The sequence below is a fragment of the Ranitomeya imitator genome, chromosome 3, assembly GCF_032444005.1.
Source record: "Ranitomeya imitator isolate aRanImi1 chromosome 3, aRanImi1.pri, whole genome shotgun sequence".
In the NCBI taxonomy this organism is placed as follows: domain Eukaryota; kingdom Metazoa; phylum Chordata; class Amphibia; order Anura; family Dendrobatidae; genus Ranitomeya; species Ranitomeya imitator.
The window spans coordinates 744,364,350-744,436,438 of NC_091284.1; positions in this window are offsets into that span (position 1 = coordinate 744,364,350).

Genomic DNA, 72,089 nt, shown 5'->3' on the forward strand with positions numbered 1-72,089 from the left:
CGCCATTTGGAATGCAGACTTAGATGGAATGGTCTGCAGACGTCACATTGCGTTTGCAGAACCCCTAATGTACCTAAACAGTAGAAACCCCCCACAAGTGACCCCATATTGGAAACTAGACCCCCCAGGGAACTAATCTAGATGTGTTGTGAGAACTTTGAACCCCCAAGTGTTTCACTACAGTTTATAACGCAGAGCCGTGAAAATAAAAAATCTTTTTTTTCCCCACAAAAAATATGTTTTAGCCCCGAGTTTTGTATTTTCCCAAGGGTAGCAGGAGAAATTGGACCCCAAAAGTTGTTGTCCTATTTGTCCTGAGTACGCTGATACCCCATATGTTGGGGTAAACCCCTGTTTGGGCACACGGGAGAGCTCGGAAGGGAAGAAGCACTGTTTTACTTTTTCAATGCAGAATTGGCTGGAATTGAGATCGGACGCCATGTCGCGTTTGGAGAGCGCCTGATGTGCCTAAACAGTGGAAACCCCCCCAATTATAACTGAAACCCTAATCCAAACACATCCCTAACCCTAATCCCAACAGTAACCCTAACCACACCTCTAACCCTGACACACGCCTAACCCTAATCCCAACCCTATTCCCAACCGTAAATGTAATCTAAACCCTAACTGTAACTTTAGCCCCAACCCAAACTGTAGCCCTAGCCCTAACCCTAGCCCTAACCCTAATCCTAACCCTAGCCATAACCCTAGCCCTAACCCTAACCCTAGCCCTAGCCCTAACCCTAGCCCTAACCCTAGCCCTAACCCTAACCCTAGCCCTAACCCTAACCCTAACCCTAGCCCTAGCCCTAACCCTAGCCCTAACCCTAGCCCTAACCCTAACCCTAGCCCTAACCCTAGCCCTAACCCTAGCCCTAACCCTAGCCCTAACTCTAACCCTAGCCCTAATGGGAAAATGGAAATAAACACATTTTTTTAATTTTTCCCTAACTAAGGGGGTGATGAAGGGGGGTTTGATTTACTTTTATAGCGGGTTTTTTAGCGGATTTTTATGATTGGCAGCCGTCACACACTGAAAGACGCTTTTTATTGCAAAAAATATTTTTTGCGTTACCACATTTTGAGAGCTATAATTTTTCTATATTTTGGTCCACAGAGTCATGTGAGGTCTTGTTTTTTGCGGGACGAGTTGATGTTTTTATTGGTAACATTTTTGGGCACGTGACATTTTTTGATCGCTTTTTATTCTGATTTTTGTGAGGCAGAATGACCAAAAACCAGCTATTCATGAATTTCTTTTGGGGGAGGCGTTTATACCGTTCCGCGTTTGGTAAAATTGATGAAGCAGTTTTATTCTTCGGGTCAGTACGATTACAGCGACACCTCATTTATATCATTTTTTTATGTTTTGGCGCTTTTATACGATAAAAACTATTTTATAGAAAAAATAATTATTTTTGCATCGCTTTATTCTCAGGACTATAACTTTTTTATTTTTTTGCTGATGATGCTGTATGGCGGCTCGTTTTTTGCGGGACAAGATGACGTTTTCAGTGGTACCATGGTTAGTTATATCTGTCTTTTTGATCGCGTGTTATTCCACTTTTTGTTCGGCGGTATGATAATAAAGCGTTGTTTTTTGCCTCGTTTTTTTTTTCTTACGGTGTTTACTGAAGGGGTTAACTAGTGGGCTAGTTTTATAGGTCGGGCCGTTACGGACGCGGCGATACTAAATATGTGTACTTTTATTGTTTTTTTTTTTATTATTTAGATAAAGAAATGTATTTATGGGAATAATATTTTTATTTTTTTTTTCATTATTTTGGAATATTTTTTTTTATTTTTTTTACACATTTGAATTTTTTTTTTTTTACTTTGTCCCAGGGGGGGACATCACAGATCAGTGATCTGACAGTTTGCACAGCACTCTGTCAGATCACTGATCTGACATGCAGCGCTGCAGCCTTCACAGTGCCTGCTCTGAGCAGGCTCTGTGAAGCCACCTCCCTCCCTGCAGGACCCGGATCCGCGGCCATCTTGGATCCGGGGCTGGAGGGAGCAGGGAGGGAGGTGAGACCCTCGCAGCAACGCGATCACATCGCGTTGCTGCGGGGGGCTCAGGGAAGCCCGCAGGGAGCCCCCTCCCTGCGCGGTGCTTCCCTGTACCGCCGGCACATCGCGATCATCTTTGATCGCGGTGTGCCGGGGGTTAATGTGCCGGGGGCGGTCCGTGACCGCTCCTGGCACATAGTGCCGGATGTCAGCTGCGATAAACAGCTGACACCCGGCCGCGATCGGCGGCGCTCCCCCCGTGAGCGCTGCCGATCGCATATGACGTACTATTGCGTCCTTGGGAAGTAAAGCCCACCCCACATGGACGCAATAGTACGTCTAATGGCAGAAAGGGGTTAAGGATGTCATGGTGGGATTTCCCATGCCTGCTGGTCTGAATGAGTCTATGTCTTTGGCCATTCAGATCGATCGACGCTTGCGTGAGCGTAAAGCTGTGCACCATTTGGCGGTACTATCTGAGCATGGGCCTGAGCCTATGCAATGTGATAGAACTTTGACCAGAGCTGAACGGCAAGAACACAGACGTCGGAATGGGCTGTGTTTTTACTGTGGTAATTCCACTCATGCTATCTCCGATTGTCATAAGCGCAATAAGCGGTTCCCTAGGTCTGCCACCATTGGTATGGTACAGTCTAAATTTCTATTGTCCGTTACTCTGATTTGCTCTTTGTCATCCTATTCTGTTATGGCATTTGTGGATTCTAGCGCTGCCCTGAATTTGATGGACTTGGAGTATGCTAGGCGCTGGGGTTTTTTCTTGGAGCCCTTGCAGTATACTATTCCATTGAGAGGAATTGATGCTACGCCTTTGGCCAAGAATAAGCCTCAGTACTGGACCCAATTGACCATGTGCATGGCTCCTGCACATCAGGAGGATATCCGCTTTTTGGTGTTGCATAATCTGCATGATGTGGTCGTTTTGGGGTTGCCATGGCTACAGGTTCATAATCCAGTATTGGACTGGAAATCTATGTCTGTGTCCAGCTGGGGTTGCCAGGGGGTACATGGTGATGTTCCATTTTTGTCAATTTCGTCTTCCACTCATTCTGAAGTTCCAGAGTTTTTGTCGGATTATCGGGATGTATTTGATGAGCCCAAAGCCAGTGCCCTACCTCCTCATAGGGATTGCGATTGTGCAATTAATTTGATTCCTGGTAGTAAGTTTCCTAAGGGCCGATTGTTCAATTTATCTGTTCCAGAACACGCCGCTATGCGGAGTTATATAAAGGAATCCTTGGAGAAAGGCCATATTCGCCCGTCGTCATCACAGTTAGGAGCAGGTTTCTTTTTTGTGGCCAAGAAGGATGGTTCTTTGAGACCTTGTATTGATTACCGCCTTCTTAATAAAATTACAGTCAAATTTCAGTATCCTTTGCCGTTGCTGTCTGATTTGTTTGCTCGTATTAAAGGGGCTAGTTGGTTCACCAAGATAGATCTTCGAGGGGCGTATAATCTTGTGCGTATTAAACAAGGCGATGAATGGAAAACAGCATTTAATACGCCCGAGGGCCATTTTGAGTACCTGGTGATGCCATTCGGGCTTTCCAATGCTCCATCAGTATTTCAGTCCTTTATGCATGACATCTTCCGAGAGTACCTGGATAAATTCCTGATTGTGTATTTGGATGATATTTTGGTCTTTTCGGATGATTGGGAGTCTCATGTGAAGCAGGTCAGAATGGTGTTCCAGGTCCTTCGTGCGAATTCCTTGTTTGTGAAGGGGTCAAAATGTCTCTTTGGAGTTCAGAAGGTTTCATTTTTGGGGTTCATTTTTTCCCCTTCTACTATCGAGATGGACCCTGTTAAAGTCCAGGCCATTTACGATTGGACTCAGCCGACATCTGTTAAGAGCCTGCAAAAGTTCCTGGGCTTTGCTAATTTTTATCGGCGCTTCATCGCTAATTTTTCTAGTGTTGCTAAACCGTTGACTGATTTGACCAAGAAGGGTGCTGATGTGGTCAATTGGTCTTCTGCAGCTGTAGAGGCTTTTCAGGAGTTGAAGTGTCATTTTTCTTCTGCCCCTTTGTTGTGCCAGCCAGATGTTTCGCTCCCGTTTCAGGTTGAGGTTGATGCTTCTGAGATTGGAGCAGGGGCTGTTTTGTCGCAAAGAAGTTCTGATGGCTCGGTGATGAAGCCATGTGATTTCTTTTCTAGAAAGTTTTCGCCTGCTGAGCGCAATTATGATGTTGGTAATCGAGAGTTGTTGGCCATGAAGTGGGCATTCGAGGAGTGGCGTCATTGGCTTGAAGGAGCCAAGCATCGCGTGGTGGTCTTGACAGATCACAAGAATTTGACTTATCTTGAGTCTGCCAAACGGTTGAATCCGAGACAGGCTCGATGGTCGTTATTTTTCTCCCGTTTTGATTTTGTGGTTTCGTACCTTCCGGGCTCTAAGAATGTGAAGGCTGATGCCCTCTCAAGGAGTTTTGTGCCTGACTCTCCGGGTTTTCCTGAGCCGGCGGGTATTCTCAAAGAGGGGGTAATTTTGTCTGCCATCTCCCCTGATTTGCGGCGGGTGCTGCAAAAATTTCAGGCTGATAGACCTGACCGTTGCTCAGCGGAGAGACTGTTTGTCCCTGATAGATGGACTAGTAGAGTTATCTCTGAGATTCATTGTTCAGTGTTGGCTGGGCATCCTGGAATCTTTGGTACCAGAGATTTGGTGGCTAGATCCTTTTGGTGGCCGTCTTTGTCATGGGATGTGCGTTCTTTTGTGCAGTCCTGTGGGACTTGTGCTCGGGCTAAGCCCTGCTGTTCTCGTGCCAGTGGGTTGCTTTTGCCCTTGCCGGTCCCTAAGAGGCCCTGGACGCATATTTCTATGGATTTTATTTCGGATCTCCCCTTCTCTCAAAAGATGTCGGTCATTTGGGTGGTTTGTGATCGCTTTTCTAAGATGGTCCATTTGATACCCTTGTCTAAATTGCCTTCCTCCTCTGATTTGGTGCCATTGTTTTTCCAGCATGTGGTTCGTTTACATGGTATCCCGGAGAACATCGTTTCGGACAGAGGTTCCCAGTTTGTTTCGAGGTTTTGGTGATCCTTTTGTGCTAGGATGGGCATTGATTTGTCTTTTTCCTCGGCTTTCCATCCTCAGACAAATGGCCAAACCGAACGAACTAATTAGACTTTGGAAACATATCTGAGATGCTTTGTTTCTGCTGATCAGGATGATTGGGTGTCCTTCTTGCCGTTGGCTGAGTTCGCCCTTAATAATCGGGCCAGCTCGGCTACTTTGGTTTCGCCGTTTTTCTGCAATTCTGGTTTCCATCCTCGTTTCTCTTCAAGGCAGGTTGAGTCTTCAGACTGTCCTGGTGTAGATACTGTGGTGGATAGGTTGCAGCAGATTTGGACTCATGTGGTGGACAATTTGACATTGTCCCAGGAGAAGGCTCAACGTTTCGCTAACCGCCGGCGCTGTGTGGGTCCCCGACTTCGTGTTGGGGATTTGGTTTCGTTGTCGTCTCGTTATGTTCCTATGAAGGTTTCCTCTCCTAAGTTTAAGCCTTGTTTCATTGGTCCGTATAAGATTTCTAGGGTTATCAACCCTGTCTCATTTCGTTTGGCCCTTCCAGCTTCTTTTGCCATCCATAATGTGCTCCATAGGTCGTTATTGCGGAGATACGTGGCGCCTGTGGTTCCATCCGTTGATCCTCCTGCCCCGGTGTTGGTTGAGGGGGAGTTGGAGTATGTGGTGGAGAAGATTTTGGATTCTCGTATTTCAAGACGGAAACTCCAGTACCTGGTCAAGTGGAAGGGTTATGGTCAGGAAGATAATTCCTGGGTTTTTGCCTCTGATGTTCATGCTGCCGATCTGGTTCGTGCCTTTCATTTGGCTCATCCTGGTCGGCCTGGGGGCTCTGGTGAGGGTTCGGTGACCCCTCCTCAAGGGGGGGGTACTGTTGTGAATTCTGTTGTCGGGCTCCCTCCTGTGGTCGTGAATGGTACTTCGGCTGGTTCTGTCCATGGACTTCCTCTGGTGGCTGTGGGTGTTTCTGAGTTTCCTTCCACAGGTGACGAGGCTAAGTCGTTAGTGGGCTGCTCTATTTAACTCCACTTGATCTTTGCCCCATGCCAGCTGTCAATGTTGTACTATTGGTCTAGTTCGCTCCTGGATCGTTCTGTTACCTGTTTACTCCAGCAGAAGCTAAGTTCCTCTTTGCTATTTTCCTGTTTGCTATTTTTTCTGTCCAGCTTGCTATTGTGAATATTGCCTTGCTTGCTGGAAGCTCTGGGACGCAGAGGGGTGCCTCCGCACCGTGAGTCGGTGCGGAAGGTTTTTTTCCCTGCACTCTCTGCGTGGCTTTTTGTAGGTTTTTGTGCTGACCGCAAAGTGACCTTTTCTATCCTCTGTCTGTCCAGTAAGTCGGGCCTCTCTTTGCTAAATCTATTTCATCTCTATGTTTGTGATTTCATCTTAACTCACAGTCATTATATGTGAGGGGCTGCCTTTTCCTTTGGGGAATTTCTCTGAGGCAAGGTAGGCTTTATTTTCCTTTCTTAGGGCTAGCTAGTTCTGAGGCTGTGACGAGTTGCATAGGGAGCGTTAGGAGCAATCCACGGCTATTTCTAGTGTGTGTGATAGGATTAGGGATTGCGGTCAGCAGAGTTTCCACTTCCCAGAGCTTGTCCCGTGTTTTTGTAGCTATCAGATCTTTCCGGGTGCTCTTGATCATCAGGTCTATTATTGTCCTAACCACCAGGTCATAACAGGCTGCTATATGCTACGTGGGCTGCTATATGCTACGTGGGCTGCTATATACTACGTGGGCAGTGTTATATACTACATGGCTGTGATAATATGCGATCATGAATCGGGGTATGTGTTAAAGGGGGGGCCCACTGAGACTCTTTCGCCCGGGGCCCTCAAAAACCTGGAGCCGGCCCTGCTGCCCCCTGTGTTGATTCCATTCCTGCCCCGTGCCTCACATTCTGCCACCTGTGTTGTTTCCATTCCTGCCCCTTGTGGTGTTTCCATTCCTGCCCCCTGTGCCTCACATTCTGCCCCGTGTTGTTTTCATTCCTGCCCCCATGTCTCCATCAAGCCCCTGTGTCTCCCATCCTGCCCTCTTGTCATTATCATGCCCCAGGCTTGCCACATTCAGTAAAAATAAAAAAACACCTTTCTTCTTACCTGGCCACTGTCCAGCGCCGATGTCCATCCCAGGCATTTCAGCGCAGACTTGCCGGTGAATGACAATGTTGTCATACACCGGCGACGTGCGCACTGACGTCAGCTGCCAGCCTCCATCCGGGCCCGCGAGTCAAAAGAGGACACTGAACCTGCGTCTCAGACACAGATTCAGTGTACTGTCAAAAGCCTGCCGCTGGGGCCCGGGCTCGATGGGCAGATGAGACGGGGCCCGATGCGGGCCCCCTCTGCCCACCGGGCCCCATACAGCAGTCAGGGCAGTAATGCCCTGATGGCAGCCCTGTATATAACACTCAGGTTGGGCAGGGTGTGTGACTTCGTCCAATGGGTACTCAGGTGTTTGATATATGATTAATTGACATGTATTGTGATTGGTAGGCTTGAGCGAAACGGATCGGACAAATTCAAAAGTCGCCGACTTTTGGCAAAGTCGGGTTTCATGAAACCCGACCCGATCCTAGTGTGGGATCGGCCATGCGGTCAGCGATCTTTGCGCCAAAGTCCCGTTTCGTATGACGCGTTTGGTGCCATTTTTTCAGCCAATGAAGGAGCATGGGCAGAGTGATGACATAGGTCTTAGGGGCGTGGACGCCTATCGCCATCTTGTCGCTTGTGCGCTGTAGCGATTTGCAATGTGTAACACCAGCTTTTCCGTTCAGGGACGGAGGAGAGAGAGAGAGAAAAAAAAAAAAAGATAGATTTCCCAGACTTTGCATTAGGTTTCGTGTTTCGGTCGATCCCCGACTTTTCGCCATAATCGGCCGACTTCACTCGACTCGACTTTTGAGATAGTCGGGTTTCGCGAAACCCGACTCGACCCTTAAAAAGTAAAAGTCACTCAACCTTAGTGATTGGTTGTAGCCTTTTGTTATGTGCCTTTATATATTGTGTTGTTATATGTTTTTACCATGCTATGATTAAGGGCAGTATGGCCTCAAACGTGCTAGCTTGTTTTATGATGCACTAATAAAGGACAAGATTTTTATTCTATTTTCTTCTCCTCCATTCAATATTTGCATGAGATGGACAAGAGAGTGATTATTCACAATATAACTATAGAATTACTAATGGATAGGCATCTTGTAGATGCCTCTCCATTACTTAGCTGTGGGCTTGATGTCGCCTGACAATACAAAGGAGACATCATCCTCACAAATACGAACCCCACTTGACACTGCCACAAGGCAAGTGGGAAGAGCGAGCAAAGTGCCAGATTTGGCGCATCTAATAGATTTGCCTTTTATGGGGTAGCTGCAAGCTGCTATTTTTAGGCTGGGGGGCCAACATCCATGGCCCCTTACCAGCCTGAGAATTCCATCCCACGGCTGTCCTATTTAGCTTGGCTGGTTGTCAAAAATTGGGGCGACTCCATGCGTTTTTTTCTAATTATTTATTTAACTAATTTAAATGGAGGCGATCAGCCTGCAGCACTGGTGAGGTGTTATGGAAGCTCAGGTTGCACTGATAGCAGCCATCAGCTCATCTGCACTGTTGGATCTTGTGTCTCTCATCTTCCTCTTGACAAGGTCAGGTGAGTTTGTTCACCAATCAAGCACAGTGATACTGTTGTTTTTAAACCTTTATTGGTACTTTTGGCAGTGTGAACAGGTGTCAAGTCCTGCTGGAGAATGAAACTTCTATCTCCAAAAAGCTTTTCGGCAGAGGGAAGCATGAAGTGCTCTAAAATAGTGGACCTAGACCAGCAGATGACATGGCTCCCTATACAATCACTGATCGTGGAAACTTCACACTAGACCTCAAGCAGTTTGGATTGTATGCCTCTCCACTCTTCCTCCAGACTCTAGGATGTTGATTTCCAAATGAAATGCAAAATTTAATTTAATCTGAAAACAACATCTTGGACCACCGAGCAACAGTAAAGTTTTGTTGTCCTTGGCCCAGGTAAGACGCTTCTGTTGTCTATTGGTCATGAGTGGCTTGACGCAAGGAATGCGACACTTGTAGCCCATGTCCTGGATATTTCTGTGTGTGGTGGCTCTTGCAGTGCTTGTGCACCTTTTTCTACCACACTTTTCCCTCCCACTCAACTTTCCATTAATATGCTTGGATACAACACTGTGTGAACAGCCAGCTTCTTTAGCAATGGTTTACCCTCCTTGTTGATTGTGTCAATGACTGCCTTCTGGACATCTGTCAAGTCAACAGTCTTTCCCATGATTGTGAAGCCTACTGAAACAGACTAATGAACCTTTTTAAAGGTTTAGGAAGCCAATGCAGGTGTTCTTTGATTTTAATTCTAATTTACTGAGATAATGAGATTTGGATTTTCATTGGCTGTAATCATCAACATTAACAGAAATAAACTCTTGAAATAGATCACTCTGTTTGTAATGACTCTATGTAATGTATGAGTTTCACTTTTTGTATTGAAGAACTGAAATAAATTAACTTTTTGATGATATTCACATTTTGTGAGTTGCACCTTCTAGTGTTTTCACACGTTATCCAAGGCATTAAAGCAGATAGATTGTTTTTATTTTCCATATTGCTTGAAACATGTGGCTGCTTACTAATTTGTAATGTCCTTCTTAATTAGTTTTCAGTTAATTAGGCTCACCTGCAAACTAATTATCACAGGGGTTTGAGTGATTTCAGTGATCCAAAGAGCCCTGAGACACAATACCATTCATCAGTTTATTTGAAAACCCCAAAATTATATCTTCATACTTAAATCTAATTTTCACAATAATTTGAAACATGGTGCAGTTTTGCAATGGCAGGCCAACTTCATGCTATCGTCTTTGGATTTAGAATAGGCTGTTATAAATGCTTCTGTAGGTGTAATGTATAGGTGTCCCAATATTTTGATGAAGTATTTCTCCCAGAAAATTATTGCAATTGCCCATGTTTTTTTATACACGTTTAGTTCTTTTTTGTGTATTGGAACAGCACATAAAACAGAGAGAGAAAGGCAAATTTGACATAATTTCACAAAAAAATCCAAAAATGGGCAGGACAAAATTGTTGTTACCTTTCCAAAATTGTGGGTAAATAACTTTGTTTCAAGCATGTGATGCTCTTTCAAACTCACTTGTGGCAAGTAAAAGGTGTGGGAAATATGAAAATCACACATGAAACCAGATAAAAAGGGGAGAAGTTAATTTAATCTTTGCATTGTGTGTCTGTGTGTACCTCACTAAGAATGGAAAAATAAAGAGAATAGACCTGTCTGAGGACTTGAGAACCAAAAATTGTTGAACAATAGCATCAATCTCAAGGTTAGAGGTCCATCTTCAGATATCTTGATCTTCCTTTGTTCACAGTAAGCTATTTAATCAAAAAGTTTACAACCCATGGCATTGTAGCTAATCTCCCTGGACGTGGAGGGCAGGGAAAAATTGATGAAAGGTTGCAATGCAGGATAGTCTGGATGTTGGATAAGCAGCAACAATAAAGTTACAAAGAAATTCAAGCTGTCCTGCAGGCTCAGGGTGCATAGGTGTCAGCACAAACTTTCCATCGACATTTGAATGAAAGTAACCGCTATTGTAGGAGATCCAGAAGGACCCCACTGCTGACACAAGAGACATGACAAGCTAGACTGCAGTTTGCCAAAATGTTCAGGAGTAATTAAAAATCCTTCTGAAAAAGCGTCTTGTGGACAGATGAGACCAAGATAGTGCATATCATTCTACTATTCATTGAAAATAGAATGAGGCCTACTAAGAAAAGAACACATTGTGACACTTCCACCCCTCAGTGTGTCTGGGATTCAGTTACTGACAGCTCAGCCTTCCAATCCGGTACAGGGATGTGCTGAAGATGTCAGTACTTTGATTGACAGCTTGGCCATCCAATCTGGTACATGGGCGTGCTGAGCTGTCAGTGTGTTGACTGACAGCTAGACTATTCAATCTGAGACTGGAAGATGTTGACTGTTTCAAAGTTTTCATTATCCCAGGTGATTGCCATGCTACTTAATTGAGCTGTTTCTACCAGACCTCTGCCAGATGTACATTCAGCAAGTGAGGTTTGTGCTTCCTTTGTCTTGAGTTCTGTGTACTTGATCTTTTGTTAGCTGACCTTGGACTTTGTGATGATCATCTATATGTTTAACCCCTTGTGCTCTGATCCGTTATCCTCCTGATATTCTGACCTCAGAATGTTACCTGACCACACTTTTGCCTCATCCTTCTGTTTAGGATGTACCCTACTGACTTCTGACCATGGACTCCTTGACCATTCTGGCTCACGGCTTGCCCGTGAGAAATGGCTAGCATCACACACAGTACTTACAGTAAAATATAGTGGAGTTCAAAGATGTTTTAGTGTTGTTTTGGTGCCTCTGGCACTGGGTGCGACATATTCAGCAGTGCTTGGTAGTGTGGAAAGCCTGGAGCCTCCGCACTTCCATTGCTGCAATGCGGTGGCCTCAAGGAAAATGGCCGCCGGAGGTCTCATCTCCCAAGATTTTGGGACGAGATCTCGTTGCCAAGATCTCAAGCTAAACATGCGCCTCCTCCGGGGGCTCCAGGCTTTCACAAAATGTTGGCTGGGCCCCCGCACCGCCGAACCTGCCACACCAGCCAGAGATGGAATTCAGATCATCACCCTGTAGCGTCAAACCACCAAACACCCCCTCCTTCCAGCCCAAGGCTTCCTTTGCCTTGAGTTCTGTATACTTGATCGTTTGTTAGCTGACTTTGGACTTTGTGATGACCATAGATATCTGTTTAACCCCTTGTGCTCTGATCCCTTATCCTCCTGATATTTTGACCTCAGAATGTTACCTGACCACACTTTTGCCTCATCCTTCTGTTTAGGATGTACCCTACTGACTTCTGACCATGGACTCGTTGACCATTCTTGCTCACGGCTTGTCTATGAGAAGTGGCTAGCATCACACACAGTACCTACAGTAAAATATAGTGGAGTTCAAAGATGTTTTGGTGTTGTTTTGGTGCCTCTGGCACTGGGTGCGACATATTCGGCGGTGCTCGGTAGTGTGGAAAGCCTGGAGCCTCCACACTTCCATTGCTGTAACGCGGTGGCCTCCAGGAAAATGGCCGCCAGAGGTCTTGTCTCCCAAGATTTTGGGATGAGATCTCGTTGCCAAGATCTCAAGCTAAACATGCGCCACCACCGGGGGCTCCAGGCTCAACATTCACAAAATGTTGGCTGGGCCCCCGCACCACCGAGCACCGCCGAACCTGCCACACTAGCAAGAGATGGAATTCAGATCATCACCCTGCAGCATCAGCCCACCAAACACCCCCTCTTTCCAGCCCAAGGCTTCCTTTGCCTTGAGTTCTGTATACTTGATCTTTTGTTAGCTGACTTTGGACTTTGTGATGACCATAGATATCTGTTTAACCCCTTGTGCTCTGATCCCTTATCCTCCTGATATTTTGACCTCAGAATGTTACCTGACCACACTTTTGCCTCATCCTTCTGTTTAGGATGTACCCTACTGACTTCTGACCATGGACTCATTGACCATTCTTGCTCACGGCTTGTCTATGAGAAGTAGCTAGCATCACACACAGTACCTACAGTAAAATATAGTGGAGTTCAAAGATGTTTTGGTGTTGTTTTGGTGCCTCTGGCACTGGGTGCGACATATTCGGCGGTGCTCGGTAGTGTGGAAAGCCTGGAGCCTCCACACTTCCATTGCTGTAACGCGGTGGCCTCCAGGAAAATGGCCGCCAGAGGTCTTGTCTCCCAAGATTTTGGGATGAGATCTCGTTGCCAAGATCTCAAGCTAAACATGCGCCACCACCGGGGGCTCCAGGCTCAACATTCACAAAATGTTGGCTGGGCCCCCGCACCACCGAGCACCGCCGAACCTGCCACACTAGCAAGAGATGGAATTCAGATCATCACCCTGCAGCATCAGCCCACCAAACACCCCCTTTTTCCAGCCCAAGGCCGGCAGAGTTGCCCAACTCCTGCTGCCGTCACACTCTTGGTAAATACATTTGGACTATAAGAAGCACCCCCATTACCCCTCCCCCCCACACACAAATTTTTGGGAAAAAAGTGCATCATCTAGTTGAAAAAATATGGTAATATCCTATATAATCTATGGCCTATGCATTCATACCTGTAGTATATCTTATGTGGCAACCCTATTATTACAGCTATTCTATTGGTATCATATTTACATATTATTTTTTGGACTATTTAGTCCCTCCCTGCCTATTGACATTGTTAGCGTGTGTGTTTTAAACTGGTTTTAATACATTTTGGCACTTTTTGTTTCCAATAAAGCCTTTTTTATACTTACCTTTGAGTGTGTTCACTACATTTCTGCGTAGCTTCTTCTTCACATAGTTTATTTGTTAACGCATTTCAAAGTCAAATCCGACTCCTTCCTCGGGACAAAGACATGTGACGTTCACATAAGACCTTATTGCGCTTTTTATCCTTTTACAATTATATATTTTAATGTACCTATAATTTCTTAGCCATGCATATATGAAAATGAAAAAAATAGCTTTTTGCCATCCTCAAAAGTTACCACATATTCACAAGATAAATGATACCTAATTGCTGTGGGAAGGTTCCTTTGGATTGATAAGGAGTGGCCACTGTAGCGCACTAATATTCCAATCATTATTTGTCAGGCAGCAAGCGGTGACTTCAGGAAGGTTCATCGGTTTTGACCGCTATTCACCTTACTGACGTCAGTGCTTGGCACTGAAGCTGTGTTCTCACACTCAGCTCAGTGTCTCCTGGATGCTGTGCTGAGCGGTCGCATTTTATGTCACCGCTCAGCAAAGCATCCAGATGTAGCTGAGTTGGCCTCATCGTAGGACATATGGATTGTCAGCGGACAGGTGAGGATTTCTGTGTTTTTTATTTTTCTTTACATTTTAAGAAATGGGTAAAAGAAAGACGGGGAGTGTTTTGTTCAAATAAAGGACTTTGCTTTCTGTGTGTTTTTTAACTTAAACTGACGGCATTAGTAATGGGGGTGTTTTATAGATGTTTCTCCATTACTAACCCCTGGGCTTGATGTCATCTGACATTACAAAGCTGATATCAACCCCTATAGTATTACCTCCCTTCTCACTGCACCAGGGCAAGTGGGAATAGCCGAGGTTAAACGCAAGAATTGGCGCATCTAATGGAGGGCTAATCTAAGGGCTGATGTTCTTAGTGTGGGAGGAGACAATATCCATGGCCCCTTCCTGGACTATTAATATCAGCCCACAGCAATCTACCTAGCCTTTGCTGGTTATTAAAAATAGGGGGGACCCCTGTGCCCTTTTTTGGTTGAGGAAGACCCATATTAAGATCCAGTAAAGGCTAAGTAGACAGCTGGAAGCTGATATTAATAGCCTGGGATGCTCCATATATATTACCCCCTTCCCAGACTATAAACATCAGCCCCCAGCTCTTAGCTTTCCCTCAGCTTTTTAACAAAAATAAGGGGGACCCCATGCAATTTTTTTCTTTTATTTATTTTCTAGTTACCTACATGTACAGCAAGCTACACAAAACCTGCATTGATTACGGTATATATCTCGATTACATCTATCATCTATTTATCTATATCACTATATAAGATTTTTGTATTAGTTAGAAGACTAGCCTGAAATACTGTATGTAAAAGCTGATTTTAAAAATGCATTGCATATGTATTGCATGTCATACAGATGATAGGTGAGAAAAAAATGCATGACACTCACCCGACAGTCTCCAACTTTTCTGCCTGAAAATCTCAGCTACTTTGTATTGGCAGATGTGAGCGTACCCTTAGTCACAGTTCAGTCCTAATGCAGAACATAGCTTTCATATTTCATTTTAGAAAATTGGTACAAATTAAGACATGTTTCTGATCCAGCACATGTACAGTAAATCAGACCCTTCAATGCAATTTACTGAAAATTAAATCCCCAGGGGCAGCTGTAATTGTGAAAATGTGTGTGATGCTTATTGAAGGGGATAATATTTGTGCATATAAATTGAAAGTTATGACAAATGTATTCTTCAAATAGAATTATTTTTGTTCAATAAAGTGCAAAAAATACAGTCCAGCAAGGATACATACAAAAAAGTATGGCAGTTCACTTTCGTTCCATACTGCAGCCTTAAACGGACAGGAAACTCCAACATACTGAGACACTGCAGGGAGGAACAAGATGCCTGCACCCCATGTGAGGTTTCTTGGGGATGTTACCCCGAAATGTTGCACAGGTGTCCAGGCATCTTGTTCGTCGTTCCAGTGTCTTAGTTGGCAGAGCTTGTTTTAGACAAAGTGAAGCCCTGGGCAAATGTTTAAAGAGGGTTCCCAAACGCTCACATATTGCACGATCACACAGAAACATTTCGGTTGTAATTACATGAGTTCAGACCGTTAAATGAGCGAGATCAACAATATCGAAGTCGTTTGACACTTGTTCCCGAGTTTCTTTACATAGGCTGAGGAAGAATGATGGGGACAGATAGTCTTCGATACAGTATAGTGCAGGTCCCATATAGTACATATAGTATAATTCACTCCCCATGGTCCTTGATAGAGTATACTGCAGCCCCGATCATAGAGTATAATGCAGCCTCCTCAGAGTATACTATAGCCCCCACAGAGTATACTGTAGCCCCCCCAGAGTATACTGCAGCCCCTTCAGAGTATACTGAAGACCTCTCCAGAGTATAATGCAGCCCCCTCAGAGTATAATACAGCCCCCTCATAGTGTATAATGCAGCCACACAAGCACACACAGTATAATGTAGCCCCCTCATAGAGAATAATGTTGCATCCTCAGAGTATAATGCAGCCTCACACGCACAGTGTAATGCACCCCCAGCGTATAATGCAGCCCCCTACACACACAGTATAATGCAGCTCACACACACACACACACACAATATAATGCATACACATATACACACATACATACACAGACATTATAATGCAGCCCCCCACACAGTATAATGCAGCTCCCCACATACAGTATAGTGCAGCCCCCTACACACAGTATATTGCATCCCCACACACAGTATAGTGCAGCCCCCCACACACAGTATTTTGCAACCCCCACATACCGTATCATGCAGCTCCCCCACACACAGTACAATGCAGCCCACACAAACACACAGTATAATGCATACATATATATACACATATACAATACCTCTCCTCCACGTTCCCCGTTCTCCTCAAAGTCCTGCTCCAGTCTCATCAGCTCCACTGTTGGCACAGTGTGGTGCATGATTAAGTGGCCACTGAGTCACAAGCAGAGGGGAATGATGGGAGAGGGAGTGTCATCTAATGCTCTCCTACATCACTGCTTTCAACTGTATCGGCATCTATGATGCCGATAAGTTGAGTGCGCGAGTGCGCTGGACCCCTCTTACTCACTGACCCTATAACAGCCATGTGGTGTGCACCGCTATTAGCAGAACGCCTTTGGCTGGGGGCCCATGGAGGATCAGGTGCCTTAGGCAGTTGCCTGTTCTGTCTGCCCCTAAAGCCGACCCTGCCTGTGAATCTACAGCAATGTCCATGTAAGTTAGCAGTATGCACCAAAAGTGAAGTACAAAAATATGGACCTAGCATTATTCCACTAGAGAATGGCATTTTGTAGTAGTAGTCATTTGGACTATAACCTTTAAAAATCAGATCAAGTTCTATGAACTAAAAATTTAAGACAGAATGCTTCTGTCTTCTTGGTTGTCTGTGAAAATGGTCATTGCTTCCATATCATTTGCCAGAGGAGGTAAGTAACCTCTTATCTCTTTTATGTTACATAGGTTCAGAGCTCGAATTATATATGTCCAGAGTGTGGGAACAGTATCTGTAAGTTAGATTTTGAGGAATGTAGCATTGCACGTGAGTCACGGACTAGAAAAATTTCTTGAGGGCTAGGTTAGGACTACAAGAAACCCAATCAATGCTTTTACCTTTTTTAACTACCAGTACACCTATTCTCTGAACTTAGTTCTCATGAAATATGTACATTCACACTGTCTATATGTGTCTAATCTTGCTAAATACTTTACTAAAGTTGAGGAAAAAGATTCAGAGGACCCTCGTCCAGTGGCCACATCGGTAGTCTGGACTACAGCCCTGCAAATATTCTTGCCTCCAGTGCAAATGCTGGAAAGGTGTCGGCACTAGAGGTGAGTCCAAATATTATTTTACAAGGGGGAAACATAGGGATTGAGAAGGGGTTGTCCGAGTAGTGGACAACCCCTTAAATGCTTTTTTTTCTTATAGTAATTTACTGCGTCATAAAAGGGTTGATGGTGAAAACAAGATATCACCTATCCATAGGATAGATGATAACATATTGATTGATGGGTGCATGAATAAATCACCAGAACCACTGTCAGTACAGAAATACAGCATCACAATCATTATTTATACATGAATACAGCACCAAGCTTTGCACAGAAATAAATTGCCATTTCAGGTTAACCTCATACAGTATACCATTGTATTGCATGAACCTGCAACTCTCAGTATGTTGTTAAAAGGGTTGTCAAGGCTTATCACAAAAGTCTATACCTGCCTACTTGTGAAACCTGTCACTAAGCAATGTACGCTGTGAGGATTCTATGGCGCAAGTGGCGAGAGCGGGAGATCATGTGACTAAGTATTCAATACGCATACTCTCAGCCATATTCCGATTAGACATGCGCTGCCTCACTCAATACAAGTTTCAACTTCTATGTCTTGTTAAGTGTTGGTCGGGTTTCACCTTTCCTTACCTTGGCCATATCTCTGAGCACTGACTACCTTGCACTTCTGGGCACTCCAAGAAAGTTGCAGCACTGGAATTTGACAGCACTGGTGGATAATGGGTTCATGTTCGCTTCACGTTTGATTTTCTTAAATCTCTGGCAGTTAATGTGCGTCTTTTCTTATCAGCATGTTTTTCGCGACACTGTTGACTACTTACAGCAAAACTTTTGAGGGTTCTGTGATCATACCTCAATATCTTAGAAATGTAAAGACTGATGCACTCTTCTGTTAGACTTGTAGAAATTTTGGGATTTTCAAAGTCAGTTAAATCTTATTTTTGGACTATTTTGTCTGAGGAAAACAAGCTGCCTAATAATTTTGCACACCTTGATAAAGGGTGTTGATATCTTTGGGTCCCTAATTACACAAATTCATATCACCCCTGATCTGCTTCATCCAATAAGCATTCAAGTTCATATATCTTGGAGTTGGTTGGAAAATCAACATAAAAATTGTATCTGTATTTTATGCATGTGAAAAGATATAGAAACAAAAACTGAAATTTGGAACCTAATGATCTGTTTACACGAATTGACCGCCAGCACGATACGACCGCCGATTTGTAAAACCTTTTACCGATTATGCCATTGTGTGATAGCCCATCTACACAGGCAGATCAAAGTAAATGTTGTGCACTAAGCAATCTGTAATAGATCGATCAGTGCGCATAGGCTGTCATGGTTCTCGAAGTACGTGTCCTGTTTTGTTCGCTCATAGGGTAATATAGGCAGCTTGTTTACACTGCAAAATAATCATGCAACACACATTTATAAGAACAGTCATTCATGGTTATCCTTCATTGTAAATGAGTAAAGGAGTGGAGAAGCGGCCCACACTCTCTTGAAGATTTTATGGTTATATGATGCATTGCTATGTTTTAAATGTTGCTTTATCTATTTTGTGCCTAGCAACAGTTAGTTAGCAATCATTTGGACCAGCCCAGGATAGGAGAAGCTATGTTGGCAAAAAGGAATGCAGTTTCCTTTTGTTTAATTAGATAGGAAAAGTCTTGAGAAGTGAACAGATCTATGGTCTTGCTGCTCGCAGACCTGCATTGTAACTGGTGTTCGTGGGTGAAGAGGGGAGACCATCATATATCAGATAGTACATTCTAAAAGAAACCAGGATTAAGTGGCAGCAGAATTCCTGATCGCAAGCAAGGGGGCCTAGTAAGGAATCTGCAAAAAGAAAGATTCCTTATTTCAGGTCTTAACCAGACGAATATCTACGCTAGATAAGAAGCTAGAGTGTAGCCAGGCCTGAGGTTCACAAAGCAGAATATGACTAGGCTGGGACACAAGTTCTCCTATGGAGAGCTGAAGATGCAGTGGAGGCTTTGGCTCTCATCTAAGAGAGTTTAACAGTGGTTCTGAGGAGTCATACCAGCATACTTAAGCCACTGAGATCCCCACAAATCAACATGGAATTAGGACTAGTTGTGAGGAGCTGTATCGACACACCTCGACTCATGTGGTCCTCACATGGGAATATAGAGGTTCCCACAATGGCTTGCTGAACTTATGACCAGTTACTGTCTATGGATTATGTAGAATACGTATTTGTAAAGTATATACTTCTCATCAAGTTGTTAAGTAAATAATAGATTATTATCGGAATTTGGTCTCCCTCATTGATCTCTACCTTATCTTGTTCTAGTTTGCGAAGTCAAGCGTCAGTATGTGGTCTGCAGAGGCATAGGTCAAGGTAACAGCAGTGCAAGAAGAGTGCACACACAACCCATATAATTAATATAAATAATGCTTTATTGAGACAGAAAAAGTGCAAAAACAAGACATAAAAACATTTAAAAGCATGTGGAAAAAACACCCATACATGCATGATCAATATCCCCTGTATATGAAGACATGAATAAAGCACGCTCAAAGAGGGTAAAATACACCCAAAAACTCTTCCAGTGAGTGACAATAACCTTCTAATAGCAGATGTAGAGATACGCATGTGCAACTGTCACTGACTCAAGTGTGGCTCTCCCCAACAGCACTCTGCATGTATTTTGATATCGTTCAATGAGCATATATGAAAAGTCATCCTATAATTTAGACTAAATGGTAATGTAATGGTTGCTATAAGTGTTAAGTACTACACCAATATTACTGAGACCCGCTGTTAAGGATTCCCCCCACCTGAGTCATATCTCCCAGCGCAATATTTAACACATACCGGTAATACAGTAAATAAATAAATGGTAATACTCCCCAGTGGTCTCTGTTATTTTCAGTGAGTATTACCATTTATTTATTGTATTATGTGTTAAATAGTGCGCTGGCAGATATGACTCAGGTGGGGGAAATCCTTAAAGGGCCTCTGTCACCCCCTCCAGCCGTTATAAACTAAAAGAGCCACCTTGTGCAGCAGTAATGCTGCATTCTAACAAGGTGGCTCTTTTAGTTTTTGGTGCAGTTATTGCCAAACTAAAGCGTTTTATAATTTCGCCAAAATACCTTTCTTTAGACAGGGAGGCAGGTCTTAACCCCCCTGCTGCACACGCCACACCTTCGTCACTCAAATCTTCAGGAGCTCTGGGCGCCGCCCCCTCCGCGCTGTTTTCCAATGAAATCCGGCGCCTGCGCTGTTTAGTACTGGCTGGGGCAGTCTTGCAGACTGCGCCTGTGCGGCCAGTGCAGCCACCTAGCTAGTGAATCCCAGCCCCGCACTGTGCATAATGCATAACACACTGCGGGGCTGGGATTCACAGACAGGGCGGCCACACAGGCGCAGTCTGCAAGACTGCATGTGAGGTCAGACGGGTTCGGATTCCTGGACCATGGTGTAAATTACCTGTATGACGGACTCCTTGCCAGAGAAGGACTACACCTCAACAAACCTTAGAAACACACATTCACCAGAAGACTCGCTACACTCATCAGGAGGGCGTTAAACTAGAAGAAGAGGGGATGGGAAGAAAAATGTTAGACACGAACATGAAGTCAGAAATAATACTGATGAAGGATATGAGGTATGGCAAAGAAGACCTGTTATGATGCGGTGGTCTAGGAGCAACATGGAACGAGCTCTGAAGGAAGTGGTAACTGTACTGACCGCAGTCCCTAAGCTCAACACAACACTAGAAGTAGCCGTGGAATGCTCTTAACTCTCCCTAGGCATCTCGTCACAGCCTAAGAGCTAACTACCCCTAAAGGCAGAAGCAGGAAAACTATCTTGCCTCAGAGAAAATCCCCAAAGGATAGATTAGCCCCCCACAAATAATGACTGTGAGTGGAGAGGGAAAAGACATACACAGAATGAAACCAGGATGAGCACAGGAGGCCAGTCTAGCTTGATAGATAGGACAGGATGGAATACTGTGCGGTCAGTATAAAGCACTACAAAAATCCATGCAGAGTTTACAAAAAAATCTCCACACATGACTAAAGGTGTGGAGGGTAAATCTGCTTCCCAGAGCTTCCAACAAGACAGAATAAATCCATACTGATAACGCTGGACAAACATAGAAAGCACTGAACGGATAAGTCCACAATCTGTGAACAGAAAAGCGCAAGCAAAAACTTAGCTTTGCTGAACTGGTCAAGATAACAGGGAAATCCAAAGAGATGTGAATCCAACCAGGAACCATTTACAAGTGGCACTGGCTGAAGAAAGAGCCAGGCCTAAATAGCCGAGCAGAAGAGACGATAAGTGGAGGCAGCTGATGACAGCTAACTCCAAGGAGCAGCCATACCATTTGAAACCACAAGAGGGAGCCCAAGAGCAGAACTCACAAAAGTGCCACTTACAACCACCGGAGGGAGCCCAAGAGCGGAATTCACAACAAAGTCCCAAGACAACATACTAGGAAGGGAGGTAAGAAAATTTCCAAAACAATCCACAGGGAGGACATTGGAACAAAACAAAATCTTCTAAATTGCATGCTCGCAAACGCCAGAAGCCTGACAAACAAGATGGAAGAACTAGAAGCAGAAATATCTACAGGTAACTATGACATAGTGGGAATAACCAAGACATGGTTAGATGAAAGCTATGACTGGGCAGTTAACTTACAGGGTTACAGTCTATTAAGAAAGGATCGTAAACATTGGAGAGGAGGAGGGGTTTGTCTATGTAAAGTCTTGTCTAAAGTCCACTTTAAGGGAGGATATTAGCGAAGGGAATGAGGATGTCAAGTCCATATGTGTCAAAATACATGGAGGGAATAATAGTAACAAAATTCTCATTAGGGTCTGTTGTAAACCTCCAAATATAACAGAAACCATGGAAAGTCTAATTCTAAAGCAGATAGATGAAGCTGCAACCCATAATGAGGCCCTGGTTATGGGGAACTTTAACTACCCGGATATTAACTGGGAAACAGAAACCTGTGAAAGCCATAAAGGCAACAGGTTTCTGCTAATAACCTAGAAAAATTATCTTTCACAATTGGTGCAGAATCCAACCAGAGGAGCAGCACTTTTAGACCTAATACTATCTAATAGACCTGACAGAATAACAAATCTGCAAGTCGTCGGGCATCTAGGAAATAGCGACCACAACATTGTACAGTTTCACTTGTCTTTTGCTAGGAGGACTTGTCAGAGAGTCACAAAAACACTGAACTTTTGGATGGCAAAGTTTGACCAGCTTAGAGATGCCCTTAATCTGGTTGACTGGGACAATGTCCTCAGAAATAAGAATACAGATAATAAATGGGAAATGTTTAAGAACATCCTAAATAAGCAGTGTAAGCGGTTTATACCTTGTGGGAATAAAAGGACTAGAAATAGGAAAAACCCAATGTGGCTAAACAAAGAAGTAAGACAGGCAATTAACAGTAAAAAGAAAGCATTTCAACAACTAAAGCTGGATGGCACCATTGAAGCTCTAAAAAACTATAGGGAGAAAAATACTTTATCTAAAAAACTAAAGCTACCAAAATGGAAACAGAGAAGCACATTGCTAAGGAGAGTAAACTAATCCCAAACTGTTCTTCAACTATATCAATAGTAAAAGAATCATAAGTGAAAGTGTAGGCTCCTTAAAAAATTGTGAGGAAAGAATGGTTGTAGATGATGAAGAAAAAGCTAATATACAGTATTAAACACCTTCTTCTCCGCAGTATTCAGGCTGGAAAATAAAATGCTAGGTGAAATGCCGAGAGACAAAGAAAACCCTATATTAAGGGTCACCTATCTAACCCAAGAAGAGGCATGAAGCCGGCTAAATTAGATTAAAATAGATAAATCTCCGGGCAGGATGATATACACCCATGAGTACTAAGAGAATTAATTAATGTAATAGACAAACTATTATTTATTTTATTTCTTCTATAGCAACGGGGTCTGTTCCACAGGACTGGAGCATAGCAAATGTGGGACCAATATTCAAAAAGGGCTCTAAAAGTGAACCTGGAAATTATAGGCCAGTAAGTCTAACCTCTATTGTTGGTAAAATATTTGAAGGGTTTCTGAGGGATGTTATTCTGGATTATCTCAATGACAGTAACAGTTTAACTCCATATCAGCATGGGTTTATGAGAAATCGCTCCTGTCAAACCAATCTAATCAGTTTTTATGAAGAGGTAAGCTATAGACTGGACCAAGGTGAGTCAGTGATATACCTTGATTTTTCCAAAGCGTTTGATACCGTGCACAAGAGGTTGGTACACAAAATGAAAATGCTGGGTCTGGCGGAAAATGTGTGTACATGGATAAGCAACTGGCTTAGTGATAGAAAGCAGAGGGTGGTTATAAATGGTATATTCTCTAACTGGGTCGCTGTGACCAGTGGGGCACTGCAGGGGTCGATGATGGGACCTATTCTCTTCAACATATTTATTAACGATCTGGTAGAGGATTTACACAGTAAAATCGATATTTGCAGATGATACAAAACTATGTAAAGCAGTCAATACAAGAGAAGATAGTATTCTGCTACATATGCGGTTTAACAATGATAAATGTAAGGTTATACACATGGGAAGAAGGAATCAATATCACCATTACACACTGAACGGGAAACCACTGGGTAAATCTGACATGGAGAAGGACGTGGGGATCCTAGTTAATGATAAACTTACCTGGAGCAGCCACTGCCAGGCAGCGGCTGCCAAGGCAAACAGGATCATGGGGTGAGTTACAGTAAAAGAGGTCTGAATACACATGATGAGAGCATTATACTGCCTCTGTACAAATCTCTGGTTAGACCGCACATGAAGTACTGTGTACAGTTTTGGGCACCGGTGCTCAGGAAGGATATAATGGAACTAGAGCAAGTACAAAGGAGAGCAGCAAAATTAATACTGGGAATGGGGAACTACAATACCCAGAGATTAGCAAAATTAGGATTATTTAGTCTAGAAAAAAGATGACTGAGGGGCGAACTAATAACCATGTATAAGTATGTAAGGGGACAATACAAATATCTCTCCAAGGATCTGTTTATACCAAGGAGAGAAGGTTTTTCCACCAACATAGAAGAGGATTCTTTACTCTTAGGGCAGTGAGAATCTGGAATTCCTTGCCTGAGGAGGTGGTGATGGTGAACTCAGTCGAGGAGTTCAAGAGAAGCCTGGATGTCTTCCTGGAGCAATGGTCAGCGCTCATAGCAAGTGAGTAAATCTGCTATATAGAGGCGATCTAATCATCGCCTCTATGTAGCAGAACCGATCGGGTTGTGGCAGATTCTAGTCTCCTTTGGAGACAACTGAAGCATGCCAAAAGTTAAAAAAAGTGTTTTTAAAAATATTAAAAAAATAAAAAAAGATAAAAGTTCAAATCACCCCCCCTTTCCCCCATTCAAAATAAAACAATAAAAATAAAATCAAACATACACATATTTGGTATCACTGCATTCAGAATTGCCGGATCTATCAATAAAAAAGGATTAACCTTTAATCGCTGATCGATTAAAATGCAATAACGGGCGATCAAAAGATCATATCTGCTCCAAAATGGCATCATTAAGCTATGTTCACACATTGTGGTTTTTACCGCGGAACCGCGGCGATTTTGCAGCTGCGGGTCCGCAGCAGTTTCCATAGCATTTACAGTAACATGTAAACCCTATTGAAACCGCAAACCGCTGTGCACATGCTGCGGGAAAAACCGCGCGGGAACGCAGCGGTTTACAACCCGCAGCATGTCACTTCTTTGTGCAGAATCGCAGCGATTCTGCACCCATAGAAATGCATTGATCCGCTTACTTCCCGCATGGAGCTGTGCACACCATGCGGGAAGTAAGCGGATAATGTGCGGGTGGTACCCGGGGTGGAGGAGAGGAGACTCTCCTCCAGGCCCCGGGAACCATATTTGAGTAAAAAAAATAAAATAAAAAATCATGATATACTCACCTCTGAAGTCTCAGCGCTGCACGCGGCCGTCCGGTCTCAGGTTTGCTATACGACCAGGACCTGCGGTGACGTCGCGGTCACATGACCGTCACGTCACGAAGGTCCTTCTCGCACAGCATCTTTGGAACCGGCCCGCCGCCTGCAGCGCCGAGGAGATCGGGACGTCAGAGGGTGAGTATATCATGATTTTATTATTTTTAACATTACTATTGATGCTGCATATTGCTGCATATGCAGCATCAATAGTAGGGGTAAATCCCGCAGCGGAACCCGCAGCGGAACCCGCAGGACAAAACGTGATAAATCTGCAGGGATAACCGCAGCGGGTTTGCCCTGCAGATTTATCAAATCCACTGCGGGAGAACCCGCAGGGACAGGACGCTATGTGTGAACATAGCCTTAAAATGTCACCTCTACACGCAAAAAAATAAGCCATCACCCAACCCAAGATCACAAAAAATGGAGACGCTACTGGTATTGGAAAATGGCACAATTTTTTTTGTTTTTTACAAAGTTTGGAACTTTTTTTTCACCACTTAGATAAAAAATAACATAGAAATCTTTGTCTATGAACTCGTAATGACCTGGAGAATCATAATGGCAGGTCAGTTTTAGCACTTAGTGAACCTAGTAAAAAAGTCAAACAAAAAAAAGTGAGGGATTGAACTTTCTTTTAGCAATTTCACCGCACTTGGAATTTTTTTCCCGTTTTCTAGTATACAACATGGTAAAACCAACGGTGTTGTTCAAAAGTACAACTCGTTCTGCAAAAAACAAGCCCTCACATGGTCATATTGATGGAAAAATAAAAAGAGTTATGACTCTGGGAAGAAGGGGAACGAAAAACGAAAACGCAAAACCGTAAAAAGCTCCGGGGGTTAAGCTACACTGTGTATAAGATACACATAAGAATCAGTGCTAGAAGCTACTGACAGAAATCAGTAGAGTAAAACAAAATAGGAATAGCACTAGAATCAAACCTGAAGTTTGTGATCAAGAATGCTGCAAATGATTAAACAAGGAATAGCGATATCCTTTTAGCTCATACATCCTATATGACATCAGGAGCTGCCACTTGCCAACAAAACTTGACACGGCGTTTGGAAGATCATAATAGCCCGGAATGTGGTGAGTAACACGTTTATTGTTTGTATTGAGTTTTAGTCATTGCTACATAAAGGTCCTTTTTCATAGACTGTTTCTAGCATATAAATAGTTGTGTGACCACAACACGAAGAAGGTTAGCACATTTTACCATAAAAATGACAGTCTACAGTTTCAGGGAACTAATATATGAAACCTTCAATGTTTTTTGGAATATTTTCTCAATTTTACAACAAAACAAAACCTGATCCTTGTACTGTGCATGCTGTCCTTGTTCCCTGGCGGTTGACACTTAGCATACGAGTAGGCAAAATAGTTCATTTTATCTAGAAATATGAGAGACCTTCTTTTAAATAATACATCTATGCTTGGGAAGTCAATATTTTTTTTTATAGAAAGTATTGGCGTTACTGTATGCTTTATTGATATGCCATGAACATGAAGTTACAAAACTAATTAAACCAAAACAATAAAAGCTTAAATGTCAATAATTTTTAGCAATACTTGGACTCCAGTATAATATCATTGTTTGGAGGCAGCATCAGTTCACACTTGCACCATGAACCTTTCATGTTGACTGGAAATGAGCAGACGTTTTGAAATTCAAATTTGCTGACTTTGCTGAATGTTCCCCAGAAAATTAGATCAGTAGCGAATAAATTAATGTGAATTTCAATACTGGAAAGCTTGTAATTGCTCAGAAAATAAAAATATGGAAGAAAAAAGAGAGAGAGAACCCTGCTGATCATAATAACTTACACTATACTCTACAGAAGACAGAGAGAGAGAACCTTGCTGACCATAAGAGCTTACACTCTCCAGGCGAGTGAGGGAACCCTGCTGACCATAAGATCTTACACTCTACTCTACAGAAGACAGAGAGAGGACCCTGCTGACCATAAGATCTTACACTCTACTCTACAGAAGACAGAGAGAGAGGACCCTGCTGACCATAAGAGCTTACACTCTGCAGGCGAGTGAGGGAACCCTGCTGACCATAAGATCTTACACTCTACTCTACAGAAGACAGAGAGAGGACCCTGCTGACCATAAGATCTTACACTCTACTCTACAGAAGACAGAGAGAGAGGACCCTGCTGACCATAAGAGCTTACACTCTGCAGGCGAGTGAGGGAACCCTGCTGACCATAAGATCTTACACTCTACTCTACAGAAGACAGAGAGAGGACCCTGCTGACCATAAGATCTTACACTCTACTCTACAGAAGACAGAGAGAGGACCCTGCTGACCATAAGATCTTACACTCTACTCTACAGAAGACAGAGAGAGGACCCTGCTGACCATAAGATCTTACACTCTACTCTACAGAAGACAGAGAGAGAGGACCCTGCTGACCATAAGGCTGGGTTCCCATTGCGTTATGGGAACGCGCTTAACGGACAGCGTTGCACGGCGAAATTAACGCCGTGCAACTCATCCGTTAGCGCGCCCATTCACGGCAATGGGAACGCGCAGCACTAGCACGTGCCATGTTCGGCACGCGCTAGCGATGCGCCGGTGTTTCCTGGCGCGCCGCGGACGCTGCTTGCAGCGTCTGAGGCGCGCCCGCGGTCAGTTCCCCGCTCTCGCAGATCGGGGATCTGTGAGAGCGGGAACGTTACCGCGACCCCGGGACGCGGCCACAGTAAAAACATTGCGTTAGCGCAACCCGCTAGCGCTAGCGCTAAACGGGTTGCACTAACGCAATGTGACCCTAGCCTAAGAGCTTACACTCTACTCTACAGAAGACAGAGAGAGGAACCTGCTGACCATAAGAGCTTACACTCTACTCTACAGAAGACAGAGAGAGGACCCTGCTGACCATAAGATCTTACACTCTACTCTATAGAAGACAGAGAGAGGACCCTGCTAACCGTAAGAGCTTACACTCTACTCTACAGAAGACAGAGAGAGGACCCTGCTGACCATAAGAGCTTACACTCTACTCTACAGAAGACAGGGAGAGAAGAACCTGCTGACCATAAGAGCTTACAATCTACAGGAGAGAGAAGGAACTGCGCAAAGCATAAGAGCTTACACTTAAAAGGAGAGAAAGAGGACCTCACTGACCATAAGAGCTTGCACTCTAGAGGAGAGAGACTCCCACTGACCATAAGATTTTACACTCTACTTTACCGAAGAGAGTGGACCCTGTTGACCATGAGAGCTTAAACTCTACTGTATAGAAGAGAGAGAGCGAGGACCCTGCTGAACATAAGTGCTTCCATTCTACTCTACAGAAGACAGAGAGAGAAGAACCTGCCGGCCATAAGAGCTTACACTCTACTCTACAGAAGACAGAGAGAGAAGAACCTGCCGGCCATAAGAGCTTACACTCTACTCTACAGAAGACAGAGAGGGCGCTGCTGACTATAAGAGCTTACACTCTACAGAAGACAGAGAGAGGACCCCGTTTACCATAAGAGCTTACACTCTACTATACAGAAGACAGAGAGAAGAACCTGCTGACCATAAAAACTTACATTCTACTCTATAGAAGACGAAGAGAAGATCCTGCTAACCATAAGAGCTTACACTCTACAGAAGACAGAAAGGGAGGACCCTGCTGACCATAAGAGCTTACACTCTACTTTACAGAAGACAGAGAGAGGAACTTGCTGACCATAAGAGCTTACACGCTACAGAAGACAGAGAGGACCCTGCTAATTTTAAGAGTTTATACTCTACAGAAGACAGAGAGGACCCTGCTAATTATAAGAGCTTATACTCTACAGAAGACAGAGAGGACCTTGCTGACTATAAGAACTTACATTCTCTGTCCTCCGTAGTACATGCCTGCGCAAGGCAATCTTGCCTTGCCCAGGCATGTACTACGGAGGACAGAGAATGAACTTCAATCCAATATTGCGGCCAGCATGCAGCCAGCGGGTAAGGAAAGGGTGAATCAAACACCCGAAAACTCCGCCCATATGACCGAAAACCGGTCCCGCCAAATTCAGGTGACAGGTTCCCTTTAAACACAAACTCTGATGATAACCCTTCTGCAGTCTGGGGACTGCTTATTTGTGATGGCCCAGGTACTGACCACCATTGTACAAGGTGTGATAATCTGCTAGATGTCTTAGCTGCAGAGCATTGGCTCACTCTCTGATACTTCAGCAGTGCGGGAAATGGTGGAAAAATGTATTAATTATTTTTTACGAATTAGTTGAATTCGTATGAAACAGCGAATTTCAGGAAATTCATCTCGAACTTGATCCTCGGAAGATCGATCTACTCATTTCTAATATTGATCAAACAGTCTTATGTGCGACCAAAAGACCCCAAAGTACCGGTGCCTGTAGATTAAAAGCAATTGATGTCGTCATCCCATCATCAAGTAGTACTGAGGAGCATACAGGGCAAGCAATTTCTCTTCCAGTAAATCCTATTTGCAAACCCCTTGAAGTCCAGTGGTTTGACATCTTCTGTTGGATATTATATGTTGCCGTAAATCTTGGGGAACTTTAACTCAAGCTTACACATAAAGCTCCTCATATACATTAGACTAATGACGTACAAATCTGCTGATTTCGACGGGTTGAGCAGACAGTCTAATGTGTAGTGGGTCTCCAGACAATTGTCATGGGATGTAAAGAGCAACTGCGGCTTTAATTTTTATTTCATCAATAGTACACCTGAAAATAAACAACTGTGCAATATATTTTATCAAAGGAATCTGCTTTCTTCTCCACCAGGACTGATCATTCATTCTCAATTCAGGGGGAAAATCTGTAAAATCTGCATTTGGTGAAGACAGATTTTCCCATTACTGAGATAGGAGAGGACAGTTGGTGCTTTTAAAATTCTATGTAGGAAGCTAGAGTCACACAGACATTCTGAGCAAGCTTTCCTGAAGTGATAGGTACAGTTCTGAATAGAACTTTATGGACATAAACTGTCATCTCCTATCTCATTATTGAAAAATCTGTATTCACTGAAAATAGATTTAACCTGTGAATTGAGAATTTAAAAAATAAGTGACCAGTCGAGGAGGAAAAATATTTAGAACTGAGAGTCCTTTCGAGACTACACAGGTCTCTTCATCAGGCAAAGACTAAAAGAAATTCTGAAGAATCACATATTTATGCACAATACAGCACAGAAATAATGCCATAGATAAGACAGGTGACGAGAAGCAGAATTACCATTATGTGAGAGTGATAAACAGTTGTGTCCATAAATATTGGAACAGTTCATAGATAAGGAGTGTGAATGTTTTATAGTTCTCTGTTTGGGGTCTGGTTCTGTGTTATGATGACCCCACATGGTCTGAGGAGCAAATTCCTTAATTGATGTAAAAAGACATAAATCCATGCGACACATTCATGCCTGCACTGAGTGTGTCAAAGGTTATCATCAGTTTATAGTCCCGGACTCTTCTGTCTCTCTCAGATTTCTAAATTACCCTTGAATACAAGTAATCTCATGTCCATGGTGCTGTGATCATGGAGACAAAAATGTTTCGCCACAGGTAGATCTATTCTTTTTTCTCTTATTGTGCCTATAAGGGAAGCCTCTCAAGCAACTATTTGTCCGTGGAGCAGTTCCCTGACTGACCTGGGGTGAGTGGTGGCGCCAGAGAGCCAATCCCTGCTGGGTCATTCTCTCCCCTCCCCGGAGGTGAGTGAAGTCGTCAATTTCATTCCATACGTGTCACACTGACCACACGCGGACACGTGGTTTCGTTTCTTGTACTTTGTACATATGAGGGCATGTTACCTTCTTTTTGGGCTGTGCATCTTGTCTATAGAGCTTTCCATGGACACCTGTGAGGTCTGGGTCCTGCTTTGTCCCCGTCTATTTTGAGGCCTGCTAGCACATAGCGTAGGATACTAGAGTAAGGGAACATCCTAAGTGGGTACACTAAAGACGTGGTGGGATAGATTTTAGGATTCTTTGATCAAAAAAGTATGAAATAAGTATCCCATGTTCTTTACATGCACTATTCATTTACTTGCTAGAGAGGATTTGCTCATTGTTTTCATCCTAGGTTTTGTACCTTACACAATAGCCTACACAATATGTTACATTATTATTCGATGATCATTCTAAATACAGAAAGCCATGATTAAAACTCAGGAGGCACACAGTAGTATTGCCGACTGTTGCTCAATAGCACTGGAGCCTCATCTTACTCTTATGTAAGCTGCTTTCAGTGACTCATGGAGGAATTTTCTGTCTAATATCGATCGCATGCAGTCACCATGACACATAATAGCTGGAGACAATAGCAGTGACCTGACTACTGTATTCCTATTCATATGTATCTACAATGCTTATGTCTAACATGCGGCCGCTCCCTTTACTTTTAGCCTAGCAACATCCCAATTAATGTTCTGAATATGTTATACTCATATGGAAGAATGTAAACACTTGTGACACATGGGGAATGAGGCAGTGACTTAGGAGGACGGGCGTCATTCTTGAGTGAAACCACAAGGCTCCGCACACTGCTTGGGTGACCTAATGTACTGATATAGTTATGTATTGGTCATAAGAAATATTCTAGATATCTTTGATTATCCTATTAATACCACGCTTGTATTAGCGATCAATGGGAGATAAAGCGCAGTACTCCTACCTATGGAGCTGCTGTGTCCTGACTCCTGCCCATTGCTTAAACCTGGCCACTGCTGGAGCAGTTTTTATCTGATCGGTGTGGGGCTGGGTGTCGGACCCCTTCCGACCTCATAGTAATGACCTATCAAATGGATGCATTATCAGTTGTTAGATTCTGGGTAACCCTTTTTACAGATCTTTTCGACAGGCCCACAAGGATATTTTATTCACTTCTCTGTATGGTGCATTGTGCAGGAATGGAGAAAAGAAATCTATTCCCTTTAATACCAAGTTGATGCTCAAGAACTGGTCAGTTTCCAATTAACCAGTTGCTTTCTCACAGTCTTCCATTAAAATCTACAATAATGTGCCAAAATGTCCTCATGCTATGGGGGTGTTTTTTAGCTGCAGGGACAGGACGACTGGTTGCCATTGAAGGAAACATGAATGCGGCCAAGTACAGAGATATCCTGGATGAAATCCTCTTCCAGAGTGCTCTGGACCTCAGACTTGGCCGAAGGTTCACCTTCCAACAAGACAATGACCCTAAGCACACAGCTAAAATAACAAAGGAGTGGCTTCAGAACAACTCTGTGACCATTCTTGACTGAGACCTGACCTAAACCCAATTAAGCATCTCTGGAGAGACCTGAAAATGTCTGTCCACCAACGTTCACCATCCAACCTGACGGAACTGGAGGATCTGCAAGGAAGAATGGCAGAGGATCCCCCAAACTAGGTGTGAAAAACTTGCTACATCATTCCCAAGAAGACTCATGACAGCTTAAAAGGGTGCTACGACTCGATATTTCTGTTTTTCCTTTTAATAAATTTGCAGAAATTACTACATTTCTGTTTTTTTTCAGTCAAGATGGGGTGCAGAATGTACATTAATGAGAAAAAAAGTTAACTTTTTTGAATTTACCAAATGGCTGCAATGAAACAAAGAGTGAAAAATTTAAAGGGGTCTGAATACTTTCCGTACGCACTGTATATGAGTCCTCACACTATGTTCCCTTTTTGGCATCGGATAAAAACGGAGTTAAAAATATTTCCATCTATTAATGAAGTGTATATTACACTATTTGGTAGCAGCTGAATTAATAGAACTGGAAAATACACATTGCAGCTGCTGAAGAACCTCTTTGTAACAGGTAGGGAGCCCTAGTCACCGATTGACGTGGGAGTAGGAATTTCCAACTATAGCCATCTGTGACAAACTGTTTCATCAGGCTTTTCTGTCATCATTAGTGTTGAGCGATACCTTCCGATATCGGAAAGTATCGGTATCGGTTTGGATCGGCCGATATTCAAAAAATATCGGATATCGCCGATACCGATACCCGATCCCAATGCAAGTCAATGGGACCAAAATATCGGAATTAAAATAAACCCTTTCTTTCCTTGTAGGTTCATTCTACATGAAGGAAAACAACTAAGAATAATGCCGGATGTATTTGGGGAGGTGGCGGAGACATTAAAGTCATAGAGGTTTATCCCAATCAAATAGAATAGCATGTTTTTTGTTTTTTTTTAAGACGTTCGGAGTGACAAAGATATTGACTATGTAAATTTTTTTTTTATTTTGTCAGATATTGATGTTTCACTATTCCACGCCCTTCCCCTTCTTTTTTTTCTTTTTTTTTTTCTTTTCCCACACTTTCATCTTCATCATCATCAGCATCTTTGACATCAACTTCTTCACCTTATTCATCTTCTTCTTCATCTTCTACCTATTTTTTTTTTTTTATTACATTCTTCATATTCATTTTATTCAACTATTATTATTCTTCTTATTCTACATATTCTTTTTATTCCACTGTTATTATTCTTCCTATTCTACTTCTTCATCATATTCTCATTTGTGACAGGCATTCCCGTAGTTGTTATCTATAAAAGTTTGAAGATTACACCTTCCGTTCTGCCAGTCACAAAAGTTACATTTGTCCGCGTTCAGTTTGGCCTGCAGCATCAGGCTTTATCCAGGGGCACCACGAGGAGGAACGGACTCACCCCCATACACTGCTTAGTCTTCTTCTGCATATAATTTAGATAATATCTTTTGCTCTGATATTAAGTCTTATGCTTAATGTTCTTCTGCTCTTTGTTCTGCAGCCTCTTGTTCTTCTGCTTCTCGGTCTTCCATGTTGTCGTCTCCAGGGTCGTCGTCTCCAGTGTCGTCATCTCCGCCGTCGTCGTCTCCGCCGTCGTCGTCGTCGTCATCGGGGTGGTCTTCCGTGTCGTCGTCATCGTGGTGGTCTTCCGGGTCGTCGACGTTAGGGTCTTCAACTTGGAAATGTAGCAGAAGGTACAAGAAGGCTGAGAAAATGCCAAGAACCAGCTGATGGAACTGGAACTCGGATGGCTACCCGAAGGTTCAAGAGCCTATGGAACTACCGAGGACCAGCTGACGTTACTGGAACCCGGTTACTAAGCAGGAGGTACCCGTGCTAAAAAGCACTACCAAGGACCGCCTGACGTTGACGGAACTCGGATACCCAGAAGGAGGCACCTAAGCCAAAGGCTCTGCCCGGAACCAGCTGACGTTACTGGAACCAGGATGGGGAGCAGAAGGTACAAGAGCAAAAGACACTGCCGAGAACCAGCTGACGGTACTGGAACCCGGATGGGTAGCCGAAGGTCCAAGAGCCAATGGAACTACCGAGGACCAGCTGACGTTACTGGAACCCGGTTACTAAGCAGGAGGTACCCGTGCCTGAAAGCACTACCAAGGACCACCTGACGTTGGTGGAACTTGGATACCCAGAAGGAGGCACCTAAGCCAAAGGCTCTGCCCGGAACCAGCTGACGGTACTGGAACCAGGATGGGGAGCAGAAGGTACAAGAGCAAAAGACACTGCCGAGAACCAGCTGACGGTGCTGGAACCAGGTGGTGGACCCGAAGGTCCACAGGAGAGGAGAGAACAGCTAGGCCGCGAGGCAGCCGCAGTTACCGAACCCCAACAGTCCTACAGGGGGAGCTGGGCCTACTGGCACTACAGAACCAGCCTTGACTACCAGTTCACGCAGCCCACATAGGAAGCTCCTAAACTGGAGGCACCCTGGAGTTGGCTAACCCGACCGCACCACGACGAGGCAAGCATAGGTGTCTCAGTGAGCTTGACACAACCCGGAAACAGCTGACGGTGCTGAAACCAGGCTTGGCACGAGGGAGTACCTGTGACAAAAACACTGCCGAGAACCAGCTGGCGGTGCTGGAACCCGGATGCGTTGCCCCAGTGTGCAAGAGCCAATGGCACGACCGAGGACCAGCTGACGGTGCTGGAACCCGGTTACTAAGCTGTAGGTGCCCGCGCTTAAAAGCACTACCAAGGACCGCCTGGCGTTGGCGGAACTCGGATACCCAGGAGGAGGCACCTAAGCCAAAGGCTCGGCCCGGAACCAGCTGACGGTGCTGGAACCAGGTGGTGGACCCGAAGGTCCACAGGAGAGGAGAGAACAGCTAGGCCGCGAGGCAGCCGCAGTTACCGAACCCCAACAGTCCTACAGGGGGAGCTGGGCCTACTGGCACTACAGAACCAGCCTTGACTACCAGTTCACGCAGCCCACATAGGAAGCTCCTAAACTGGAGGCACCCTGGAGTTGGCTAACCCGACCGCACCACGACGAGGCAAGCATAGGTGTCTCAGTGAGCTTGACACAACCCGGAAACAGCTGACGGTGCTGAAACCAGGCTTGGCACGAGGGAGTACCTGTGACAAAAACACTGCCGAGAACCAGCTGGCGGTGCTGGAACCCGGATGCGTTGCCCCAGTGTGCAAGAGCCAATGGCACGACCGAGGACCAGCTGACGGTGCTGGAACCCGGTTACTAAGCTGTAGGTGCCCGCGCTTAAAAGCACTACCAAGGACCGCCTGGCGTTGGCGGAACTCGGATACCCAGGAGGAGGCACCTAAGCCAAAGGCTCGGCCCGGAACCAGCTGACGGTGCTGGAACCAGGTGGTGGACCCGAAGGTCCACAGGAGAGGAGAGAACAGCTAGGCCGCGAGGCAGCCGCAGTTACCGAACCCCAACAGTCCTACAGGGGGAGCTGGGCCTACTGGCACTACAGAACCAGCCTTGACTACCAGTTCACGCAGCCCACATAGGAAGCTCCTAAACTGGAGGCACCCTGGAGTTGGCTAACCCGACCGCACCACGACGAGGCAAGCATAGGTGTCTCAGTGAGCTTGACACAACCCGGAAACAGCTGACGGTGCTGAAACCAGGCTTGGCACGAGGGAGTACCTGTGACAAAAACACTGCCGAGAACCAGCTGGCGGTGCTGGAACCCGGATGCGTTGCCCCAGTGTGCAAGAGCCAATGGCACGACCGAGGACCAGCTGACGGTGCTGGAACCCGGTTACTAAGCTGTAGGTGCCCGCGCTTAAAAGCACTACCAAGGACCGCCTGGCGTTGGCGGAACTCGGATACCCAGGAGGAGGCACCTAAGCCAAAGGCTCGGCCCGGAACCAGCTGACGGTGCTGGAACCAGGTGGTGGACCCGAAGGTCCACAGGAGAGGAGAGAACAGCTAGGCCGCGAGGCAGCCGCAGTTACCGAACCCCAACAGTCCTACAGGGGGAGCTGGGCCTACTGGCACTACAGAACCAGCCTTGACTACCAGTTCACGCAGCCCACATAGGAAGCTCCTAAACTGGAGGCACCCTGGAGTTGGCTAACCCGACCGCACCACGACGAGGCAAGCATAGGTGTCTCAGTGAGCTTGACACAACCCGGAAACAGCTGACGGTGCTGAAACCAGGCTTGGCACGAGGGAGTACCTGTGACAAAAACACTGCCGAGAACCAGCTGGCGGTGCTGGAACCCGGATGCGTTGCCCCAGTGTGCAAGAGCCAATGGCACGACCGAGGACCAGCTGACGGTGCTGGAACCCGGTTACTAAGCTGTAGGTGCCCGCGCTTAAAAGCACTACCAAGGACCGCCTGGCGTTGGCGGAACTCGGATACCCAGGAGGAGGCACCTAAGCCAAAGGCTCGGCCCGGAACCAGCTGACGGTGCTGGAACCAGGTGGTGGACCCGAAGGTCCACAGGAGAGGAGAGAACAGCTAGGCCGCGAGGCAGCCGCAGTTACCGAACCCCAACAGTCCTACAGGGGGAGCTGGGCCTACTGGCACTACAGAACCAGCCTTGACTACCAGTTCACGCAGCCCACATAGGAAGCTCCTAAACTGGAGGCACCCTGGAGTTGGCTAACCCGACCGCACCACGACGAGGCAAGCATAGGTGTCTCAGTGAGCTTGACACAACCCGGAAACAGCTGACGGTGCTGAAACCAGGCTTGGCACGAGGGAGTACCTGTGACAAAAACACTGCCGAGAACCAGCTGGCGGTGCTGGAACCCGGATGCGTTGCCCCAGTGTGCAAGAGCCAATGGCACGACCGAGGACCAGCTGACGGTGCTGGAACCCGGTTACTAAGCTGTAGGTGCCCGCGCTTAAAAGCACTACCAAGGACCGCCTGGCGTTGGCGGAACTCGGATACCCAGGAGGAGGCACCTAAGCCAAAGGCTCGGCCCGGAACCAGCTGACGGTGCTGTAACCAGGTGGTGGACCCGAAGGTCCACAGGAGAGGAGAGAACAGCTAGGCCGCGAGGCAGCCGCAGTTACCGAACCCCAACAGTCCTACAGGGGGAGCTGGGCCTACTGGCACTACAGAACCAGCCTTGACTACCAGTTCACGCAGCCCACATAGGAAGCTCCTAAACTGGAGGCACCCTGGAGTTGGCTAACCCGACCGCACCACGACGAGGCAAGCATAGGTGTCTCAGTGAGCTTGACACAACCCGGAAACAGCTGACGGTGCTGAAACCAGGCTTGGCACGAGGGAGTACCTGTGACAAAAACACTGCCGAGAACCAGCTGGCGGTGCTGGAACCCGGATGCGTTGCCCCAGTGTGCAAGAGCCAATGGCACGACCGAGGACCAGCTGACGGTGCTGGAACCCGGTTACTAAGCTGTAGGTGCCCGCGCTTAAAAGCACTACCAAGGACCGCCTGGCGTTGGCGGAACTCGGATACCCAGGAGGAGGCACCTAAGCCAAAGGCTCGGCCCGGAACCAGCTGACGGTGCTGGAACCAGGTGGTGGACCCCAAGGTCCACAGGAGAGGAGAGAACAGCTAGGCCGCGAGGCAGCCGCAGTTACCGAACCCCAACAGTCCTACAGGGGGAGCTGGGCCTACTGGCACTACAGAACCAGCCTTGACTACCAGTTCACGCAGCCCACATAGGAAGCTCCTAAACTGGAGGCACCCTGGAGTTGGCTAACCCGACCGCACCACGACGAGGCAAGCATAGGTGTCTCAGTGAGCTTGACACAACCCGGAAACAGCTGACGGTGCTGAAACCAGGCTTGGCACGAGGGAGTACCTGTGACAAAAACACTGCCGAGAACCAGCTGGCGGTGCTGGAACCCGGATGCGTTGCCCCAGTGTGCAAGAGCCAATGGCACGACCGAGGACCAGCTGACGGTGCTGGAACCCGGTTACTAAGCTGTAGGTGCCCGCGCTTAAAAGCACTACCAAGGACCGCCTGGCGTTGGCGGAACTCGGATACCCAGGAGGAGGCACCTAAGCCAAAGGCTCGGCCCGGAACCAGCTGACGGTGCTGGAACCAGGTGGTGGACCCCAAGGTCCACAGGAGAGGAGAGAACAGCTAGGCCGCGAGGCAGCCGCAGTTACCGAACCCCAACAGTCCTACAGGGGGAGCTGGGCCTACTGGCACTACAGAACCAGCCTTGACTACCAGTTCACGCAGCCCACATAGGAAGCTCCTAAACTGGAGGCACCCTGGAGTTGGCTAACCCGACCGCACCACGACGAGGCAAGCATAGGTGTCTCAGTGAGCTTGACACAACCCGGAAACAGCTGACGGTGCTGAAACCAGGCTTGGCACGAGGGAGTACCTGTGACAAAAACACTGCCGAGAACCAGCTGGCGGTGCTGGAACCCGGATGCGTTGCCCCAGTGTGCAAGAGCCAATGGCACGACCGAGGACCAGCTGACGGTGCTGGAACCCGGTTACTAAGCTGTAGGTGCCCGCGCTTAAAAGCACTACCAAGGACCGCCTGGCGTTGGCGGAACTCGGATACCCAGGAGGAGGCACCTAAGCCAAAGGCTCGGCCCGGAACCAGCTGACGGTGCTGGAACCAGGTGGTGGACCCCAAGGTCCACAGGAGAGGAGAGAACAGCTAGGCCGCGAGGCAGCCGCAGTTACCGAACCCCAACAGTCCTACAGGGGGAGCTGGGCCTACTGGCACTACAGAACCAGCCTTGACTACCAGTTCACGCAGCCCACATAGGAAGCTCCTAAACTGGAGGCACCCTGGAGTTGGCTAACCCGACCGCACCACGACGAGGCAAGCATAGGTGTCTCAGTGAGCTTGACACAACCCGGAAACAGCTGACGGTGCTGAAACCAGGCTTGGCACGAGGGAGTACCTGTGACAAAAACACTGCCGAGAACCAGCTGGCGGTGCTGGAACCCGGATGCGTTGCCCCAGTGTGCAAGAGCCAATGGCACGACCGAGGACCAGCTGACGGTGCTGGAACCCGGTTACTAAGCTGTAGGTGCCCGCGCTTAAAAGCACTACCAAGGACCGCCTGGCGTTGGCGGAACTCGGATACCCAGGAGGAGGCACCTAAGCCAAAGGCTCGGCCCGGAACCAGCTGACGGTGCTGGAACCAGGTGGTGGACCCCAAGGCCCACAGGAGAGGAGAGAACAGCTAGGCCGCGAGGCAGCCGCAGTTACCGAACCCCAACAGTCCTACAGGGGGAGCTGGGCCTACTGGCACTACAGAACCAGCCTTGACTACCAGTTCACGCAGCCCACATAGGAAGCTCCTAAACTGGAGGCACCCTGTAGTTGGCTAACCCGACCGCACCACGACGAGGCAAGCATAGGTGTCTCAGTGAGCTTGACACAACCCGGAAACAGCTGACGGTGCTGAAACCAGGCTTGGCACGAGGGAGTACCTGTGACAAAAACACTGCCGAGAACCAGCTGGCGGTGCTGGAACCCGGATGCGTTGCCCCAGTGTGCAAGAGCCAATGGCACGACCGAGGACCAGCTGACGGTGCTGGAACCCGGTTACTAAGCTGTAGGTGCCCGCGCTTAAAAGCACTACCAAGGACCGCCTGGCGTTGGCGGAACTCGGATACCCAGGAGGAGGCACCTAAGCCAAAGGCTCGGCCCGGAACCAGCTGACGGTGCTGGAACCAGGTGGTGGACCCCAAGGCCCACAGGAGAGGAGAGAACAGCTAGGCCGCGAGGCAGCCGCAGTTACCGAACCCCAACAGTCCTACAGGGGGAGCTGGGCCTACTGGCACTACAGAACCAGCCTTGACTACCAGTTCACGCAGCCCACATAGGAAGCTCCTAAACTGGAGGCACCCTGGAGTTGGCTAACTCGACCGCACCACGACGGGGCAAGCATAGGCGTCTCAGTGAAGTTGACACAACCCGGAAACAGCTGACGGTGCTGAAACCAGGCTTGGCACGAGGGAGTACCTGTGACAAGAACACTGCCGAGAACCAGCTGGCGGTGCTGGAACCCGGATGCGTTGCCTTGCCTATTAAAGATTGTCTTCCTAGAGCCCCAACTAGCGGTGTTGGAGCAAAGGGTAAGCAGGGGGAGATGAGTGTAGGCCGAAGCCTGCACTGGAGGCAGCTTTGTGTCTGCGTTGCGTTTGCAGGACACTTTGCCGGCTACACACTGGGGGAACAGCTGGCGTTGCTGAACCCCACTAACACAATGGCGTGTGTTTTTCTCTGTGCAGCTAGCACTTGCGGGCAAAAACTAGCGATGTTAGAGCCCGTGTTGAAGCAGGAGGAGGAGGAGAGGAGCAGAGTGTAGGCCGAAGCTTAGTTGAACCAATTTCAAAGGAAACCTTTAACCCCCCCCTCAGGTGTTACAAAGTACAAGAGACACACCTTGTGCAGTATTAATGCTGCACAAGTGAAAGGTTGCTCTATTAATTTGTCTACTTGCACACGCTGAATGAAAGACATACACAATTTACCCCATTCTACAGTCAAACTGTAGTGGATGCGTGACTTGGTTTTTTGATGAGACGCAGCACAGGTGTCCAAAATAACGCCTTGGTGCTTGGAGCAGCTTCCTGAGCGTTGTTATTTGCTGTACAGGAGTCTGCGCTCTTGTGTTATCCCTTGGCAATGCCCTGTTAGCGCTGCCCATCTTATGACATCATTTCATGTTGGCCGGTGCGGTTAACGATGGCCATAAATCCCAGACCCACAGTGTCTTTTCATAAAGCCACACTGCGGTGCTGGGATTCGTGGCCTTGAGCAGTAAATATTTTGGCCGCTCACACACGTCCTTACACCTGCTTCAGACTGGGCGGCCTCTGCTGATCCCTTCTCGCATGCCGCGGCCATGAGGCTGCACAGTCTGAAGAAGGCTGAAGGAGATGAGTTAAGACAGGCGAAGATATGCACTGCTCGTGCCCATCAATCACACCCTCGCAGTCAAAATAATTAAGACAACGAGGAGCATTTTATTCAGGCAGGGCGGACGAACAGGCGCAAGTAGCCAACCAATGATGTCAGAAGACGGGAAGCGCTACCAAGGGGGGTGCTGCGTATCATTAGAAAGGAAAGTCACACCTCAGGGACAGTGGAATGGTCTCAAAGAGACACATTTTGTACGTGTTGAGTTCCACGTGGGCAAGGAGAAAACATCAGCCACCTTGTACAAATGCAGCAGTACTGCTGTACAAGGTGGCTGTTATACACAGAAACACCTGGGGGTGGGGGCCAGGCTCCCTTCAATTTCAGTTCATGTGCCTGCGTGGCGTTTGCAGGTCACGTTGCAAGCTGCACAGCAGGGGAACAGCTGGCGGTGCTGAACCCCACTAACACATTGGCTGGTGTTTTTCTCTGTGCAGCTAGCATTTCCGGGCAAAAACTAGCGGTGTTTGAGCCCAGGGTCAGCAGGAGGAGGAGGAGAGGAGCAAAGTGTAGGCCGAAGCCTGCACTGGTGGCAGCTTTTGGTCGGTTGTGCCAGCGTGGCTTGTGCTGGACACGATGCCGGCTACACAGCGGGGGAACAGCTGGCGTTGCTGAACCCCACTAACACATTGGCTGGTGTTTTTCTCTGTGCAGCTAGCATTTCCGGGCAAAAACTAGCGTTGTTAGAGCCCAGGGTCAGCAGGAGGAGGAGAGGAGCAGAGTGTAGGCCGAAGCCTAGTTGAACCAATTTCAAAGGTTACCTTTAACCCCCCCTCAGGTGTTACAAAGAACAAGAGCCACTCCTTCTGCAGCATTAATGCTGCACAAGTAAAAGGTTGCTCTATTAATTTGTCTACTTGCACAAGCTGAATGCAACACGTAGACTATTTAGCCCATTATACTGTTTAACAGTAGTGGAGGCGTGACTTGTCTTTTTAAAGAAAAGCAGCACAGGTGTCGAAAACAACACCTTTTTGCATGGGCGCAGCTTCCTGAGCGTTGTTAGTTGCTGTACAGGAGTCTGCGCTCTTGTGATCCTTTGGCCATGCGCTGTGAGCGCTTCCTGTCTTATGACCTCATTTCATGTTGGCCGTTGCGGTTAGCGATGGACATGAATCCCAGACCCACAGTGTGTTTTTAAAAAATCACACTGCGGTGCTGGGATTCGTGCCCTGGTGCAGTAAATATGTTTGCCGCTCACACATGTCCTTACACCTGCTTCAGACTGGACGGCCTCATCTGATCCCTTATCGCCTGCCGAGGCCATGAGGACACCCAGTCTGAAGAAGGCGGAAGGAGATGAGTGAACACAGGCAAACATATGCACTGCACATGCCCATCAATCACACCCTCGCTGTCCAAAAAAATAAGACACCGAGGGCCGTTGTTTCGAGCAGGGGAGATGCACAGGCGCAGCCAGCTAACCAATGATGTCAAAAGACGGGCAGCGCTAACAAGGGTGGTGCTGCGTGTCATTACAAAGGAAAGTCACACCTCAGGGACATTGTAATGGTCTGTAATGAGACACATTTTGTACGTGTTGAGTTCCACGTGGGCAAGGAGAAAAAGTCAGCCACCTCGTACAAATGCAGCAGTACTGCTGTACAAGGTGGCTGTTATACATAGAAACACCTGTGGGTGGGGGGCAGGCTCCCTTCAATTTCAGTTCATGTGCCTGCGTGGCGTTTGCAGGTCACGTTGCAAGCTACACAGCAGGGGAACAGCTGGCGTTGCTGAACCCCACTGACACATTGACTGGTGTTTTTCTCTGTGCAGATTGCATGTCCGGGCAAAAACTAGCGGTGTTAGAGCCCAGGGTCAGCAGGAGGAGGAGGAGAGGAGCAAAGTGTAGGCCGAAGCCTGCACTGGTGGCAGCTTTTGGTCGGTTGTGCCAGCGTGGCTTGTGCTGGACACGATGCCGGCTACACAGCGGGGGAACAGCTGGCGGTGCTGAACCCCACTAACACATTGGCTGGTGTTTTTCTCTGTGCAGCTAGCATTTCCGGGCAAAAACTAGCGTTGTTTGAGCCCAGGGTCAGCAGGAGGAGTAGAGGAGCAGAGTGTAGGCCGAAGCCTAGTTGAACCAATTTCAAAGGTTACCTTTAACCCCCCCCCTCAGGTGTTGCAAGGTACAAGAGCCACACCTTGAACAGCATTAATGATGCACAAGTCAAAGGTTGCTCTATTTAATTTTGCTCCTTGCACACGCTGAATTAAACACGTACACTATTTAGCCCATTATACTGTCAAACAGTTGTGGAGGCGTGACTTGTCTTTTTAACGAGACGCAGCACAGGTGTCAAAATTTGCACCTAGGTACTGGGCGCAGATTCCTGAGCGTTGTTATTTGCTGTACAGGAGTCTGCGCTCTTGTGTTATCCCTTGGCAATACCCTGTTAGTGCAGGCCGTCTCATGACCTCATTTCATGTTGGCCGGTGCGGTTAACGATGGCCATAAATCCCAGACCCACAGTGGCTTTTCCTAAAGTCACACTGCGGTGCTGGGATTCGTGGCCTTGTGCAGTAAATATGATCGCCGCTCACACATGTCCTTACACCTGCTTCAGACTGGGCGGCCTCAGCTGATCCCTTATCGCATGCCGCGGCCATGAGGCCGCACAGTCAGAAGAAGGCGGAAGGAGGGGAGTGAAAACAGGGGAACATATGCACTGCTCGTGCCCATCAATCACACCCTCGCAGTCAAAATATATGAGACAACGGGGGGCGTTGTGTCGGACAGGGGGGACGCACAGGCACAGCCAGCCAACCAATGATGTCAGGAGACGGGCAGCGCTAACAATGGGGGTGCTGCGTGTCATTAAAAAGGAAAGTCACACCTCAGGGACATTGTAATGGTCTGTAATGAGACACATTTTGTACTTGTTGAGTTCCACGTGTGCAAGGAGAAAAAGTCAGCCACCTTGTACAAATGCAGCAGTACTGCTGTACAAGGTGGCTGTTATACATAGAAACACCTGTGGGTGGGGGGCAGGCTCCCTTCAATTTCAGTTCATGTGCCTGCGTGGCGTTTGCAGGTCACGTTGCAAGCTACACAGCAGGGGAACAGCTGGCGTTGCTGAACCCCACTGACACATTGACTGGTGTTTTTCTCTGTGCAGATTGCATGTCCGGGCAAAAACTAGCGGTGTTAGAGCCCAGGGTCAGCAGGAGGAGGAGGAGAGGAGCAAAGTGTAGGCCGAAGCCTGCACTGGTGGCAGCTTTTGGTCGGTTGTGCCAGCGTGGCTTGTGCTGGACACGATGCCGGCTACACAGCGGGGGAACAGCTGGCGGTGCTGAACCCCACTAACACATTGGCTGGTGTTTTTCTCTGTGCAGCTAGCATTTCCGGGCAAAAACTAGCGTTGTTTGAGCCCAGGGTCAGCAGGAGGAGTAGAGGAGCAGAGTGTAGGCCGAAGCCTAGTTGAACCAATTTCAAAGGTTACCTTTAACCCCCCCCCTCAGGTGTTGCAAGGTACAAGAGCCACACCTTGAACAGCATTAATGATGCACAAGTCAAAGGTTGCTCTATTTAATTTTGCTCCTTGCACACGCTGAATTAAACACGTACACTATTTAGCCCATTATACTGTCAAACAGTTGTGGAGGCGTGACTTGTCTTTTTAACGAGACGCAGCACAGGTGTCAAAATTTGCACCTAGGTACTGGGCGCAGATTCCTGAGCGTTGTTATTTGCTGTACAGGAGTCTGCGCTCTTGTGTTATCCCTTGGCAATACCCTGTTAGTGCAGGCCGTCTCATGACCTCATTTCATGTTGGCCGGTGCGGTTAACGATGGCCATAAATCCCAGACCCACAGTGGCTTTTCCTAAAGTCACACTGCGGTGCTGGGATTCGTGGCCTTGTGCAGTAAATATGATCGCCGCTCACACATGTCCTTACACCTGCTTCAGACTGGGCGGCCTCAGCTGATCCCTTATCGCATGCCGCGGCCATGAGGCCGCACAGTCAGAAGAAGGCGGAAGGAGGGGAGTGAAAACAGGGGAACATATGCACTGCTCGTGCCCATCAATCACACCCTCGCAGTCAAAATATATGAGACAACGGGGGGCGTTGTGTCGGACAGGGGGGACGCACAGGCACAGCCAGCCAACCAATGATGTCAGGAGACGGGCAGCGCTAACAATGGGGGTGCTGCGTGTCATTAAAAAGGAAAGTCACACCTCAGGGACATTGTAATGGTCTGTAATGAGACACATTTTGTACTTGTTGAGTTCCACGTGTGCAAGGAGAAAAAGTCAGCCACCTTGTACAAATGCAGCAGTACTGCTGTACAAGGTGGCTGTTATACATAGAAACACCTGTGGGTGGGGGGCAGGCTCCCTTCAATTTCAGTTCATGTGCCTGCGTGGCGTTTGCAGGTCACGTTGCAAGCTACACAGCAGGGGAACAGCTGGCGTTGCTGAACCCCACTGACACATTGACTGGTGTTTTTCTCTGTGCAGATTGCATGTCCGGGCAAAAACTAGCGGTGTTAGAGCCCAGGGTCAGCAGGAGGAGGAGGAGAGGAGCAAAGTGTAGGCCGCAGCCTGCACTGGTGGCAGCTTTTGTTCTGTTGTGCCAGCGTGGCTTGTGCTGGACACGTTGCCGACTACACAGCGGGGGAACAGCTGGCGGTGCTGAACCCCACTAACACATTGGCTGGTGTTTTTCTCTGTGCAGCTAGCATTTCCGGGCAGAAACTGGCGTTGTTTGAGCCCAGGGTCAGCAGGAGGAGTAGAGGAGCAGAGTGTAGGCCGAAGCCTAGTTGAACCAATTTCAAAGGTTACCTTTAACCCCCCCCTCAGGTGTTGCAAGGTACAAGAGCCACACCTTGAACAGCATTAATGATGCACAAGTCAAAGGTTGCTCTATTTAATTTTGCTCCTTGCACACGCTGAATTAAACACGTACACTATTTAGCCCATTATACTGTCAAACAGTTGTGGAGGCGTGACTTGTCTTTTTAACGAGACGCAGCACAGGTGTCAAAATTTGCACCTAGGTACTGGGCGCAGATTCCTGAGCGTTGTTATTTGCTGTACAGGAGTCTGCGCTCTTGTGTTATCCCTTGGCAATACCCTGTTAGTGCAGGCCGTCTCATGACCTCATTTCATGTTGGCCGGTGCGGTTAACGATGGCCATAAATCCCAGACCCACAGTGGCTTTTCCTAAAGTCACACTGCGGTGCTGGGATTCGTGGCCTTGTGCAGTAAATATGATCGCCGCTCACACATGTCCTTACACCTGCTTCAGACTGGGCGGCCTCAGCTGATCCCTTATCGCATGCCGCGGCCATGAGGCCGCACAGTCAGAAGAAGGCGGAAGGAGGGGAGTGAAAACAGGGGAACATATGCACTGCTCGTGCCCATCAATCACACCCTCGCAGTCAAAATATATGAGACAACGGGGGGCGTTGTGTCGGGCAGGGGGGACGCACAGGCACAGCCAGCCAACCAATGATGTCAGGAGACGGGCAGCGCTAACAATGGGGGTGCTGCGTGTCATTACAAAGGAAAGTCACACCTCAGGGACATTGTAATGGTCTCTAATGAGACACATTTTGTACGTGTTGAGTTCCACGTGGGCAAGGAGAAAAAGTCAGCCACCTCGTACAAATGCAGCAGTACTGCTGTACAAGGTGGCTGATATACATAGAAACACCTGTGGGTGGGGGGCAGGCTCCCTTCAATTTCAGTTCATGTGCCTGCGTGGCGTTTGCAGGTCACGTTGCAAGCTACACAGCAGGGGAACAGCTGGCGTTGCTGAACCCCACTAACACATTGGCTGGTGTTTTTCTCTGTGCAGCTAGCATGTCCGGGCAGAAACTGGCGTTGTTTGAGCCCAGGGTCAGCAGGAGGAGGAGGAGAGGAGCAAAGTGTAGGCCGCAGCCTGCACTGGTGGCAGCTTTTGTTCTGTTGTGCCAGCGTGGCTTGTGCTGGACACGTTGCCGACTACACAGCAGGGGAACAGCTGGCGGTGCTGAACCCCACTAACACATTGGCTGGTGTTTTTCTCTGTGCAGCTAGCATTTCCGGGCAGAAACTGGCGTTGTTTGAGCCCAGGGTCAGCAGGAGGAGTAGAGGAGCAGAGTGTAGGCCGAAGCCTAGTTGAACCAATTTCAAAGGTTACCTTTAACCCCCCCCTCAGGTGTTGCAAGGTACAAGAGCCACACCTTGAACAGCATTAATGATGCACAAGTCAAAGGTTGCTCTATTTAATTTTGCTCCTTGCACACGCTGAATTAAACACGTACACTATTTAGCCCATTATACTGTCAAACAGTTGTGGAGGCGTGACTTGTCTTTTTAACGAGACGCAGCACAGGTGTCAAAATTTGCACCTAGGTACTGGGCGCAGATTCCTGAGCGTTGTTATTTGCTGTACAGGAGTCTGCGCTCTTGTGTTATCCCTTGGCAATACCCTGTTAGTGCAGGCCGTCTCATGACCTCATTTCATGTTGGCCGGTGCGGTTAACGATGGCCATAAATCCCAGACCCACAGTGGCTTTTCCTAAAGTCACACTGCGGTGCTGGGATTCGTGGCCTTGTGCAGTAAATATGATCGCCGCTCACACATGTCCTTACACCTGCTTCAGACTGGGCGGCCTCAGCTGATCCCTTATCGCATGCCGCGGCCATGAGGCCGCACAGTCAGAAGAAGGCGGAAGGAGGGGAGTGAAAACAGGGGAACATATGCACTGCTCGTGCCCATCAATCACACCCTCGCAGTCAAAATATATGAGACAACGGGGGGCGTTGTGTCGGGCAGGGGGGACGCACAGGCACAGCCAGCCAACCAATGATGTCAGGAGACGGGCAGCGCTAACAATGGGGGTGCTGCGTGTCATTACAAAGGAAAGTCACACCTCAGGGACATTGTAATGGTCTCTAATGAGACACATTTTGTACGTGTTGAGTTCCACGTGGGCAAGGAGAAAAAGTCAGCCACCTCGTACAAATGCAGCAGTACTGCTGTACAAGGTGGCTGATATACATAGAAACACCTGTGGGTGGGGGGCAGGCTCCCTTCAATTTCAGTTCATGTGCCTGCGTGGCGTTTGCAGGTCACGTTGCAAGCTACACAGCAGGGGAACAGCTGGCGTTGCTGAACCCCACTAACACATTGGCTGGTGTTTTTCTCTGTGCAGCTAGCATGTCCGGGCAGAAACTGGCGTTGTTTGAGCCCAGGGTCAGCAGGAGGAGGAGAGGAGCAAAGTGTAGGCCGAAGCCTGCACTGGTGGCAGCTTTTGGTCGGTTGTGCCAGCGTGGCTTGTGCTGGACACGTTGCCGACTACACAGCAGGGGAACAGCTGGCGGTGCTGAACCCCACTAACACATTGGCTGGTGTTTTTCTCTGTGCAGCTAGCATTTCCGGGCAAAAACTAGCGGTGTTTGAGCCCAGGGTCAGCAGGAGGAGTAGAGGAGCAGAGTGTAGGCCGAAGCCTAGTTGAACCAATTTCAAAGGTTACCTTTAACCCCCCCCTCAGGTGTTGCAAGGTACAAGAGCCACACCTTGTGCAGCATTAATGCTGCACAAGTAAAAGGTTGCTCTATTTGTTTTGCTCCTTGCACACGCTGACTAAAACACGTACACTATTTAGCCCATTATACTGTCAAACAGTTGTGGAGGCGTGACTTGTCTTTTTAACGAGACGGAGCACAGGTGTCAAAATTTGCACCTAGGTACTGGGCGCAGATTCCTGAGCGTTCTTATTTGCTGTACAGGAGTCTGCGCTATTGTGATCCCTTGGCCATGCGCTGTGAGCGCTTCCTGTCTTCTGACCTCATTTCATGTCGGCCGTTGCGGTTAGCGATGGACATGAATCCCAGACCCACAGTGTGTTTTTAAAAAATCACACTGCGGTGCTGGGATTCGTGCCCTGGTGCACTAAATATGTTTGCCGCTCACACATGTCCTTACACCTGCTTCAGACTGGGCGGCCTCATCTGATCCCTTATCGCCTGCCGCGGCCATGAGGACACCCAGTCTGAAGAAGGCGGAAGGAGATGAGTGAACACAGGCAAACATATGCACTGCACATGCCCATCAATCACACCCTCGCTGTCCAAAAAAATAAGACACCGAGGGCCGTTGTTTCGAGCAGGGGAGATGCACAGGCGCAGCCAGCTAACCAATGATGTCAAAAGACGGGCAGCGCTAACAAGGGTGGTGCTGCGTGTCATTACAAAGGAAAGTCACACCTCAGGGACATTGTAATGGTCTCTAATGAGACACATTTTGTACGTGTTGAGTTCCACGTGGGCAAGGAGAAACAGTCAGCCACCTCGTACAAATGCAGCAGTACTGCTGTACAAGGTGGCTGATATACATAGAAACACCTGTGGGTGGGGGGCAGGCTCCCTTCAATTTCAGTTCATGTGCCTGCGTGGCGTTTGCAGGTCACGTTGCAAGCTACACAGCAGGGGAACAGCTGGCGTTGCTGAACCCCACTGACACATTGACTGGTGTTTTTCTCTGTGCAGATTGCATGTCCGGGCAAAAACTAGCGGTGTTAGAGCCCAGGGTCAGCAGGAGGAGGAGGAGAGGAGCAAAGTGTAGGCCGAAGCCTGCACTGGTGGCAGCTTTTGGTCGGTTGTGCCAGCGTGGCTTGTGCTGGACACGATGCCGGCTACACAGCGGGGGAACAGCAGGCGGTGCTGAACCCCACTAACACATTGGCTGGTGTTTTTCTCTGTGCAGCTAGCATGTCCGGGCAGAAACTGGCGTTGTTTGAGCCCAGGGTCAGCAGGAGGAGGAGAGGAGCAAAGTGTAGGCCGAAGCCTGCACTGGTGGCAGCTTTTGGTCGGTTGTGCCAGCGTGGCTTGTGCTGGACACGTTGCCGACTACACAGCAGGGGAACAGCTGGCGGTGCTGAACCCCACTAACACATTGGCTGGTGTTTTTCTCTGTGCAGCTAGCATTTCCGGGCAAAAACTAGCGGTGTTTGAGCCCAGGGTCAGCAGGAGGAGTAGAGAAGCAGAGTGTAGGCCGAAGCCTAGTTGAACCAATTTCAAAGGTTACCTTTAACCCCCCCCTCAGGTGTTGCAAGGTACAAGAGCCACACCTTGTGCAGCATTAATGCTGCACAAGTAAAAGGTTGCTCTATTTGTTTTGCTCCTTGCACACGCTGACTAAAACACGTACACTATTTAGCCCATTATACTGTCAAACAGTTGTGGAGGCGTGACTTGTCTTTTTAACGAGACGCAGCACAGGTGTAAAAATTTGCACCTAGGTACTGGGCGCAGATTCCTGAGCGTTGTTATTTGCTGTACAGGAGTCTGCGCTATTGTGATCCCTTGGCCATGCGCTGTGAGCGCTTCCTGTCTTCTGACCTCATTTCATGTCGGCCGTTGCGGTTAGCGATGGACATGAATCCCAGACCCACAGTGTGTTTTCAAAAAATCACACTGCGTGGCTGGGATTCGTGGCCTTGTGCAGTAAATAGGTTGGCCGCTTACACATGTCCTTACACCTGCTCCAGACTGGGCGGCCTCAGCTGATCCCTTATCGCCTACCACGGCCAGGAGGCCGCACAGTCTGAAGAAGGCGGAAGGAGATGAGTTAAGACAGGCGAACATATGCACTGCTCGTGCCCATAAACCACACCCTCGCTGACAAAATAAATATGACAACGAGGGGCGTTGTTTCTAGCAGGGCGGATGCACAGGCGCAGCCAGCTAACCATGATGACAAAAGACGGGAAACGCTACCAAGGGGGGTGCTGCGTATCATTACAAAGGAAAGTCACACCTCAGGGACAGTGGAATGGTCTCAATGAGACACATTTTGTACGTGTTGAGTTCCACGTGGGCAAGGAGAAAAAGTCAGCCACCTTGTACAAATGCAGCAGTACTGCTGTACTAGGTGGCTGTTATACATAGAAACACCTGGGGGGGTGGGGCCAGGTTCCCTTTTAATTTCAGTTCCTGTGCCTGCATGGCGTTTGCAGGTCACGTTGCCGGCTACACAGCAGGGGAACAGCTGGCGTTGCTGAACCCCACTAACACATTGGCTGGTGTTTTTCTCTGTGCAGCTAGCACTTCCGGGCAAAAACTAGCGGTGTTTGAGCCCAGGGTCAGCAGGAGGAGGAGAGGAGCAGAGTGTAGGCCGAAGCCTGCACTGGTGGCAGCTTTTGTTCTGTTGTGCCAGCGTGGCTTGTGCTGGACACGTTGCCGACTACACAGCAGGGGAACAGCTGGCGGTGCTGAACCCCACTGACACATCACCTAGTGTTTTTTTCTGTGTAGACAACACTTCCAGGTGGCAACTGACAGTGTTGAAACCCAGGGAATCAAAGAGGAGCAGAGTGTAGGCCGAAGCCTGCAGTGGAGCAAGTTGAAAGGGAACCTTTAACCCCCCCCCCCAGGCATTTGTTGCTGAAAGAGCCATCTTGTACAGCAGTAATACTGCACATGGAAAATGGTGGCTCCGAAAATTATGCTCCTTGCAAACGCTGAAGTACACACTCATATAATGTGTCCCCTCACACCGTCAAACCATCCCGGAAGTGGGACTTTCCTTTGTAATGTGACACAGCACAGCCGTCATTCCAACCCCCTTGGTGCCGGGCACCACCTCCTCAACGTTGTTTGGTTCTGTCACGGAGCACGCACTGTAATGTTATCCCTTGGCCATGCACAGTTAGCGGTGCCCGTCTTCTGACATCATGTAGGTGTCAGGCTGGCAGTGCCTGTGCGTCCAAGCTGCCCGAGATCCAACCTTGCAGTGTCATCTAATGTAGTCCCACTGCGGGCCAGGGATCCATGGGCATGCGCAGTGCATATCATCGCCTCTCACTCACCTCCTTCCTGCTTCTTCAGACTGTGCGGCGTCACGGCCGTGGCATGCTATTAGGGATCAGCTGACGCCGCCTAGTCTGAAGAAGCGTGAAGAAGGGGAGTGAGAGGCTAGTATATGCACTGCGCATGGCCATGGATACCAGGCCCACTGTGGGATCACATTAGACGACACTGCGAGGTGTGATTTCGGGCAGCGTGGACGCACAGGCGCAGCCAGGACGACAACAAATGATGTCAGAGGACGGGCAGCGCAAACTGTGCATGGCCAAGGGATAACATAACAGCGCAGGGTCCATGATGGAATCAAACAACGCTAAGGAGGCAGCGCACGGTGCCAAGGGGGTAGCAATGACGGCTGTGCTGTGTCACATTACAAAGGAAAGTCCCACCTCCGGGACGGTTGGACGGTGTGAGGGGACACATTACATGAGTGTGTAGTTCAGCGTTTGCAAGGAGCATAATTTCAAGAGCGACCTTTCCCTTGTGCAGTATTAGTGCTGCACATGGTGGCTCTTTCAGTAACAAACGCCTAGGGGGGGGGGGGGACAGGTCCCCTTACATTTTAGTTGTGCCAGCGTGGCGGTCGCATGACACGTTGCCGGATACACAGCTGGGGATCAGCTGACGTTACTGAACCCCAATAACAGAGGAGCGACTGTTGACTGTGCACACAGCACTTCCAGGCACCAACTGGCGGTGTTAGAGCCCAGGGACAGCAGGAGGAGCAGATTGGAGGTATTGCCGCACACACAGCTGGGGATCAGCTGACGTTACTGAACCCCAATAACAGAGGAGCGACTGTTGACTGTGCACACAGCACTTCCAGGCACCAACTGGCGGTGTTAGAGCCCAGGGACAGCAGGAGGAGCAGAGGAACAGAGTGTAGGCCGAAGCCTGATTGGAGCAAGTTGAAAGGAAACCTTTAACCCCCCCCCCCAAGACGTTTGTAGCTGAAAGAGCCATGTTGTGCAGCACTAAGGATGCAAAAGGAAAAGGTTGCTCTTTTAATTATGCTCCTTGCAAACACCGAAGTAAACACTAAAAATGTGTCCCTTTATACCGTTAAACCGTTCCGGAGGTGCGAATTTCCTTCGTAATGGGACACAGCACAGCTGTCATTCCTATCCCCTTGATGCCGTGCGCTGCCTCCTCAGCGTTGTTTTAAGCTGCCACGGAGCCTGCGCTGTTCTGTTAGCCCTTGGCCATGCCCAATTAGCGCTGCCTGTCTTCTGACATAATTTGGTGTCAGGCTGTCAGTGCCTGTGCGTCCACGCTGCTCCAGATCCCACCTCGCAGTCTCATCTAACGTAATCCCACTGCGGGCCTTGGAACCATGGGCATGCACAGTGCATAACCTCGACTCTCACTCCCCTCCTTCCCTCTTCTTCAGACTGTGCGGTGTCACGGCCGTGGCATGCTAGGGATCAGCTGACGGCGCACAGTCTAAAGAAGGCGGAGGGAAATGAGCGAGAGCCCGAGGGGAAGATATGCACTGCGCATGCCCATGGATCCCAGGCCCGCAGTGTGACTCAATCAGAAGACACTGCGAGGCGGGATCTCGGGCAGCGCGGCCGCACAGGCGCAGCCAGCCTGACACCAAATTATGTCAGAAGACAGGCAGCGCAAATAGGGCATGCCCAAGGGATAACAGAACAGCGCAGGCTCCGTGACAGCTTAAAACAACGCTGAGGAGGCAGCGCATGGCACCAAGGGGGTAGGAATGACGGCTGTGCTGCGTCACATTACGAAGGAAAGTCCCAGCTCCGGGACGGTATAACGGTATCAGTGAACACATTTTATAAGTGTTAAGTTCTGCGTGTGCAAAGAGCTAAAAAAAAAGAGCTACCTTTTCCTTGTGCAGCATTACTGCTGCACAAGATGGCTCTTTCAGTAACAAACGACGGGGGGGGGGGGGACAGGTTCCCTTACATTTAGGTTGTTGTGCCAGCGTGGCGGTCGCAGGACACATTGCCGGCTACACAGCTGGGGATCAGCTGACGTTACTGAAACCCAATAACACTGGGTCGTATGTTTTTACTGTGCAGCCTGCACTTCTGAGCCGCAACTGGCGGTGTTGGAGCCCAGGAATAGCAGTTCAGGTGGTAGAAAGATGAACACAGCAGGAGACCTGGATGACACCCAATTACTTAATCAGGCAGAGGAGTGGCAAATTCCTGCGAGATCCAGGCCTGGTTCATTTTCAGGAAAGTAAGCCGGTCAACGTTATCGGAGGATAGTCGCATGCGACGGTCTGTTAGTACACCACCTGCGGCACTAAAGACACGTTCCGATAAGACACTAGCCGCAGGGCAAGCCAGCACCTCCAATGCATACTGGCTTAGCTCTGGCCATGTATCCAGCTTAGAGACCCAAAACTTGAACGGGGAAGAGCCGTCTGGGAGTACAGTAAGAGGGCAAGCCATGTAGTCTGTCACCATCTGACGGAACCGTTGCCTCCTGCTGACTGGAGCCGCCGGTGATGGTGTAGACATTTGGGGCGGGCACACAAAAGTGTGCCAGAGTTGTGCCATACTGGGCTTGCCTTGGGCAGAGGCACTGCTTCTGCTCCCTCTTTGGGCAGAGCCTCCCCCACTGCCTCGACGCACTGAGCTGCTTTGTAAAGCACTAGCAGCACTCCTCTCAGTTGGACAGGAGAAGATGATGGAATTCACCAGTGTGTCGTGGTACTCCCGCAATTTACGCTCCCGGGTCAACGCAGGGATGAGGTTTTGGACGTTGTCCCGGTAGCGAGGATCGAGGAGGGTGAACACCCAATAATCAGGCATGTTGAGAATGTGGTCGATGCGGCGGTCGTTTCTCAGGCACTGCAGCATGAAATCCACCATGTGCTGCAGAGTGCCAACCGGCCCAGAAACGCTGTCCCCTGCTTGAGACATGATCTCTGCCCGCTCGTCATCACCCCACCCTCGCTGTACACACTGACCACTGGACAATTGTGTCGCTCCCTCCTCTGGACGGAGCTCTTCCTCCTCCATTGACTCCTCCTCATCCTCCTCACAAATTGGCCCCTGCGTACCCCTTTGTGAGGAACCACGTGGCGCTGACTCTCCAGAAGCTGATGGAAAAGGTGACTCCTCATCCTCCACCTCTTCCACCACATCATCCCTTAACCCTTGCAAAGTTTGCTGAAGCAGGCAGATAAGGGGGACAGTCATGCTGACTAGTGCATCATCTGCACTTGCCATCCGCGTGGAATAATCAAAAGGACGCAAAACCTGGCAGACGTCCTTCATAGTGGCCCACTCTGTGGTTGTGAAGTCTGATCGGCGCTGACTGCGACTTCTTTGCGCCTGATGCAGCTGGTACTCCATAACTGCTTGCTGCTGCTCACACAACCGCTCCAACATATGTAACGTGGAATTCCACCGGGTAGGTAGGTCACATATGATGCGGTGTTCCGGAAGGCGGAATCGGCGCTGCAGAGCAGCAATGCGGGATCTGGCCAAGCTGGAACGCCGCAAGTGAGCACACTCTAGGCGGACCTTGTGCAGCAGGGCATCAAGATCCGGATAGTCCCTCAGAAAACTCTGCACAACCAAATTGAGCACATGTGCCAGACATGGGATGTGAGTGAGGTTGCCAAGGGCCAAAGCTGCCACCAGATTTCGGCCATTGTCACACACTACCATGCCTGGCTGGAGATTCGCTGGCAGTAACCACACATCGCTCTCCTGCTTTATGGCATTCCAGAGCTCCTGCGCTGTGTGGCTTCGATGCCCCAATGAAACTAGTTTCAAGACGGCCTGCTGACGTTTGGCCACGGCTGTGCTCATGTCGGTCATAGGTAAACGTTCACGGGTCCATGTGGGGGTGGACTGTGACGGATCCTGCAGAGAGGAATCAGAGGAACTGGTGTAAGAGGAGGAGTCGATGCGTACAGACTGGATTCCTGCAATCCTTGGAGTGGGCAGGACACGTCCTGCGCCACTCGCACGATCTGTACCTGGCTCAACAACATTAACCCAATGGGCAGTGAGGGAAACATATCGCCCCTGTCCATGCTGACTGGTCCACGCATCGGTGGTGAGGTGGACCTTGCTACTGACGGCGTTCAGTAGCGCATGTTTTATGTTTGCCTCAACATGCCTGTGCAGGGCAGGGACAGCCTGCCTGCTGAAGTAAAAGCGGCTGGGCACCTTGTACTGTGGGACTGCCAATGCCATCAAGTCACGGAAGCTGTCAGTCTCCACCAGCCTGAACGAGAGCATTTCCAGGGACAACAGTTTGGCAATGCCTGCATTCAGAGCCTGTGCTCGGGGGTGGTTGGCCGAGAATGCCCGCCTTTTCTCCCATGCCTGTACTACCGATGGCTGTAGAGTAGACTGGGAGTGTGAGGATGACTGGGAAGGTGGTGCTGTGGGTGGAATTACACAAGGTCTCTGGGAGGAAGCCAAACCAGCTGTGCGTGAGCTGGAGGAAGAGGCAACACGAGCTGAAGAGGTGGTAGCTGCCGCTGTTGGTTGGCCTACATCTTCAGTGTGTTTCTGTAACTCCACCGCGTGCCTGGTCCGCACATGTTTCCACATATTTGTGGTATTGAGGTTGCTGACATTTTTCCCTCTTTTTACTTTATGATGACACAGCTTGCATTTGACAAAACAAATGTCATCTGCAACTGTGTCAAAAAAGGACCAGGCACTGCAAGTCTTGGGAGCGCCCTTTTTGGCTTTGGAAAGAGACAGGCTCCTAACGGGTGCCAAAGTGGAGGCTACAGGCTCCGCAGTCTTCCCCCTCCCTCTCCCTCTTTGGCCCGTAAGAGGAAGCTCTTCCTCTGAGCTGCTCCCACCACCTTCCTGTTCCTCACGCCACGATGGGTCAAGGACCTCATCATCTCCACTACCCTCTGCCACCAACTGCTCCTCCTGGGTAGTCTCAGCAGCACAGTACGCACGAGAAAGCGGCACCTGAGTTTCATCATCAGATGCGTACTGCGCTGTGGTCACCGGAGGCACTGGCCCACCTGCCTCTTCAGAGTCAGAGAGATAAAGCTTTTGGGCATCACTGCACACTGCCTCTTCTTCCATTTCTCCAATGCTGCTTGGCTGGCCCCCTGTTTCCAAGCCAAGAGATTCAGAGAACAGAAGTAGAGACGGCTCCTGTCCTGGGCTCTCTGACTGCCTGGCCAATTTGGCAGGTGGTGAAGAGACAGATGGCTGCTCTCCAGTGCTCTGTGCCTGAGAGGATGTGGCACTAACTGAAGTCGATGCCGAGGCGTTAGCTGCCATCCACCCGACAACGGCTTCAATTTGGTCTTCACGCAGCAGCGGTGCACGGCGCTCTCCGACAAAGCTGCGCATGAAGGACTGTTCCCTGCTGAAACTGAGTGACGACGAGTCACCGGCGCCCGCAGCAGGCACAGAATCACCACGTCCTCTCCCTGCTCCTCTCCCTGCTCCGCGCCCACGCCCACGTGCCTTACTCCCTGCCCTCTTCATCTTGGTTGACAGATAAAGATAAGCAGAAAAGTACTAAGGCCTTAGTGTGCTTATTCCTGTAATGCTCCTCCTAACAGGTGTAAGAAACACTAATGTTGTAAATTGTGGACTAAACTTTATTATTTTTCAAATGTGGCCTACACAAGTGTAAGTTGTGTTTGGTGAACTTAACCTTTTTTTTGGTGCAGATCGGGCTACAGAGCTAGTTTAAATCACACGGAGACCGTGCAGACAGCCGTAAACGGCGCTGCAAGGCCAAGAAACCCTCCTCTAGGTTATCCTATATAGTGTTTTTCCACTATTTAGCTGGATACAAGTGGAAAGACACTAATAGGAATTTTTTTTTTCAAATTTTAAACTGGCTGCACTATTTGAAAAAAAGGAAATTGTTTTTCAAGGTATGAGGCAGTAACGCACCCTGAGCTGAATCCAACCGGCTATGGCTGCACACAGACTACAGGGCGAGCTGGGCTCACACGGAGACCGTGCAGACAGCCGTAAACGGCGCTGCAAGGCCAAAAAACCCTCCTCTAGGTTATCCTATATAGTGTTTTTCCACTATTTAGCTGGATACGAGTGGAAAGACACTAATAGGAATTTTTTTTTTCAAATTTTAAACAGGCTGCACTATTTGAAAAAAAGGAAAATTTTTCTCAAGGTATGAGCCAGTAACGAACCCTGAGCTGAATCCAACCGGCTATGGCTGCACACAGACTACAGGGCGAGCTGGGCTCACACGGAGACCGTGCAGACAGCCGTAAACGGCGCTGCAAGGCCAAAAAACCCTCCTCTAGGTTATCCTATATAGTGTTTTTCCACTATTTAGCTGGATACGAGTGGAAAGACACTAATAGGAATTTTTTTTTTCAAATTTTAAACAGGCTGCACTATTTGAAAAAAAGGAAAATTTTTCTCAAGGTATGAGCCAGTAACGAACCCTGAGCTGAATCCAACCGGCTATGGCTGCACACAGACTACAGGGCGAGCTGGGCTCACACGGAGACCGTGCAGACAGCCGTAAACGGCGCTGCAAGGCCAAAAAACCCTCCTCTAGGTTATCCTATATAGTGTTTTTCCACTATTTAGCTGGATACGAGTGGAAAGACACTAATAGGAATTTTTTTTTTCAAATTTTAAACAGGCTGCACTATTTGAAAAAAAGGAAAATTTTTCTCAAGGTATGAGCCAGTAACGAACCCTGAGCTGAATCCAACCGGCTATGGCTGCACACAGACTACAGGGCGAGCTGGGCTCACACGGAGACCGTGCAGACAGCCGTAAACGGCGCTGCAAGGCCCAAAAACCCCCCTCTAGGTTATCCTATGTAGTGTTTTTCCACAATAGAGCTGGAGACTGGTGGAAAAACACTAATAGGAAATTTGAGAAAAAATGTGCAGCAGGCTGCACTAAGAGCAAAAAAGAACAACTGTGTGAGGCAGTGTGAACCCCCCCTGAGCTGAATACAACCGGGTATATGGCTGCACACAGACTACAGAGTGAGCTGCACACACACACACACACAGAGACCTTGCAGAACGCTGTTAAAACAGCGCTGCAAGGCAAGAGCAAGGTGAACAGTGAAGAACACACAGCGTTTTGCTAAATTAGCCTTTGGAAAGGAAAATAAAGCAATTAGCTAGCTCAACTGGCCCTCAGTTAGAACACAGCGTCCTGTCCCTAACTGAAATCACAGCAGAGTGAGCGCAAAATGGCGGCAGCGCTTTTTTATAGTGCAGAGTGACATCATTTCAGCAGCCAATCCAAGCCTTGCCAGTACTTACATGCCCACCATGCTAAACAGGATGTGCCCACACTTTCATTCATTCCTCATTGGCTGCTGCGTTCAATTTGAATTCTGGGAACTTCCGATTCCGGTATCCGATACGCGGGAAGTATCGGAATTCGGTATCGGAATTCCGATACCGCAAATATCGGCCGATACCCGATACTTGCGGTATCGGAATGCTCAACACTAGTCATCATAAAAAGCTGATTACACAGAAATGATTTACTGAAGTTTCAATGAAAACTGACCTGAGTTGTGTATTATAAAGCACACTTCTTTTTATCTTTTCTACAAAGTCTATTAATATTGCTTTTATTATATTTAGATACATAGGTCCATCAAGTTCAACTTTTCCCCATCAGTTATACATTCACTATCGCTAGATTATTTATAACCCATTTTAAAATGCTGTTATTACTAGCTAGTTAGTTAGGGCATTTCATAGTCTAACAGATCTAACAGTAAGAAACCCTTTCCTATTTAGCTGCTGAAATCGCCTTTCCTCCACACATAATTGTTACACACCTGTCCCTGATCTGGGCTTTGCTCCCTGGTCCACTGAACTCTTTGTGCTCCATGTTGGGCTTTGCAGATGGCTCAGTGTAATCCCATGTGAGCATCTACACGTGCTTCTCACAAAATTACAATATCATCAAAAAGTAAATTTATTTCACTTCTTCAATACAAAAAGTGAAATTCATATATTATACAGTATAGAGTCATTCAAACAGAGTGATCTATTTCAAGTGTTTATTTCTGTTAATGTTCATGATTATGGCTTACAGCCAATGAAACCCAAAAGTCATTATCTCAGTAAATTAGAATAATTAACAAAAAACATCTGCAAAGGCTGCAAAAGCATTTAAAAAGGTTCCTTAGTCTCTTTCAGTAGGCTCCACAATCATGGGGAAGACTGCTGGCTTGACAGATGTTTAGAAGGCAATCACTGACACACTCCACAAGGAGGGGAACCCACATTGAAATTTTAGAGCACTTCATGCTTCCCTCTGCCAACAACCTTTTTGGAGATGGAAATTTCATTTTCCACCATGACTTGGCACCTGTCCACACTGCCAGAATTACCAATACCTGGTTTACAAACAGCAGTATCACTGTGCTTGATTGGCCAGCAAAATCACCTGACCTTAACCCCATGGAGAATCTATGGAGTATCATCAAGAGGAAGATGAGATATACCAGACCCAACAGTGCAGACGAGCTGAAGGCTGCTATCAAAGCAACCTGGGCTTCCATAACACCTCAGCAGTGCCACAGACTGATCACCTCCATGCCACGCCGCATTGATGCAGTAATTGAGGCAAAAGGAGCCCTGACCAAGTATTGAGTTAATTTACTTAACATACATTTCAGTAGGCCAACATTTCGGATTTTAAAATCATTTTTCAAGCTGGTGCTATAAAGTATTCTAATTTACTGATATAATGAGTTTTGGGTTTTCATTGGCTGTAAGCCATAATCATCAACATTAACAGAATTTAACAATTGAAATAGATCCCTGTTTGTAATGATTCTGTATAGTATATGAGTTTCACTTTTGTATTGAAGAACTGAAATAAATAAACTTTTTGATGATATTCTAATTTTTTGAGAACCACCTGTATATAAGGCAACACGTGTGTCTTGGTAGTAAGACTTTTTAGTTGCTCCTGAATTCTGTCTGCCTGCAGCCTCCAGGATCTCCGCTGTTCCCGATCTCCAGACCTCTGCTGTTTGTTTCTCATGTTGCTCAACTGCCTGCTGCACCGATATCCGTGGCTCAGGTGCCCTCCCAGACCTTGGGCTTGTAGGATCCACCTCAATAGGTGAGCCTAACAATAATGAGCGTCCCCTGGTCCTTTGTAAGGTGCTTGGAAGCTATAAGTCATGTGGCAGTCCTTTGTATTGACCACACATGTATCTATAATATAACGCTGGGAGCGTCACTCTGTCCGAAGCCTTTATAGACTGCGCAGGCGCAAGCGCTGGCGCAGTCTGGGCCTCACAGAGTGCCGCTCCCGGGAGATCGCGGTATGCGTTCACACTGAACGCCCACCGCGATCTCCAACAGAGATGCAGGGGCCGCCAGGAGGGTGAGTATCAGCCATATTCACCTGTCCTCCGTTCCACCGCTGAGTGCCGCCATCTTCCCGGTCTTCGGCCTGTGACCTTCAGTTCAGAGGGCGCGATGACGCGCTTAATGCGCGCCGGCGCCGCCCTCTGACTGAACAGTCACAGCCAGGAGACCGGGAAGATGGCGGCACGCAGCGCTGGAACGGGACAGACAGGTGAGTATAGTAAGTGCTGGGGGGCCTGAGCTGGCGGTGATACCGGCACCTGACCCCCACAGCGCGCCGGTGTCCCCGCCTGCTCAGGCCCCCGGATGGGTGCAGCACATGACAGGATGGGGACGCAGGATGGGTGCAGCACATACCAGGATGGGGACGCAGGATGGAGACGCAGGATGGGTGCAGCACATACCAGGATGGGGACGCAGGATGGGTGCAGCACATGACAGGATGGGGACGCAGGATGGGTGCAGCACATACCAGGATGGGGACGCAGGATGGGTACAGCACATACCAGGATGGGGACGCAGGATGGGTGCAGCACATGACAGGATGGGGACGCAGGATGGGTGCAGCACATACCAGGATGGGGACGCAGGATGGGTACAGCACATACCAGGATGGGGACGCAGGATGGGTGCAACACATGACAGGATGGGGATGCAGGATGGGTGCAGCACATACCAGGATGGGGACGCAGGATGGGTGCAGCACATGACAGGATGGGGACGCAGGATGGGTGCAGCACATGACAGGATGGGGACGCAGGATGGGTGCAGCACATGACAGGATGGGGGCGCAGGATGGGTGCAGCACATGACAAGATGGGGACGCAGGATGGGGACGCAGGATGGGTGCAGCACATACCAGGATGGGGACGCAGGATGGGTGCAGCACATGACAGGATGGGGGCGCAGGATGGGTGCAGCACATGACAGGATGGGGACGCAGGATGGATGCAGCACATGACAGGATGGGGACGCAGGATGGGTGCAGCACATGACAGGATGGGGATGCAGGATGGGGACGCAGGATGGGTGCAGCACATACCAGGATGGGGACGCAGGATGGGGATGCAGGATGGGTGCAGCACATGACAGGATGGGGACGCAGGATGGGTGCAGCACATGACAGGATGGAGACGCAGGATGGGTGCAGCACATGACAGGATGGGGGCGCAGGATGGGTGCAGCACATGACAGGATGGGGACGCAGGATGGGTGCAGCACATGACAGGATGGGGACGCAGGATGGGTGCAGCACATGACAGGATGGGGATGCAGGATGGGGACGCAGGATGGGTGCAGCACATACCAGGATGGGGACGCAGGATGGGTGCAGCACATGACAGGATGGGGGCGCAGGATGGGTGCAGCACATGACAGGATGGGGACGCAGAATGGGTGCAGTACATGACAGGATGGGGACGCAGGATGGGTGCAGCACATGACAGGATGGGGGCGCAGGATGGGTGCAGCACATGACAGGATGGGGACGCAGGATGGGTGCAGCACATGACAGGATGGGGACGCAGGATGGAGCAGCACATGACAGGATGGGGACGCAGGATGGGTGCAGCACATGACAGGATGGGGACGCAGGATGGAGCAGCACATGACAGGATGGGGACGCAGGATGGGTGCAGCACATGACAGGATGGGGACGCAGGATGGGTGCAGCACATGACAGGATGGGGACGCAGGATGGGTGCAGCACATAACAGGATGGGGACGCAGGATGGAGCAGCACATACCAGGATGGAGACCATATACCAATATAAATGCTCACCACCCGGGCGTAGAACGGGTTCAATAGCTAGTTTATATATATACTAGCTATTGAACCCGTTCTACGCCCGGGTGGCGAGCATTTATATTGGTATATGGTCTCCATCCTGGTATGTGCTGCTCCATCCTGCGTCCCCATCCTGTCATGTGCTGCTCCATCCTGCGTTCCCATCCTGTCATGTGCTGCTCCATCCTGCGTCCCCATCCTGTCATGTGCTGCTCCATCCTGCTTTCCCATCCTTTCATGTGCTGCACCCATCCTGTGCCCCCTTTCTGTCATGTGCTGCTCCCATCCTGCACCCCCATTCTGACATGTGCTGCACCCATCCTGCGCCTCCATTCTGACATGTGCTGCACCCATCCTGCGCCTCCATTCTGTCATTTGCTGCCCCCATCCTGCGCCCCCATCCTGTCATGTGCTGCTCCCATCCTGCACCCCCGTTCTGTCATGTGCTGCTTCCATCCTGCACCCCCGTTCTGTCATGTGCTGCTGCAATCATGCGCCCCCGTTCTGTCATGTGCTGCTCCCATCCTGCACCCCCGTTCTGTCATGTGCTGCTGCCATCCTGCACACCCATTCTGTCATGTGCTGCCCTATTCTGTCATGTGCTGCTCCCATCCTGCGCCCCCGTTCTGTCATGTGCTGCTCCCATCCTGCGCCACCGTTCTTTAATTTGCTGCTCCCATCCATATGCCCCATACGCTGCTCCATAAAGGTTTATGGCCCCCATAAGATGCTCTATAGTATATGCCCCATACACTGCTCCATAAAAGGTTGATGGCCCCCATAAGATGCTCCATAGTATATGCCCCGTACACTGCTCCATAAAGGTTTATGGCCCCCATAAGATGCTCCATAGTATATGCCCCATATACTGCTCCATAAAGGTTTATGGCCCCATATTATATGCCCCTTACACTGCTGCTGCTTCAGGAATCGGCGCCTGCGCAGTCTACGCTTTCCGGCGCCATTTTCTTGAAGACACACTGAGGTTTCCAACAAAATGGCGCCGGAAAGCGCGGACTGCGCATGCGCCAATTGTGGGAGCAGGGAGAAATTCATGGCCCGGAGTCAGGGGGCCTAAAATTAAGAAATCGCTGTGGCATGAAGTGCCACAGCGTAATGAGGGCGGGATCCTGTGCACACGCTACCTGATTCCATTCCGCCGCCATTTTTTTGGTCCTCCTGCTGCCGGAATCGGCGCCTGCGCAGTCCGCGCTTTCCGGCGCCATTTTCTTGAAGACACACTGCAGTGTGTCTTCAAGAAAATGGCGCCGGAAAGCGCGAACTGCGCAGGCACCGATTCTGGGAGCAGGACCAAGAAAATGGCAGCGGAAAGGAATCAGGTGGCGTAAGTCACAAATAGCTGTGGCATGAAGTGCCACAGCCTCATGCCACAGCAATTTGTTACTTGCGCCACCTGATTTCTTTCCGCCGCCATTTTCTTGGTCCTCCTGCTGGCGGAATTGGCTCCTGCACAGTCCGCGTTTTCCGGTGCCATTTTCTAGAAGACACACTGCAGTGTGTCTTCAAGAAAATGGTGCCGGAAAGTGCAGACTGCGCAGGCGCCGATTCCGGCAGCATACTCCTGCAAGAAGAAAATGGCAAAGGAATGGCGTAAGTAACAAATTGCTGTGGCATGAAGTGCCACAGCTTCATGCCACAGCAATTTGTTACTTGCGCCACCTGATTCCTTTCCGTCGCCATTTTCTTCGTCCTCCTGCTGGCAGAATTGGCGCCTGTGCAGTCCGTGCTTTCCGGCGCCATTTTCTTGAAGACACACTGCAGTGTGTCCTCAAGAAAATGGCGCCGGAAAGCGCGGACTGTGCAGGCGCCGATTCCGGCAGCAGGAGGACCAAGAAAATGGCAAAGGAATGGCGTAAGTAACAAATTGCTGTGGCATGAAGTGCCACAGCATAATCAGGGCGCAAATATGTGCACGGTGTCCCCCTGCTCCCGACCCCCTGCTCCCGGCAGTCCGCGCCTTCCGGCGCCATTTTTTTTCCCTGACACTCTATAATGTGACGCTAGGAGCATCGCGCCTGCGCAGTCTATAAAGGCTTCGGACAGAGTGACGCTCCCAGCGTTATATTATAGATAACTGAGATTGCCTCTGAAGCATTTTTAGTTTCAGCTAAACATGCCCAACGTTTCCAATCTCTCATCATAGGAGAGGCCTTCCATCCCTTGTAATAATCTGATTGCGGCCTTTGAATGGGATCGAACTTTCCAATATTATTTTTAAAAAGTGGAGCCCAGAATGGAATCCCATATTCCAGATGGGGCCTTACAAGTGATATACAGAGGGGTAATATTACACCGGGATCGCAGGATTCTATATCATGGACTGAGATCTTTCTCAAGTATTTGGTATTTCCCAGCCTTGTAAGGAGTAACACTACAGTGAGAAGATGTGAAGAATGTGTTCACAGTTGGCCTTCAGTTGTCCTCATAAGATCTTAAGCTGCATAGTGAAGGACCTTCTGGCAATGAAAAAAGCAATGCGCTGACAGGCAAGCAAAACAGGTTACACAACATATCACAAATATACATACGCTGACGAGCAAAATGGTAGCAATGTATTGAACTTTTGACTTCCAGGCTCCATATCTCACCATCCACTACAGGTTCTAAAGTGAGACTACCGTCATTTTATAGATGATCTTCTTGGCTATATCATACATAAATTTGGCTTGCAATTATTTAGCATATGATTACCGTATATACTCGAGTATAGCCGAGATTTTCAGGCCATTTTTTTTAGGCTGAAAGTGCCCCTCTCAGATTATACTCGAGTCACCGCCACCGGTCTGTCTCCCCTGGTCCGTCTCTCTTCCCCGGGGGTGTTTTTTACCTTTTTACTCCCTCCTTCACAGCAGTAGCGGTGGCGGAGCAGCGTGATCCTGACATGTATGGAGTCCCGGAGGTAGCGGATCACCGGTAGAGTATGGAGCAAGCCGTAGCCGTATAGCAGGTGGAGGTTGCAGGCGGCCTGTATTTTCAGTGCCACATGCTTCACTTCTGGTGACTTCATGAATATTCATAAGCCATAATGAGTGGGGCCGGAAGTGAAGTGTCCGCAGCAAAAATACAGGCCGCCCGCCACCTCCACCTGCCATACGACTACCACTTGCCTCCATGACTGCTACTGCTGCTCCATATGTTACCGGCACGCCACTACCTCTGGGACTCCATACATGACAGGATGGCGCTGCTCCACCACCGCCTCTGCTGTGAAGAGGAAGTGGGTAAGAAACACCCCTGTGGGAGACTCGCGGACCGACGGGGAGGGGGGAGACTCGCGGGGAGATGTGCAGACCCATAGATAAACATGTACCATCTGGGACCACATACATAAGGGGGTGCCACAGAGACAAAAACCCATGTGGGTGTCTCAAAGATACAGCACACGGACACTCCGAAACATATTAGCAAGCATATGAAAAAATGGAGTAAAAAGTCCAAAAGTAATACAAAAATAAGTTTATTACAAAGGAATAATATACACAACAAATGAATGGACTAGGACCGGGTAATAACAGGACACACAAATCCTGACCACGGATGTTCAGTATAAGGGATGGGTAAGGTGCCAAAGTGCCACATCGAGCGACCAAAAATGTCCGGAATGCATTGGTAAATAAGTGACCAGATCAATAAGCATACTACAGGTCCTTCTCAAAAAATTAGCATATAGTGTTAAATTTCATTATTTACCATAATGTAATGATTACAATTAAACTTTCATATATTATAGATTCATTATCCACCAACTGAAATTTGTCAGGTCTTTTATTGTTTTAATACTGATGATTTTGGCATACAACTCCTGATAACCCAAAAAACCTGTCTCAATAAATTAGCATATCAAGAAAAGGTTCTCTAAACGACCTATTACCCTAATCTTCTGAATCAACTAATTAACTCTAAACACATGCAAAAGATACCTGAGGCTTTTATAAACTCCCTGCCTGGTTCATTACTCAAAACCCCCATCATGGGTAAGACTAGCGACCTGACAGATGTCAAGAAGGCCATCATTGACACCCTCAAGCAAGAGGGTAAGACCCAGAAAGAAATTTCTCAACAAATAGGCTGTTCCCAGAGTGCTGTATCAAGGCACCTCAATGGTAAGTCTGTTGGAAGGAAACAATGTGGCAGAAAACGCTGTACAACGAGAAGAGGAGACCGGACCCTGAGGAAGATTGTGGAGAAGGACCGATTCCAGACCTTGGGGAACCTGAGGAAGCAGTGGACTGAGTCTGGTGTGGAAACATCCAGAGCCACCGTGCACAGGCGTGTGCAGGAAATGGGCTACAGGTGCCGCATTCCCCAGGTAAAGCCACTTTTGAACCATAAACAGCGGCAGAGGCGCCTGACCTGGGCTACAGAAAAGCAGCACTGGACTGTTGCTAAGTGGTCCCAAGTACTTTTTTCTGATGAAAGCAAATTTTGCATGTCATTCGGAAATCAAGGTGCCAGAGTCTGGAGGAAGACTGGGGAGAAGGAAATGCCAAAATGCCTGAAGTCCAGTGTCAAGTACCCACAGTCAGTGATGGTGTGGGGTGCCATGTCAGCTGCTGGTGTTGGTCCACTGTGTTTCATCAAGGGCAGGGTCAATGCAGCTAGCTATCAAGAGATTTTGGAGCACTTCATGCTTCCATCGACTGAAATGCTTTATGGAGATGAAGATTTCATTTTTCAGCACGACCTGGCACCTGCTCACAGTGCCAAAACCACTGGTAAATGGTTTACTGACCATGGTATTACTGTGCTCAATTGGCCTGCCAACTCTCCTGACCTGAACCCCATAGAGAATCTGTGGGATATTGTGAAGAGAAAGTTGAGAGACGCAAGACCCAACACTCTGGATGAGCTTAAGGCCGCTATTGAAGCATCCTGGGCCTCCATAACATCTCAGCAGTGTCACAGGCTGATTGCCTCCATGCCACGCCGCATTGAAGCAGTCATTTCTGCCAAAGGATTCCCGACCAAGTATTGAGTGCATAACTGAACATTATTATTTGATGGTTTTTTTGTTTGTTATTAAAAAACACTTTTATTTGATTGGATAGGTGAAATATGCTAATTTATTGAGACAGGTTTTTTGGGTTATCAGGAGTTGTATGCCAAAATCATCAGTATTAAAACAATAAAAGACCTGACAAATTTCAGTTGGTGGATAATGAATCTATAATATATGAAAGTTTAATTGTAATCATTACATTATGGTAAATAATGAAATTTAACACTATATGCTAATTTTTTGAGAAGGACCTGTATATCATTCAAAGGACATGGTCCCAGACTAAAAAAATCGCTTACCCATACTACTGTACTATCAGGATCGGTGTCCCCGCCGCCACCGACGCGCGTTTCGCTTTCTTCTTCAAGGTGCGGTTATACTGAACATCCGGGGTCAGGATTTGTGTGTCCTGTTATTACCCGGTCCTAGTCCATTCATTTGTTGTGTATATTATTCCTTTGTAATAAACTTATTTTTGTATTACTTTTGGACTTTTTACTCCATTTTTTCATGTTTGCTCAGATGTGCAGACCCAGTAGCTGATGCTTCTCAACTTCGGCGTATACTTGAGTCAATAAGTTTTCCCAGTTTTTGAGGTACAATTAAGTACCTCGGCTTATACTCGAGTATATACGGTAGTTTAGCAGATTCTTGTGAGGTCAATGCATTGTTACTGTTTTGCTCCTGATGGGGGAAAAATATTTTCCTTCCTGGATGCTATAAAATTACAGCCTGTTCTCACAGTCCCTAGTAGCGCGGTGTATTATTAGGTTAAGTTTCAAGTGAAAGGTCACTGGTACGAATCGTGGAGCAGCCATGAAGATTTCCCAAGTAAAGAGACACAGCATCATCCAGCTCATCAATAGAAAGCCAAGAAAATTGCTAAACTTCATTATGTGAACGCCATGACAGCTGGAAAAGTACAAAACTAAGTCCATCCATTCAATAGCCAAGAGGTGGACGTCCAGGCAAAATATCGGAGTCAACAAGTCGGCTCATCCCAAGGTTTATCAGTTCTGGTGCGACAAACACGGCAGTGGAGGGGTCTCATGTAAATTGTAATAGTGAGATCACAGATCTATCTATAATATGAAAACATCAGCACTTCAGAATGCAAAACAATCGAAAAAGTTCTGCTTTCATTGTGCCATGTGGTTACAGCAGCATTTCAGTTTTTATTTATTTATTATCCAGGAAAAATAAAGATTTTCTTCGTCACCAGGTTTTTGCCACTAAAATATGCACAGCATAATGTAGAGACAGAGACCCTGATTCCATCACTTACTGGACTGAATGCTGTAGCTTTTAGAAAAACACTGTTTTATCAGCTGGAGATTATCACTAGAGGACGAGTAACCCTGCTGCCATGTCATCCTCCATAGTCATGAGCTCTGTATAACCCTGCCCCCACCACTGATTGGCAGCTTCCTGCTTATTCACAGTAAGCTGCCAATCAGTGGTGTGGGCGGGGTTATACAAGTTCTCTCAGTGCTGAGCTCTGTTACTTGTAGCAGTGTATCTGTGTATACTGCACATTGGCAGAAATCAGTGGTGGAGGCAAGGTAACACAGAGCAGGGGGACTACACAGTCCTCTTCTGATAATCTCCTGCTGATAAAACACTTTTTTTGCAGCAGCAACAAGCATTTTAGTAAATGACACATCCCTGGAATCAGGGTCTCTGCCCCTACATAATACTATTTTCAGATGGAGAAGCAAAAACACAGTCTAGAAACAATCCAACAAGCTCTGTGAGGAGCGTGTAAAGAACTTGACTGCGGTGACCTTAGAAGGGTATGGGATTCTAGTTACAGATCAACTAGCAGTTAATTATTGATTGGTAAATTGTTGCTTTCATTACTAATATTACTACTATCATTTATTGCAGATGAAAGCGTTAAGTAAACTTATTATGTATACTACATCTGAGTAGATCAATATAGATAGTGTGCACCAAATACTTTTCCTCAGCAAGAAGATAAAATCAATTAAATCAGCATTAGTGTTGTGGATCTGGCAGCAGATGAAGTGCTATAAGTGCTAAACATTGATGCATGTAGATTGACTCTGCTCTCCAAGGCAGCAGCAATCAAGATTGAGTTTTAATAAGAGAGTGTAGTCTATTGAAAGTCATGACCTCTGTAGAAACCCCGATTATATATTATGTAATTCTACTGAAATGACAAATCTTTGAGACAAGCATATGCTACTGGCAGGCTCAACCAGGTAGCACTGCAGCTATGGTGTGTGCAGGAAAATAAATTCTGTGATACTAGAAATTACCTTTAAATCTAGAGATGAGAGGACAGATTTGTGGGTCTCGGGCCCAGTGTCTCGGGCCTCCTGTCTAGCCGCAGGGAACCATTGACCTGGACCGGAGGCGTAGCTAAGGTTTTGGTTCGGGGGGGGGGGGGGGGGGGCTTGCGAAGCTTCTGAGTGCGCCCCTAACCAGGTAACCTTGATTACAACTGGGTGATGCACCCTAATAGTGGAGGAGAACCTCAGCAGATGACCGCGCTGTTACTGAAGATAATCTCTATATAAAGACCAACATGGATATTACCGCCATATGGTTGGTGGTAGATACCAGTCCTACAGAACATATAAGAGATCACTGTACAGTTACAGATAATGTCTTACCGCTGACGTTCTTTATGATGTAATCGTTCATTTTTCCCGTCTTTTCCATCTGGCCCAGACCGACATGACAACTTCTTCCAGCAACGACTCACCTACAGAGAATACAACAAAAATACATTTAACTTCTCATATTCCAGCCCCATCACCATCTATCCCCAACCTGCACAAACTCCTCATCCTGCTGATACCCCAATACTGAGCCGCTGCTGCCGCATGTGTCCCTATTACTGCCCCTGATGCCCCAATACTGAGCTGCTGCCGTATGTGTCCCTATTACTGCCCCTGATGCCCCAATACTGAGCTGCTGCCGTATGTGTCCCTATTACTGCCCCTGATGCCCCAATACTGAGCCGCTGCTGCCGTATGTGTCCCTATTACTGCACCTGATACCCCAATACTGAGCCGCCGCTGCTGTATGTGTCCCTATTACTGCTTCTGATACCCCAATACTGAGCTGCTGCTGCCGTATGTGTCCCTATTACTGCCCCTGATACCCCAATACTGAGCCGCTGCCGTATGTGTCCCTATTACTGCACCTGATGCCCCAATACTGAGCCGCTGCTGCCGTATGTGTCCCTATTACTGCACCTGATACCCCAATACTGAGCTGCTGCAGCCGTATGTGTCCCTATTACTGCACCTGATGCCCCAATACTGAGCCGCTGCTGCCGTATGTGTCCCTATTACTGCACCTGATACCCCAATACTGAGCTGCTGCAGCCGTATGTGTCCCTATTACTGCACCTGATATCCCAATACTGAGCCGCTGCTGCCGTATGTGTCCCTATTACTGCACCTGATACCCCAATACTGAGCCGCTGCTGCCGTATGTGTCCCTATTACTGCCCCTGATACCCCAATACTGAGCCGCTGCTGCCGTATGTGTCCCTATTACTGCCCCTGATACCCCAATACTGAGCTGCTGCCGTATGTGTCCCTATTACTGCACCTGATACCCCAATACTGAGCCGCTGCTGCCATATGTGTCCCTATTACTGCACCTGATACCCCAATACTGAGCCGCTGCTGCCGTATGTGTCCCTATTACTGCCCCTGATACCCCAATACTGAGCCGCTGCTGCCGTATGTGTCCCTATTACTGCACCTGATACCCCAATACTGAGCCGCTGCTGCCATATGTGTCCCTATTACTGCACCTGATACCCCAATAC